Source organism: Lycium ferocissimum, chromosome 7, assembly GCF_029784015.1.
Source record: "Lycium ferocissimum isolate CSIRO_LF1 chromosome 7, AGI_CSIRO_Lferr_CH_V1, whole genome shotgun sequence".
NCBI classification, from domain to species: domain Eukaryota; kingdom Viridiplantae; phylum Streptophyta; class Magnoliopsida; order Solanales; family Solanaceae; genus Lycium; species Lycium ferocissimum.
Genome location: NC_081348.1, coordinates 10,794,479 through 10,847,346, shown reverse-complemented (window position 1 = coordinate 10,847,346; position 52,868 = coordinate 10,794,479). Strand labels below are relative to the sequence as shown.

At 34.8% G+C, this 52,868-nt stretch overlaps 6 protein-coding genes across 7 annotated transcripts; 4 read left to right on the top strand and 2 right to left on the bottom strand.

Moving 5' to 3' along the window:
• Positions 1–6,201: 6,201 nt before the first annotated feature.
• Positions 6,202–6,874, bottom strand: LOC132063334 (calvin cycle protein CP12-1, chloroplastic-like). Its single transcript, XM_059455832.1, has one exon. It carries the CDS (start codon positions 6,776–6,778, stop codon positions 6,404–6,406), a length of 375 nt encoding a protein of 124 aa, XP_059311815.1. The 5' UTR covers positions 6,779–6,874; the 3' UTR covers positions 6,202–6,403.
• Positions 6,875–8,167: 1,293 nt separating this feature from the next.
• LOC132062510 (uncharacterized) lies at positions 8,168–9,792 on the top strand. The gene is made up of 2 exons (XM_059455062.1): positions 8,168–8,323; positions 9,056–9,792. The coding sequence occupies exons 1-2, from the start codon at positions 8,272–8,274 to the stop codon at positions 9,652–9,654; spliced, it is 651 nt and encodes a 216-aa protein (XP_059311045.1). The 5' UTR covers positions 8,168–8,271; the 3' UTR covers positions 9,655–9,792.
• A 618-nt stretch (positions 9,793–10,410) lies between these two features.
• Positions 10,411–23,226, top strand: LOC132063333 (probable glutamyl endopeptidase, chloroplastic). Of its 2 annotated transcripts, none has more exons than XM_059455831.1 (15): positions 10,411–10,882; positions 12,251–12,470; positions 12,766–12,876; positions 14,324–14,369; positions 14,555–14,664; positions 14,765–15,268; positions 15,776–15,904; positions 18,416–18,715; positions 18,790–19,248; positions 19,367–19,432; positions 20,372–20,432; positions 20,519–20,668; positions 20,799–20,936; positions 21,164–21,456; positions 22,896–23,226. In XM_059455831.1, exons 1-15 carry the CDS (start codon positions 10,615–10,617, stop codon positions 22,906–22,908), a joined length of 2,868 nt encoding a protein of 955 aa, XP_059311814.1. In that variant the 5' UTR covers positions 10,411–10,614; the 3' UTR covers positions 22,909–23,226. The 2 variants fall into 2 exon arrangements, with proteins under 2 accessions (XP_059311814.1, XP_059311813.1); XM_059455830.1 differs by having other exon boundaries at positions 21,164–21,468.
• Positions 23,227–27,119: 3,893 nt separating this feature from the next.
• On the top strand, positions 27,120–29,737 carry LOC132063332 (uncharacterized). The gene is made up of 4 exons (XM_059455828.1): positions 27,120–27,416; positions 27,672–27,725; positions 29,093–29,205; positions 29,282–29,737. Exons 1-4 carry the CDS (start codon positions 27,300–27,302, stop codon positions 29,313–29,315), a joined length of 318 nt encoding a protein of 105 aa, XP_059311811.1. The 5' UTR covers positions 27,120–27,299; the 3' UTR covers positions 29,316–29,737.
• Positions 29,738–36,902: 7,165 nt separating this feature from the next.
• On the top strand, positions 36,903–39,617 carry LOC132063331 (vetispiradiene synthase 3). The gene is made up of 7 exons (XM_059455827.1): positions 36,903–37,131; positions 37,220–37,499; positions 37,637–38,009; positions 38,095–38,313; positions 38,480–38,618; positions 38,765–39,010; positions 39,105–39,617. Exons 1-7 carry the CDS (start codon positions 37,012–37,014, stop codon positions 39,399–39,401), a joined length of 1,674 nt encoding a protein of 557 aa, XP_059311810.1. The 5' UTR covers positions 36,903–37,011; the 3' UTR covers positions 39,402–39,617.
• A 3,832-nt stretch (positions 39,618–43,449) lies between these two features.
• LOC132063330 (cytochrome c oxidase subunit 5C-2-like) lies at positions 43,450–47,999 on the bottom strand. The gene is made up of 2 exons (XM_059455826.1): positions 47,838–47,999; positions 43,450–43,912 (listed from the first exon to the last, which is right to left on the bottom strand). The coding sequence occupies exon 2, from the start codon at positions 43,887–43,889 to the stop codon at positions 43,698–43,700; it is 192 nt and encodes a 63-aa protein (XP_059311809.1). The 5' UTR covers positions 43,890–43,912; positions 47,838–47,999; the 3' UTR covers positions 43,450–43,697.
• Between the last annotated feature and the right edge of the window lie 4,869 nt (positions 48,000–52,868).

Here is a 52,868-nt window from a genome sequence, read left to right as displayed (position 1 = left end):
CCATGCCAGGAACACCACAACAAAATGGTGTGGCAGAAAGAAGGAACCGGACATTAATGGACATGGTAAGAAGCATGATTAGCAGATCAAGTTTACCTTTATCCTTATGGAGTGAAGCCTTAAAAACCGCGTAGTATATTTTAAATAGGGTTCCATCCAAGCACATCCCCAAGACGCCTTTTGAATTATGGAAAGGATGGAAACCTAGTTTAAGCCATTTACACATTTGGGGATGTTCAACTGAGGTGAGGGTTTATAACCCACATTTGAAAAAGTTGGATGAAAGAACAATAAGTGGTTTCTTTATAGGCTATGCAGTTAACTCTAAAGGATTTAGGTTCTATTGTCCTTCTCATTCTCCTAAAATTGTTGAGGCTAGAAATGCTAAATTTCTTGAGGAACATGAAGTAAGTGGGAGTGGTTCAACTTAAGTGGTGGAATTGCAAGAGATAAGGGAACCACAGGTGGTACCTTTATATATTGGGAACTTGAATGTAGTTCAGACAAATTCTCATGAATTGTCTGAAGAGCAACAAGTTCAACTGTTCAAGAGCTACCACCACATGAGGAGCCACATGAAGATCAACCCGCTTTACGTGAACCAATTGAAGGAGTGTCTGAACCAGTGGGAATAAGAAAATCCTCAAGAGTTCGCAAGCCAGCAATTTCTATTGACTATGTTGTGTACCTTCAAGAGTCTGATCATGATATTAGACTAAAAGATGATCCATGCTCTTTTTCACAAGACATGAGTGGAGAGAACTCCACACTTTGGTATGATGCCATGAAAGAAGAGTTGGAATATATGGCCAAAAATAGACTTGTGATAAGGATAATAGTCACCTTGTTTGCAAGTTGAATAAATCCATTTATGGACTAAAGCAGGCTTCCCGCCAATGGTATATTAAATTTCATAATGTTGTTTCTTCATTTGGATTTACTGAGAACATCATTGATCAATGTATATACCTTAAGATAAGTGGGAGCAAAAATAATTTCCTAGTCCTATATGTAGATGATATTCTACTTGCTAGTAGTGATTTGGGATTGTTGCATGAGATGAAACAATTTCTTATTCAGAATATTGGAATGAAGGATATGGGTGAAGCCTTCTATGTCATCGGCATAGAGATTCACAAAGATAGATCTCAAAGATTACTTAGACTATCTCAAAGGGCCTACATTGAAAGAATTCTGGAAAGATTTGGAATGAAAAAAAGCGTTCACCTATTGCAGCACCCATCATTAAAGGTGACAAATTCTCATTGAATCAATGTCCACAAAATGCATTGGAACAAGAGCAAATGAAAGGAATTCCTTATGCTTCACTTGTTCGGAGCCTTATGTACGCACAGGTCTGCACTAGACCTGATATTGCCTTTGCAGTAGGAATGCTTGCCAGATATTAAAGTAATCCTAGTCTTGATAATTGGAAAGCTGGTAAAAGGGTTTTGAGATATTTGCAAGGAACCAAGGATGTTAAGCTCACATACAAATATTCTGACTCATTGGATGTCATTAGATATTCAGACTCTGATTTGGGTGGATGCAAAGACTGGTAAATCTACTTCTGGATACATTTTCCTTCTTGTTGGATGCGCTGTATCTTGGAGGAGTGTACCATTGTTGCAACATCCACAATGGAAGCTAAATTTATAGCATGCTATGAAGCTACATCACAGACGTTATGGTTGAAATTTTTTAGTTCGGGCCTTAGAGTTGTCGATTCTGTTACTAGGCCATTGAGAATTTTTTGTGATAATTCAGCTGCAATATTATTTTCAAAGAATAATAAAAGTGGCAGCCGAAGCAAGCACATTGACATAAAGTATTTGATGGTTAGAGACTATGTCAAGAAGCAAGACGTGAGTTTTGGGCATATTAGTACTACTTTGATGATTATTGATCCTATGACTAAGGGTTTACCAGCTAACGTTTTCAAGGATCATGCAACTCGTATGGGTCTTAGTAACTCATTTTAAGTCTTGCTTTGTTCTAACACTTGGTCTAGACACTATTGTTTCTTTGTTATACATGACAGTGCACATTTTGGTTTTCATGTATTGTGTTGTGATCATTGGATCAACAAAAGTTGGACTCTGAATGACTTATATTAAGTTTATTCATAAAGTTGTTGGACACTTTGTTAGAACATATTATACATTGTAATACATGGAAGGAAGTGTCTGTTTAAGAGCATGACCACCATGATTCGTGTAGTAACGTGTTCTAGTTGAAGTGGTTGTTGCATAACAATTTAGTTGTGAGTGAATAAAGTTTATGGTCATGATTATCACTCAAACAATTATCTGATTATAATATGCGGGCCAAGTGGGAGAATGTAAGAATAATGTCTCTTTAATGAGAATTTAATGTGACCCACATATTATGGTAACAAATTATTTACATTGTCTGCTAAATGATAATTATAGTAGATAATATTTTATTGGTTATGCATATCCGCAAGTTTCCTTGATGGGAGGAAACATTTATTAGGTGTCCCTACGATAACCATATTTTATGGAGAAGTCCCTAGGATTAAAGTTATTACCTAAGAGTCCCTAACCTGCCTATAAATACGCACAATCCAGCATTCCAGGATTCTGAAATTGTGATAGACATAGGTAGAAGGCTCTGGGGTTTTTACTTTTCTTTCAGGGTTACTATTTCGGTGCTAGAAGAAAGACGATTCACACTTGAACAACCATGGCTGAAGGTAAGTTCCTATTTAGTTTTCCGCTGCGTTTAGCTCTGTGTATGGATTAGAAATATTACATTCCAGCCATAGCAAACTGCGAACAACTCTGTAGTAGAGCCACAAGAAGAAAGTGAAACAAGAACAAACTGCAGACGAACTTTCTGGCCGCCATTTTGAAACCATAATATTTAAGTTTGATACTGCAATTAAGAGAAACACTTCTGTGGGTTCTCAAGAAGACGAGGATTTAATTAACCTTTTAATTAATTCGTTTCATAGATCTACGTTTTAATGAGTTGCATGTGAACCATTGCTTGATGTAGAAATAATTAAGCTGGCATCATCCTCGTACATGTTATCATGAATTTCCCTTCCCACAGGTGACGTTGGATTAATCAACAACCCAATACGTTTGGGGATGGACATTTGAAACATGAACAATATAAAATGAGGGTCTAACAATATCGGGTAAACAATAATTTGGAATGTGCTTGGTTATGGTTAGGATAGCAGCAGCAGTAACAACAACAACATACCCAGTGAAATCTCACAATGTGGGGTCTGGAGACGGTAAGTGTACGCAGACCTTACCCCTATCTTAAAAGGTAAGGAGGCTGTTTCCAAAAGACCTTCGAATCAAGAGAAAGCATGACAAAAAAGGTCACACAAGGACAAGCATATCAAAGTTGCTTGGTTATGATAGCATGATACGAAAATAATTATTTGGCATAACTCAATTTCAAAAGATAACTCATAAGGTGGTGATTCCCTAATATTACGAGCCTGTTTGGATGGGCTTAAAAAAAAAACAGCTTATAAGTTGGAAACAGCTTATAAGTCAAAAAAAAAATAAGTTGGGGTAGGCCAACTTATTTTTGGCTTATAACCGAATAAACTAATAAACCAAGCAAACGGCCAATTAATTTTATGTGCTTATTTTAAGCACAAAATGACTTTAAGCTGGCCAGCCAAATACTCAAAAAAATTGAAAACTGCTTATAAGCAACTAATAAGCCAATCCAAACGGGCTCCATATAAGGAATCAAATTTCCCTTTCCAAGCTGATGTGGAACTCGACAGTTATGTGGCGATTAATAAACTCAACAGTTATGTGGCGATTAATAAAAGATACTTTAGATTATTATACGATGATTAACAATAAAGAGATTGATATATATGAATTATACCTACGCCAAAAGGTATTTTTTCTCTTTTTTTGTTCCGTAACTGCATTGTTAATACACGTATTCTCATTGCATGTATATATAGGCAGAGGTAGGGGAGTGCAAGGCGCAAAGGGTTCATTGAAATTCCTTTCTTAAAAAATTAGACTGTGCATAAAAAGTTAAAATTAATTTTTTCTATATATATATATATATATATATGTTAAATGTTGAATCTATTTAACTTTTTATGTATTTCATTTTTTATATATATTTAGAATTTACTTAGTGAAATTCTAGCTGCCCCAATAATTACATATGCTATACAACATAAATTTATACATGATTGCATAATTGTTACTGCAGATATTGGTTAATTCCGCCAACTTAATCAACGCTGCATTGTGTAAGCTAACTGTCGAAGAAATTAGTTGCAAGGAACAGTGCAATATTCACGGATCTGGCCCCGTCTCCCGATAACATCTTAAACTTGTCAGGATATTTCATTTAGACACTCGAACTATGCCTTGTTTCAATTGAACTCCCCAACTCCTAATAAAGTGTTCCAATTAGACACTTTCAGTTCAGGTTTTGAATTTTTTTGCATTTGTTTGCATTCGTCTATTAGGTAGTTAAGTTAATCACATAAAATATGTCATCTCCTTTAATTGTACTCATTCACCTCAATAAGCCGTAAAACCCCATGGATTTTCTACTTGAGGTCTATGTGTATACTTAAAGAGATGACATATTTTATATGGTTAGCTTAATTATACCTAGTTGACGAATGAATATACACGCAATTTTTCTTTTTAAGATTTGAACCGAAAATATCTGATTGAAACACTTTATTAAGAGTTAAGGTGTTCAATTGAAACAGAGCTTAGTTCGAGTGTCTAAATGAAATATCTTGACAAATTTAAAGGGCTAGCTATGTATTAAGCCTAAGATGATAAGATGAAAACAAAAAATCAGTCATTTTAAAATTCCCTATATAATCCTAACAAGGGATATTATATATTTTAAATTTGGCAGGGGATATTACCTATTTTCATGTCTTTCTCTACATATTTCCTGTTGAAATTATTTGAGAATATATCTTCAACATATTAATTGTTAATTAAAATTGTTTTGTAGGTGATATGATGATCAATATAATTGTTGAATTAGTTTGTACTACATATCATGCCCTGAAACCAAACTATAGGCTTCTCATGTGATGATTATTTGTCAGTGGAAAGTGCCGGTTCCTAAATACTAATTAGTTAATTACTATCATACTGTTAGGACTTAGGAGTAGTTAGCAAAGACACCCTCATGTCAAAGGATCTCGGCAGATGACTAATGTTAGATTACCAAAATGATGGTAAAAAACCTACTCGCAGTCTATGTTTATATCATTACATGATATGTATTCGGATATACTATTGTCACTAGTTCATACTCCCTCCCTCTCAAATTCAAGAGTCAATTTGGCTAATTTTTAGAGTTAAATTGGAGTAGATTAATTCAATGTTTTAAAATTAGAACTTAGATATTTAAAAGCTATATGAAAAGTATTATAAGTAGCAAATCTTCTCATATCAATATGATAAAAGGAAAATATGTTAACATGTTGGTCAAAGTTCATGTAATTTGACTCTTGAGAAACAAAACGTAACACTAGTTTGGGATGGAGGGAGTTATTAAATAATAGAGCAGGATAAATCTGTACCGTAGAATGGCAATGCAAATCCATCTCACCATAAAGAGACGAGCGGGATGATGTATACGAATTTATTAATCAAAACAGCAAGCTAGTTTTGCTTTAATCAACTTAGCTAAAACTATCCAATAAACGGTAGAAAGTGGAAGTCAAATGGATTTTTCTTTTTCTTTCGCCGTGGTACTGTTAAGTGTTAAAGGAAGTTGGGAATGTGAGGTCTTGCACCAAGAGGGATTTTGAGCATGAAAACAGGGGATTGACTAATGATTTTTGATTGGTAAGTTAAATTTAAAATCGTACTCGCTGTAAAAGCATATTAAAATCGTAGCGGTTGTAAAAGCATAAAAGTTAGGTCATGAGCACCTGACCACCTAAGCTAACTTTTTTGATTTGTTTAAGGTATTCAAAACTTATACATGTGTAAAAACACATAATATCTACCTTATATATATTATAATTTTTTGTCGAGGGTGTTCGGGTGAAAACCCCGCCACACCCCTAAATCCACCCCTGCTTCTGAGAGCTAGGTTCAGCAGACAAAGATTCACACAAAAACAACTTAGATACTACTAGACACTAGTAGTTTAGTCACAAGACCGACGAAAACTGAATTCAGAGCGTGAAGACTTTCAAGAAACACATATAACTAATTCCCTGTTATTCCATAAATTGATCTTCATATAGCATATCACTTTCCTTAAAGACAACATCAAAAGATTTGTATAGTATTTGAGACTAATTTAAACAGGAAGAATCCTTTCATTATAGATACGAATATCCTATAATTTAGAGCATTCAAGATTCAAAGGGGATAAATAAAGCACATGGCTAAAATTATCAATTATCATATGTACGGCACTCATCAGTCTCAGGATTTTCCTTGCAGTAATTTTCCAAAGGATCTTCTTGCTTTTTCTTGTCCCTTGCATGACTAGCTGCTGCACTTGTCTCTTCCACCACATCCCAAGCTGCCGCGCATTCTCCGCTAGTCGGATTCTCATTGCATGCTTCCTCTGCCCCCTTCACACTGTCAGCCACAAGGTCAGAAAGCTTGTTATCTGGTGCTGCTGCACACACCAGCCCAAATTTAGCTGATGATTTTTTCCATGGTTTGTCAAGGCAGGGGAAGTTAAAAGGCTTGAAATTGGGAGAGTTGGATTTTTTGGCTAAGATTGCTGGAGTAGTGAGACTAACACCAGTAATTGTTGCCATTCTGAAGATTTTAATGTAATGCTTTCTCAATCTTTGTTAGGATATGTTGTTTTACGGGTAGGAAGTTACATATATAAGTAGAGAATGGAATGACTTGGGAGCACACATTTCTTATCATTTTATAACCAAAGAAAGACACGCACGTCTTGAGAGATATTGTGGTAAAATATCTTTACATGGTAGGTGTGTCTAGGCTCTATGGCACAAAATACAAAGTCTAAAGCATCAAGCTTGATATTTTTTCCATGAGTTGGTTGTGGTTTAGATGATTGTTTGGCTTGGCCACGAAATTTGTTATTTGTAGCGTTCACAGTAATCCACGATTATTCAAAGCTAACAATATCTTATATTTTTTAAATTCCACTAGTGTCTAGTCAATTTTGTTTGCATACTTTGACTAATTCATCTCTGGTACTTGTTATAACATGTAACTCTACTCATCAAGACTTAGACAGATATGGACTCATTTAGTTGTTTTTTGCCTCTGCAAAATTTTGAAGCCTGATTTTCCGTGGTTCACGCAATAAAGATAGTCCTTGTAATCAGTTGTTCAAATTAGAGTGTGAACAAAGGGTTTATGAAGTGACTAGGCGAATCTCAAGTCTCGAAATTCCGATATTTCAGCACACTTGAGGCTCTAAAAAATCCTAACATCTAAAAATCCAAGAGGCTTCTTGTTTTTTCTGATAGACCACCACACACTTGTTATTCCAAGTCATACATGATGTCGACATATTCATTTAAGAAATAAAAGCTAGAAGAAAAAGTTTAGCTGTGACTTGCCATACGCCATTTAAGATTTGATAGTTTTTTTTCCCCTTATGAACTATATCAGCGACAGCGAACAAGTCCATTTAAGCATCTTCAAGGAAAAAATTTAGCCAAGTTTTGGATGTTCTTCTCTTAAATATCCGTTAGCCGCCTATAATTTGTTTGGTTCAAAGAATGAAAAGAGGACTGAAATTAGAAAAAAAAATATGGACTTTCCTTGCTCTTGTATATTTTTCTATTTACAATAAAAATAGATAAGTACTACTCCATATCTTTTTTCTCAAAGCATCGACAACATGAACATGATAATGGGATCCTTAATCAACTCGTTTAAAACATTCTGCTACATTTTCAAACGAAACATATTCCCATTCTGTTGTTGCCTCAAAAGTTGGACACTGAATAGAAGTGTTCTGAAAGAAACAAGGATGGGGTATCTGTGGAAAGAGGAAACATTATGGGAGTATTGAAATTCAAATTAAACTGTGGAGTGAATATGCTTAACTTGAATCCAAGTTTCCTGTTTCCTTGGCATCTTTGCTTCCTTTACCTGGACGCTTTTATTTGCATTCCTTTTCCTTTAGGAAATGATTTCAGATTCCTTTCTCTCTAGGATCAATGTCCTTTAACATTTTAAAACTGATCAATCCCTACCATGTTCTACCCTGAAACACAAATTAGTCCGGTCCGAGACGAAAGAAGTAGGACAAATTTCTGCAAAGATGAAAGCACAGCTGCTAGCGTTGACAGCAGTTTTGGTTCTGAGTTTCATAGGTATATCTATGCTCGCCTCCTACAGCAACTTTCCTTTGCCTCAAAACTGATTCTGTTGAATAGAGGCAAATAAATGTGATTTTATTATATGTATATATTTTAATTTTCTTGCATATATTATATACATCGTCCGAGCCAAAAGTAACACACAAACCCCTTAGATCCGCCTTGAATGTGGAGCAAAGTGCAAGCTGGCGCCCCTGGGATTTCCGAGTTTCTGTTTTTTTTCCTTCCCTTTTGGGCTATTTACCTGGAACCCACATCCTTTTGCACCAGCAGTTTTAGTACTCTCAAGATGATATAATGCACAAGCTTGTATTTTTTACTAGAGTCACTAGTCACCCCCTGGTTAACTAATATGGCAATTATAGGCTATTAAAGTGCGTACAATGGAAGAATAAGATATATATAGGCGATACCAATTATTGGATTAAGTTTTATTAGTCATATTTGCTAGGAGTCTTCTAGAGATGTTAGGCTGTCAGATATTCATATGCGAGTAGAACATGTAGAGAAACTCTAGTGCTAGAAAAAACTGCCCGTAATTTTTATAATATTGAACTGAGATTGACTTAAATGGAGCGACGACATGGATAGCGAGAATTCATGTAGTCGACCACACTTGCTTGGGATTGAGGTGTAATTATTGACCTGGTATTATCTTTAATGTTCTTGTGAGTTGATAAGCAACAAAGATGTCAATGATCATATTTTGACGTTTCTCTTCTGCAGCTGAAAAATGTAGACAATTGGTCGGAGAAGAATCAGCTTCAAGAAGCAAGACAGAGAGATTCACATTCACAAACTGCTTCGACATGAGTTATGGAACCATAGGCTGCCTACTCAAGGAATTGGTAAAAATTTATTTATACTACATTAGAGCAACTCACGTGCACAAGGTAAGGAATGAAGCAACGAAAGAAGCAGTCCAAGAAAGCTTGTCCAAAGGACAAAGTCTTGAAGATGCAATGAAAACAGGGCAGAAAGTTGGAAATGCTGCAGCCCAAAGAGCATCTTTACAAGCGAAGCACATTATGGGACCAATGGTGTCATCTGGATGGGACTTTTTTGAGACTGTATATGTAGGTGGCACATTGGCTGAGGCAATAATTAGAAGTGTTGGGACATTGTTGGGGTCATATATTGGAGGAATTATTGGAGAAGGCAAAAATAGGTGGTTGGGTTTTCTTTTGGGAAGTCAATTGGGCAGCTGGATTGGTGGGAGGTTGGGTCTAATGTTGTATGATGTGGGAAATGGGCTGCAGTTTCTGCTTCACCTCACAAAGAGTAAGAGTGATGGAGAAAGCACCTCACTCTTGTTAGAATTCTAGCCAGTGAAACCTTCCCGATGTAAAGCTTAATATTTCTTGATTATATCAAGGTTTAACCTTATTGTAGATTCATTCCTTCTTGTTATTTCTTAAAGAAATTTCTACTATATTGAAAAATAAAAAAAGGTAAACAATGAATTGAACTCGTACTTATTGTGTAGGAGACTTACAGTGATATCAATAAACTATAAGAGTTGAAGATAACCTAATTCTTATTAAGTATATCAATTTAATTTAATGCTAAAAGCCTTAGACAAAAGTTTTATCGATTCACTATTGAGTTGTAGCCATGATCACATGACTGACATCGTTCTCATACTCATTTTTTCCTTTCCTTTTGTTTTTTTTTGGTTTAGCTAGTAAGATTATTCTCTTGTTTTGAGGTGAGTGAGGAATCACAATTGATCATCTAAGAATATAATGATGTGAAAAAAATTAATTTCCTGTTTTTAATTTCATTAATTACCATTTTATAACTAAGTAATGTCCTATCCCTCTTGTTATTCGAGGAAAATAGTTCATCTATTTCTCCCGAGAATTACATCATCAAACCTCTTAATATAGTATGACAAAATACTTAATTTTTTTGCAAAAAAATTAATCCACTTGTCAAGGAAAATCAATCCTGTAAAAGATAGTGGCAAACGATAGTGGATATAGGCTAACCTTCACAATATAAAGTAATATCGACTAACATTCACAACATAGTGTTGACAGACTTGGAATTCTCAATGATTCTTTTTCTTTGTAATTAATTTTCTGCATTTTCCACTCCCCACTAAAACATAATATCTTTGAAAAAGATTGAAAAAATAAGGCATCTCAATTCTCATGCCTTTGTTTAAAATGACCAAATAGAAAAAATCTAAAGAGTGAGGGGAAGTTGGCTTTATTAAAAAAGGAAAAAACTTTGGAATCTGTCAAATGGATGGAATAATTGAAATTTACTAGGAACCAGTCATGATGAGCCTTCCAAAAGTCTACCATCGGTTCTCTTTACTCTCTCTACACTCAACCAAAACCCTCTTCTTCTCCTCATCTTCTTCTTCTTCTTCTCTTCCTCGCCCCGTTAAACGCTTTCCGTTATTGCGTTCGCATTCTAGAAGATTCTCTAAAATCAGCATGGCTTCATCCAGATTTCATCATCTTGTCCCCGTCAACGCCGTTACGGCTGAGAACGGCGGTAACGGCACTGCCTCTAACGGCGCTGCTGTTGCTTATGATGACGGTACTCTTTATTTTCCTTAATGTCTGCCAGTTAAACCTTTATTACTAACTACTTAGGACTAAACTAGTTATCCAGTATGAGATTTAGAGAACTATCACCTTGTCTTGAAAGTTGTTTTTTTAAGTACTGGACCCAAGTAACACGTTGGTAAATGATGAATTCCGTTCTTCCGATGATAGAACAGGGGTAAATCCTAATGTTGATGGAGATTAGGAGGAACTTTGATGAATAATAGAAGAATTTTGGTAGAGTTCTCATAGTTGAAGCCAATGAATCCCGTTTTTGTCAAAAAAGGATAAAATAAGAGAACTGCTGTAAATTTTTTTTTTGATCAGGTGAAAGTATTTTCATTCATAAACATGGCCAAAAATCTGGTCGTATACTAGGGGCTGTAATACTTCTATTTAACAGTTTAGTTGATATATTGGGGTTAGACTAGTTGTCCATGAAGAGATAAGTGTGGGATTTAGAGTGCGTGCGTCTAGTTTGATTAAAAAAAGCAATTCTTTTTATTGGAATGGGGTGGACCTGATTTGAGCGGAATCAATGTAGGAGATTTGTTTAACTGATCCAAACTTGTGTGGATTGTGGCATTGTTGATTGATTGTTTGATTTATATTAACTGTTTAATTCTTGAAGAATTTTATTGGATTTGGGTCTGATTAATATTCATTCCTGCAAGTTGTTAGCATCTTAAGGTTCTTTGAATGTGCTACTGAAGATAAATGATTTCCTTACATCCTAAAATGAGAATCATTGTGAAAAGGATAATCTTTTCCAATTTACACATGCACTATATTCCAGATTTTAGGGCATAGGGCCAACTATGGCATTTAAACAGACTCCTTAATATGAAAGGAAGTCCTTTGTTCCTCATCTCTAAGGCAAGTTAACTTTCTATCGATGCAACATAGCTAATGCCTCCTTCAGCGGATTTATATGCTGGAAAGCTTTGGATCTCAAATGGAAAAAGTTTCCTTACTGTTTTACTGCTTATAGATACTAATAATAAAGTTGTTTGCTTTTCTCCATGTCCATCCGTAAAGGCTCTTCCTTTGCCTCATGTATTTACTTCCTCTGTCAGTGCACATGCTTTATGTCAATGTAGGGGTATTTACTTTCCACAGATAAAAACAGGATAGCTAATTAAGTTACGACATGTTTTTGTTTTTTTTTTTTTTTTTTGTTGGGGGGGGGGGGGGGTGGCTGATGTGTAAATTTCATACGTTCTTCATTTATTTCCTCATCTTTCATCGCCCTGATTTTCATGTTTACTTACTCTTTAACTTTCTTTTTTTCTCTTCAATAAAATATGCGTATATTGCGAATGGTGATTAAATCTTTTTCTTTTCTCATAAATTTTACCAGATGTAGAATCAGCATCAGCTACTGGATATTGTCTTCCTCCCCATGAGATTAGAGATATTGTTGACGCTCCACCACTTCCAGCACTATCATTTTCTCCATTAAGGGATAAAATACTGTTTCTTAAGCGGAGATCCTTGCCACCTTTGTCAGATTTAGCAAGACCTGAGGAAAAGCTTGCTGGAATTCGCATCGACGGGAAATGTAATACCAGGAGTCGCATGTGAGTAATGATGAAGCTTCTCTTGATATTTCCTTCAAGCACTCAAGTGCTTGAGACGCTATGTTAGGTTATTTTATTCCATCTGGCTCTATAATTGGTCTCTCTTATGTTCTTTTCATAGAATACTCTCCTTGCTGGTATAATTCTTCTTCTTCCTTTTTTTTAATTCTTAAGAAGAAATGTTTTCTTGTTTTAATGCTAGTAATTGTTGATGCCTTGATGAGTTGATGGTGGTACTATTTCAATCTTTATTAAGTAGCTCCCATACAGGGGATCTTATGATGTTCTTTCTCAGGTCTTTCTACACTGGTATAGCGATCCATCAGTTAATGGAAGATGGTAGCCTAGGACCGGAAAAAGAGATTCAGGATCTCCCAGAAGGTGCTAAAATTAACTTTGTAACATGGTAATTTCCTTCTCCATTTTCATATATGCGTGCTTTGAGTTACTGTGTAATGACTTTATCTTCACAATAGGCTTACCAGTTAATATGTACTGCATATAATAATCATTTGATCCCATTTTGTCTACTTTATTTTGAGTCCATACCGGAAAGATTGACCCCTTTTCTCGAATTGCAAAAACTACATTCAGATAAACAAGTTTTAACACATAATAACACTTGCTAGTAATATTATTTTAAATTTGATGTGTCATTTTTATACTTATGCTAAAGTATTATTTATTATCTCTAATGACTTAGGCGATAATAGCATCACATTTTTCTCTTAATCTATGCTGTAGTTGCACTAGGTTTTCCAATTTGGGATAGTGACAAACTATTGCAAATGTACTACTACATGTATCTCAGACTGACACAACTTTAAGATGTAAAATGTACTTTTTGATGTTAAGGTAGGATTAATCTAACTTTTTTTCACAAGAAAAAGTTAATGTTGGATAATATTATTAACTAATACTACTCTATATCACTTTTAGCTTTCATGTAACATGTTCACACAAGCTAACCTCCCTTCCCCATATTTGTCATGTCAATTATGTCAAAAATGCACTGGAAGTCAAAAAAAGGTATATTGGTAGAGAGAACAATTTGTTCCAAGATTCTAACCTTCATAGAGATGATAACCAGCTAGTTTTTTACTTCCAAAAATTCATCTCATCCCAAACGGGAGGAAGATTTTCCTAAGCGGGCAAGATGGTGATGAGTTCCAAGTGGTCTAAACCTTTGACTATTGACTAACGACTTATTGCAACTTCCCTAGAAGTGAGTATCATTTCTAAGAGAAGAGATGATCTGGTTGACTGAATGTCACCCTTTACTCTTGGTCAACCATTGATGGTTTTCATCTTTCGAAAGCATTTGAGTGACTAGCAATAAGTAAAACTATAAAAACTTTTCCTTTATAATTCAGTACTTCCTATCTAAGAGAGGGATATTCTAGAAGTAAGACCCCTTCACCTCCGACGATGAGGTTGGGTTTTCGAGTCTCTAAGGTAGCAAAGTTGGAAAGGACCATGTTCCTCTCCTAGGTAAAGGGAGTTTGGAGGGTGGAGTTTGCCATATCCAAAAGAAAAAGTTCAGTGCTTCCTATCAGTTATCATCCTGGTTAAACCTGTACATCACTTTAATTACTGGAAGAAAACAGAAAGTTTTCCTAATTCTGCATGCAATGTGAAACTAGAGAAGAAAATGAGAAGTCATGGTTTGCAGTTCCATGAAGGTTCATTGTGATGATATCTTATCGGCATGGTATAAAGGAGTGCTCTTTCCAAGGCAACTTTATAAGTTTCTTCATCATCTCTAGGAAAAATCTTCACCATCTTTTCTTTGAATATTTCCCTTTATATATAGTTGTCTCCTTCTTCATCTGATTGTTTTCTCTTTTATGAAGGTCAAATAATGGTCAGCATTTAGCCTTCAGTGTCCGTCTTGATGAGGTATTTTGATATATGCATGCGTGCGCCTATGTGTCTATATTACTTGTACATTGATGTTACAGAGAACTTAATATTAGATTTGCTTTCAGCTATTTCACTTTGTATAATTCTGACATTTTTATGCCTAATTTCATGTAAGGTCCCTTGTCACGAGGTAGATGTGATGTTTTTATTTTTTGTATCAGGATGATGGCAGCAGCAGCAAACTGAGAGTATGGGTTGCTAATGTGGATACTGGGAAAGCTAGACCTCTTTTTGAGTCACCAGATATATATGTAAATGCTGTTTTTGACAAGTATGTCCTTTTCCATTTGCAATCTGTCATTAAGAGGAAAGTTTGCTGATTCGAAGCTACTGTCTCCCTGTCCTGACAACTCTGTTTCTGTCATTATCAGCTTTGTTTGGGTGAATGACTCAACTCTTTTGGTGAGTACCATTCCATTATCTCGTGGAGATCCACCAAGGAAACCTTTGGTTCCCTCTGGCCCCAAGATTCAATCTAATGAGCAGAAGAATGTTATTCAAGCTAGAACCTATCAGGATTTGCTCAAAGATGAATATGATGAAGATCTGTTTGAGTATTATGCTACTACACAGCTGGTTTTGGCTTCTTTAGATGGGGAAATGAAGCCTTTTGGTCCACCAGCTATATACACTTCAATGGACCCTTCCCCAGACCAAACATACATTATGATCACCTCAACTCACAGGCCGTTTTCATTTGTTGTACCATGTGGAAGGTTTCCCAAAAAGGTTGAAGTGTGGAAAGCTAATGGAGAATTTGTGAGAGAACTTTGCGATTTGCCCCTTGCCGAAGATATTCCCATTGCATTCAATAGTGTGAGGAAAGGAATGCGATCAATCAATTGGAGAGCAGATAAACCATCGACCCTCTATTGGTAAGCATATAAAATCTATTCTAGTGCTTTAGTTCACTGGTTAACGAACCTCCACGGATGTGCTTCTAGACTGCCCAGATAAGAAAGATGGAGGGTTTTGGATTTGATGGGAAAAATTAAACTGCCTCGAGTCCTGTTTGGGGGGATTGATTGATAATCTTATCCAGATATTTATAACTGATTTTTGGTTCGTATTATGGCTTATGACTCATATCAATTCTTTTTTGATGAAAAAAGAATAAAAGAAATTTTGAATGATTACTGATCTATCAAGAAGGGAGAAGAAAGATAGGCATTGTTTGTTTTATATTTCTCATGTGAATAACTTGTTCCTGGTTATCCACTAATATCTGGATGCTTGTGCTATCTAGCACTTATTACCCCATTGAAGCGACAATTTGTAATAGTTGCACATCGAAATGTGGAATTGTTAGTAACGTCACTTAATTGATGCTTTATTGTCAGTATTGTCACTCATTTGATGCTTTTCACCTGAACTTGTTTCAGGGTTGAGACACAAGATGGTGGTGATGCTAAAGTTGAAGTTTCTCCACGTGACATAATTTATACACAATCTGCTGCACCATTTGAAAATGAACAGCCTAAAATTTTGCATAAATTGGATCTTCGCTATGGGTATGTACAAAATTATACCTGTCATGTTATGTACGATTGTTGCTCAACAAATGTGATTTATACATCTGGGATTCATATGTGTGTTAAAACTTGTTTTTCCATTTATCTTTGGAAACCTGCTTGAAGAATGATTAATATTTTTCTGTTGGAAGATAATACTTATGGTGTATCGGATTGCAAGTTATACTTTGAATAAGAGTGTGCAAATAGTCAATGGTTCTGTTTTTTTTGGTGTCACTATGCCAATTGTTTAGCAAGTATTTTTTTGATGAAGTAAGATGTTTCATTAGAAAAGCATCAAGTAAATGCATAATTACAGGGGCGTAATTACAGATAGGCAAAATACAAAAGAGAGTTACAGGCCCCCATACATTGATTCCTTCTAAAGTTAGGGTACTAATAAAATCTAAAAACTGTTCAGTATTAGATACCGGGGACAACATTGTCCAGCAAAAAAGATTAACTAAGCAATTGGCTTTAAGAGCTTGAATGGGAGTTGACGTATGTGCTAATTTCTCTCCTAGAACAGAAGTACCTGCGGGGAGCGTATTTTCCTCATACCATACTCATTGTAGCCGCCATAGCGGGTAGGCATTTAATTATCCGCCTCCTTTCTAAATCTTTCCTTTTATTTGTTTTAATCACGAATATCTCATAATGTCACTGCTCACTCTCCACTCATCCTTTAACTTGCTGTCCTTGTCATCTTGCTCTTAGTTATCGATTCATTATCCTATTCTTTCCTTACTCGTCATTCCCTCCATGTTATTTACAACGACCTCTTCTTCATACCACCATTCTCTTAACTTATCCTCAATCCCATGTAATTTTTTTTCCTTGTTCACTACCTTATGTCGTTATTATGAGCCCATAGGATTTGGTCTATCAACCATATAGACTTTAGTCGTCAACAATGAATCTATCTCTGATCTGCTAACCTGTACTCGTACTATACATATATGCACATACCAATTCTGCGTTGTATCTTAACAAACATAGGGGTCAATATATATAATATCTCAAAAGCCCAACCACTGCCTCAACTTTGACAGTGGCGTCAACACTGTTGACGACCGTCAACTTGCAGCAGCCTCTGATTCTCAGGGCTGATTGACGGTGCAAGGTTGATGGACCGTCGACCATGTTGACGGCTCGTCAATCTGCCCGTCAAGTTGCACAGTTCTCGACCTTCTTCCGACGTCGATTCGTTTAACCTCTAATCCTTTAATACTTAGTAGTCATGAGTTCACACCTTGGTGCAAATGAAATAACATACTCAACATCTCAAAACTCGGAGATAAATCTTAGTACTCGAGAACAATGCGACTCATATGTCTGTAGATCGGAAAACTGCCTTCAAAACAACTTGCCTCTCTTGGCCTTCCCTAAACATTTGAGTCCTCTTTTAATTTCTCCTCGTAGGGAACATGTTAATTCTTTCTCGTACTCTTGTTCCTCTCAGTCCAAATACACGAAAAAATTGCAGCAGGAATCATATTCCAGACCTTTGTGATGGTCTTATCAACTATCCATAAATCCAAGACGTGTGGGCTTCTCTCAAACTTTGTGGCATCACCCAGCTTAAATTAAAAAATACATAGGAGCATGTTCCATAGATCATAAGCTAATGGGCAGTGCAGAAAGAGGTGGTTAACTGTCTCCAGAATGCTCTTGCAGAAATAACATATGTTGTCCAACTGGAAGCATTTTCTATTCAGATTATCCAGAGTAAGACATTCATTCTTTAGTATAACCCAGCTGAAACATGTAATCTTCATAGGCAGTTTAGTCTTTTATACTAGCTTCCATGGCCATATATCAGGCAATTGATTATGAGAACATAGTTGCCTATAGCATTCTTTCACTGTGAATGTGCCTTTGTTTCCCCATCTCAACTTGTCTGGTGCACCTTCATTGATGTTGTGAGCTTCCACCTTTGCTAGCAATATATCAAACTCCCAAGTTCGCAATCCCGTACAAACCTTCTGAAATGCACATCCAAACTGTCGTTGATTCTTGATTTGTAAAGTTTTCCTCCTCTCTAATAAGCATGGATTGTAATGCTACTTAGAAGCAGTTGAATGTCAAGTTATTTTGGTGGATGGCTGCAAATAACATAAGATAATGTCCTTAAAACATACCATTTTTTTTTTTTTTTTTTTTTATAATCCAAAGTCCTCAAAAGAAAATTTTTACGCAATTAATACCATATTTGACTTGGGTTGCCAGGTTTTAGAAAAAAAGTGATAGCTTTTCCTTTTTCATTTTACAAAATAAATGGATATGGACTTCTTTTATAGATACTTGAAAGCACATATTACTTGTTATATAGGGTTATAGCAAAATGTTTCTGATAGTCTTGCTATCAATTACTGCCTTGAAACAGGCGTGATTTATCCTCTATGTTTGACAAGGGAGTTCACTTGTCAAATAAACAACAAAGAACTAAGAACCGAAATTATTGTCCAATTAATGATGCTATTCTTATATTGGATCTTCTTACATGTACAGAGGGATTTCTTGGTGTGATGATACACTTGCATTAGTTTATGAATCGTGGTACAAAACAAGGAAGGTGAGGACATGGGTTATATCCCCCGGATCAGAGGATGTAAATCCACGGATCCTATTTGATCGATCATCTGAAGATGTTTATTCTGATCCTGGTTCTCCCATGTCGCGGAGAACTCCTGCTGGAACTTATGTTATTGCGAAAGTGAAGAAGGAAGATGATGGGAACACTTATGTGTTATTAAATGGAAGTGGCGCTACCCCAGAAGGAAACATTCCGTTCCTCGATTTGTTTGACATGTAGGTCTGGTGGTGCAGTTTGTTTCCATATTTTTCATTTGCCAAAGAAAGTGATCTGACATGAATTCTTTCAGAAATACAGGCAGTAAGGAACGAATATGGCAGAGTGACAAGGAAAAATATTTTGAGACCGTCGTTGCTTTGATGTCTGATCAGAAGGAAGGGGAATTGTCAATAAATAAGTTGAAGATACTCACTTCTAAAGAATCCAAAACTGAAAACACTCAGTACTACCTTCTGAGCTGGCCAGAGAAAAAAGCATGTCAGATAACAAACTTCCCTCATCCATACCCACAGCTGGAATCATTGCAAAAAGAAATGATCAGGTATCAGAGGAAGGATGGAGTTCAACTTACTGCGACCCTATATCTTCCACCAGCTTATGATCCCTCAAGAGATGGACCTCTCCCATGCCTAGTATGGTCATACCCTGGAGAATTTAAGAGTAAAGAGGCAGCTAGCCAAGTTCGAGGTTCTCCTAATGAGTTTGCTGGCATTGGGCCAACATCCCCCCTCCTATGGTTAGCAAGGGGGTGCGTCTCTGTTCTCTGTATTATCCATCGCAATTTTGTTCATTATATTTGTTATCTTTCCAGTGTAGTCATATTAATCTTTTCGGGGATCTGTTTGATTTGGAACCATAAATTTCAGGTTTGCTGTCTTATCAGGGCCGACTATTCCTATCATTGGAGAGGGTGATGAAGAGGCCAATGACAGGTAAACTTATGCACAAATATTAAAGGATGTGACGTCTCTTTATCATTTTGAGCAGCAATAAGACTGCTTGACTAAATCTCGTTAAGAATCATTGGTCTACTTGTGGAAAAATTAGGCTTTCTTCTTGCTACAAATACAATAACAAATAAGACCAATCTCAAGCTAGTTGGGGCTAGCTACATCAATCCTCATGATTCGTTTTGCTCCAATTTGATTGTCTCATTTCACTTTTTAAATATTCAATGATTTTATCTACCCTTAGAAGTCTTTTACATTTTCTATTGACATACCAACCCCCTAAGAAGACTAAATGGACTCCTAGATTTTTTTGACTAATGAAGCATACCTACAAGACTAAGCTTTAAGAGGAGAAGTGTAGAAAATCTAGTCTTGTGAGTCAGAGCCTGTGCTTCTTTTCTAGATGGTTAAGCCCACAGTAAGCTAATTCACTAAAAATTCTCTGAAAGTTGCTTGTTGGAGCGCATATTGGACTTCTCCATCAAAACCACTAATTTAATTCTTCTTTAAAAATCCACTTTGTACTAGTATTGTGCTAGCCACTGATACTGCTGATGTATTAGTAATTTGTAGAGTTAATGATCGTGGGAGTAGTTTGAATGTAAAAACCTTCCCCCAGTATATGCTGAATAACGTGCTACATGTACGTGTTCTACTGAAGTTCTCCTCCATAAGATTTTGCGACCTTGTGATTGCTGACAAGTGAAGAAGCATTATTACACTCTTTTTTTCTCACTTTCTTGCTTTTATTTGGGGGGTGGAGAAGGGAGGGTGTCGTGGGATGTTGAGTGGACTTGCTTCCTCATCGTCTCCTTTTGGATTAATCCTTTATCTGTCTTGTGCTGAAATGGATTCTTTTACTTTTCTATCTGCTACTTGGAGGTTTGGGGTGTTTATATGAATAAATGCTGGCTTAACCAGGTATATAGAACAACTTGTCGCAAGTGCTGAGGCTGCAGTGGAAGAAGTTATACGTCGGGGAGTAAGTTTTTTTTTTTTCCCCCTCGCTGAACTTATGTCGCATTAAACTTTGAAGTTTCGGCTGAGCTTTCTGGTGTTGTCTTGCAGGTGGCTGATCCAAACAAAATTGCTGTTGGTGGTCACTCCTATGGGGCATTCATGACAGCAAACCTCCTTGCACATGCACCTCATCTTTTCTGTTGTGGAATTGCTCGTTCTGGAGCTTATAACAGAACACTAACACCTTTTGGATTCCAGGTAGTCCTCCCAAGTCCTGTTTAAGCCCGACAAGTCTGAAGTCCTAATGATTTGGTGTTTCTCTCTGCATTATAGGAGGCTTTAGTTCATTCACTTGCATTGCTAAGAACTTAGTTGTTTTCTTTTCCAGAATGAGGAGAGAACACTTTGGGAGGCGACCAATATTTATGTTGAGATGAGCCCCTTTATGTCAGCCAATAAGATTAAGAAGCCTATCTTGCTTGTCCATGGGGAGGAGGACAACAATCCAGGAACCTTGACAATGCAGGTAATATGACGGTCCTCTTATTTTTACTTCTTTCAGCCTCCTGTTTCAAGATTGCCATATTTTCATTGAATGTTGCCCCTGTCAACTAAAGTAGGTAAGATAGTTGCAACTGGTCTCGATTCACTCCATAAATTTGCTAGTTCTTGCAAGATTTATATAATGAGTTTGCTAGCGTTGACTTCAAGAGTCTTGATCTTAATCATTTTTTTTGTTTTTGCATAATACAGTCAGATCGTTTCTTCAATGCACTGAAAGGTCATGGTGCACTTTGTCGCCTTGTAATTCTACCATATGAGAGTCATGGTTATGGAGCACGAGAGAGCATAATGCATGTACTCTGGGAGACTGATCGGTGGCTCCAAAAGCATTGTGTCTACTCTTCAGATGTCAAGGCTGATCTTAGTGCGTGCAAAGACAATGCCGAAGGGACAGTAGATTCACAAAGCAAAGCTGTTGGTGCTGCTGGAGGTGTTCAAGAGCTTTCAAATTTGGATGATGACAAATTTCACTCCATCACAAGGTCATTATTGTGGTAACATCTTATTTCATGAAAATATCTTCCTATTTTCTATAATTTCTCATATCAAGAACTTGGTTCTTCTGCCATGGAAATCTAGTCAAGTTGATGGATCTTGCTTGAATAAAGTTTAACTTCTGGATTCCCCATGTACGGCACATGCATAGAATTTGTGTTCAAAGTTGGGCGCTTTGTGTTTTAGCATTGATAAATGCAGTTTCGTTTATTTATATTTACCCATTCCAATTAATTCGACCGACTACCTTGAAATTACTTTTCTGCATTTTATCCTTCAATAACCAAGATTTGGCAGCTAACTCAGTTTTGTCATTCCTTATTATGATGAGTCAACAGTCATTGAATTCATTTTTGAACACGTTGAGGGCTTTAGATCTACATTCCAATAGTTGCTATTAGGGGTGTCAAATGAGCGGGTTGGGCTGAAATTGGGCCCATCAAATGGGCTGAGGTAATAAATGGTTTGGGCTAACAATGGCCCAAAAGTTAAGTGGGCTGAAATGGGCTGGGTCATGACCTGCCCAACTTGACCTAGTTTTTTTTTTGAAGGGTCTATTTTCTAGGAAAACATTTTCCCGGGAAAATATTTTTTTGCGGAAAACATTTTTCGTGGAATGTTTTCCACAATTATCAAATACACTCCAAACTTATGAGATACATGATATAAGAAAAGTGAATACACAGGAAAAAAATGAAGTAAATCTCAAGTAATAAACTCAAATTAAAGTAAATCTTAAAAATGAGCTAGAAGTGGGCTAGTATTTGGCCAAGTTAGAGATCACTTTAAAATGAGTTATGTTGGGGTGGACTAAAATCAGCCCAATATGAATATATCTTGAGCCCAACCCATAGAATTTTGGGCAGGTTGGGCGGGCCATCAACTTTTGGGCCATCTTTGACACCCCTAGTTGCTATGATAGTGGTTTCGGCGCACACTTCGTCCATGTTCAGTATGGGGTTAGATTTACATAGAGATTGGGTGCCTTGCTTTCTATTTTTATAAATGCAACAGGTTGATTTGTTTGAAGGGTAGGAAGGAAAAGATTAATGTCATTTGTTAATTTTTGTAGATAGACATAGAGATGGGTGCTTCGTTTTATGTGGAAAAACACTATCTGATTTACTAATCCTACTTTTTTACTGTTCCTTCCATTTTTACCAACCTACCAGTAGACTCTGAAATACCTCTTTTTTTCCCTTTTCCTAAGTTCTCCTAATGGAAGTGCGTCGAATGACCAAAGCACGATTTCCAGTTGCTTTCTTGAATAACAAGGTTACAGCACGAGCAGCAGCTAAAGACTATCCGCTACATCTTTATATTCTAGCAATGTACTATGCACCGTTGGTGATCATTTTATTCACTAAAATTATACTCTTCTCTCTCTTTTATCTCAAATTGCCCATATTTGTTTCTTGAACTGTAGATTTCGAGGGTGACAAGCTACCTGGAGATGAAGCCAGGAGTACCCGCTTAGGTCCACTTGCTGACCACATATACAACAATTCTATTGCAACAATAAGAACCCTCAAAGGAGTGCAGGTCACACTATTTTCATAAGACGACTGTGCTGCTTTAATGCCATGGCCTCATGGGTGACAATACTGCGTTCTGCTTTGCGCGGTTACAATTTAGAAGTGTAAAGCTATTGTTCATTAATTAAAGAGGAACTAAATATTGGATATGATAAACATCTTTATACCGTGTACTACGATTAGAAATTGTTGATTCGGTACTCAATGATTTCGTCTAGCTTATTTTGTTGTGTTCTTATTTGGTTCGACTCTGGAAATATCCGTTATTTCTTATTGAGCTTATTGTAGACTTGTGAATGTAAACAATACAGATTTAATAAGTATCTTATTGACTTTAATAAATTTTCAGTGGTTTGTAACGCCCTAAACTTGGGGAGGCGTGGCCGGCACCCGGTGCACCCTGAGTGTACCAATCTATAACTCATATACTCTGGACATCATCAGATTACTTAGGCCATCAAGGCAACTCTTATTACTTTCTAAGGCCGATGAGGCCATAACTCGTACTGAATCTGTAGGTGGGCAATCATCCTAACTAAGTTGAAATGCAACCCAAACAACACACATAGATATGTGTGTGTATATATATATAGAGATGTGTGTGTGTACATATATATATATATTACTACTATATATAAGGGAAAACTTAGGGACTTTTGTAGTTCTCGCAAGAATTTTCAAATTTTTTTAAAACTTTTTAATTAATTACTTTTAGGTTCTAATTTTATTTATTTAAGTCAAATTTATTTTTTTTGTTTTTAAGATTTACTTTTCAAAAGCTATCGAACCTCCTACCTCATTTTTCATGTTCTTTGATTTTTTATTTGGTGCTCGATATTCGCATTTATTTTAATTAATCGATAATTAAAGCGTTGTATCAGTATAGCCATTTTTTGTAAGCCGCTCCTCCAAAGATTTTTTCCATATCCATGTTCGAACCCTTGATCCCTAATTAAGGAGAGAATTGACTCCGATTATTTGTCATGAAGTTAAATTATGTATTTGTCTTAAAAGTTCATTAACTATGTATAGATTATTTATTTAGAGCTAAATAACTTTAGAAAATTGGGATACATAACTTATAAATGTCAAATTCTGGCTCCGCATTTGATTTGAAGTAAATAATTTCATCAAAATGGAAGTTAAAATATTAAAAGGTGCAATTAAAGTTTTGCTTTCATATATTGAAAATATATTTATATGAAATTTAATTATTACTAACGTAATTACCCACTTGTGGGACTACAATAGGTATATGATTGTTGTTGTTGTACACTTGTACTAACACAAATTATACTTCTTTAATTAAAATATCTATTTTTATATCTTGAGTTTGGGCCTGAGCTTAGCACGGGCCTCACATAACTAGTATATATATAAGGGAGAATACCATTTTTTGCAGTCCTCACATGAATTGTTTTGTCTCTTTTTACCCTTAATTGAAGTTTTTATGGCTTTATGAATGCTCACCATTTTGGGAAATTTTGAGAACTTTAAGGACTTCTTTAATGCCACTTAAAATGATGATGTCATGACAAAGTTAAAGTGGATCCCACAAAGCATACTCATACATATTTGAGTCTTTTAAGAGGAAATATTATTAAATTTATTTTAATTTATATTTTTCCTTAAGATTTATTATAGACACGTAAAAAATTATCCCGTCATTTAAATTCTATCTTAATATAGGCATAATTATTGAACTAAAATATTACTCTTATAGTACTATTTATTATTTGTTGATGTTATTTACCGATTATTATTTGTTATTTTCAATTTTTATTCGTTCGGTTAAACATAAAGTTTTTTGTTTATTTTCTGCTGTAATTTTGAATCGCACATGCTACCAAAAATAAGTAATTAATAAAGAATAAAGATTTCACTTAAGGTAGGATTAAGTTTTAAATTAAAAAAATAAATACGAATAAACTTATAGCATTGTTAAATACTTTTAAAATGTATCACAAATGTTATTATAGTCCTTTCATCTCAATCGAAAATGAACTTCGAAGTAAGGTAGTTAATTAATCAAATTTTACGTGCGCACACTTTTAACATAAAATTTATCTAATAAATTACATATTAAAAGAGGAACTATAAAATATTATTTTTATATATATTCTGAAAATGTTTGGAAAAATATTGTAGTTAAAGAAAATGCAATTTTATCTCCAAACAATAACAATACCAGATAATTGCAAAAAGTATATTTTTTACTTTTTTTAACGTGCCATCTTTTGGAAGGAAAGTCAAAGCTTAAAGTAAGAACAATTTAATTTTTTATTACTTTTCAGTACTTTTTTGTGTGATTTAACTTGAAAGAGCATCTACAAAAATATCTTATAATATCAAGGCTTTTAATTCTTTATATGTATTTATAAGTTAACTTTATTGATTTCTCATACAACAATATTTTCACATTAAATATTTTTGGCGTTAATTGAATGACGTAATATCTTTTGGTTACAAATATGTTAGCCAATATGGGTTCGATTCAAAGAAACAAATGAGATTAATTTAACATATGAAAAGCTCATTGGATTATCGAGGACGTTAATCTCAAAGAATTTCAGTAAAATAACAATTAGAAAAGCTTTCAATTGTTTGTGTTTAGTTTTAAAAAAATCTAATATATAAACTCAGAAAAATGTTTTTCTTTAACTTTCATATACGTATTTGTATTTTAATATTTAGAATTGTTTGAAAAGTGTCAAATTAATGTTGCAAAAACAAAGAAGCAAGAGCTGAACAGGCCAAATGACACTAGTTAGTGTGTGTGTCTATATATAGTTGACTCTTTCCAAATTCAATAAATTAGCTTTATGACATTCGAAATTCTCTACACATTAAAAGTGTGAGTGCATAACAAAAGTTTTAATCTAGTTGGCATAGCCATATGGATGTTCTTTTTTTTTTTTTTTTTTTTTTTTTTTTTTTTTTGTAATTCTGCTTTTTCTTTTTTAATTAAATTTGCTTGGACTTCGAGAGATTGGAAGAATTTCACATAACTTCTTATCATGTGATTTTGAGTATATGCCGTCTTTTTGACATCAATTTTCTTGACAGGTGCACCTAATGGTTTATGTGGGATATACCAAACTTTCTCAAATTACATTCTCTCATTTTATTCTCTGCTTATTACTTGCACACATTCAATGAGATCATTTATATAAACATAATTTCCTAAAAGAATTGTCTGGAATGTATGGTCTGGAATCAACAAGAAGATTACCCTTCTCGCACTGGATTGATAAGAAAATTAAGTTTCCTTGATTATTTGATAATATATACGTTCAGCATGTGCTCCCTAATATCCTTTCTCAACATGCATGCGGTACTCCACAGTACAAGGTGCTGAGGTAGGGGCGCAACTGACCCCCTATGCTGGAAAATTAAATCATACAAAAGTATAATTTTTGTTTTGTATGTATATATAGTGGATGATTTCTTGATGTGTTTATTTCTTTATATCTTGAATTTCTCAGTGAAAATCCTGTGTCCGTCACTACACAACACACTGTAAGAAATTTAAGATTCTGATTTCATCAAAGTAGACCCAGCTACTCCTGTGCATAACGACACGAAGAACATAAATAGAACATAGTTTTATGATGTTTAAAAATCCGGAGGAAGACGCCACCCATGAAGGAAAAAACGAGGACACAAGGAATATAAAATTAGAAGAAAAGGCATACAGATATATTTAGTTTATTTATTTAATTTTATTTATTTATTTAATTTAATTTATTTAATTTATTTAAACTATTAATAAGTGAAGCTTTTTGAACGACGAAGGGTATTTCTGTCATTTTACATTTGGGCTTTGTGCTTAAATTGAGTCAATTAGCTTTCCAGGTGTAACATGTACAACACACCTGCGTGACTTCTTTCCAGCTGTGTAGTTATTTTCATTTCTCTCTCTCTCACAGCTTCTTCCAATTTTCTCCGCAAGCTTTTCCTACGCACTCTGGTGGATTCTCTCACCCTCTTCTTCCGTGTTTATTAGTGTCATTCTCAGGTCCCGATAGGATTTACCAGGTGAGCTTTGATTTCATTTTTATTTTTTTTTTACTGTTTTTGGAGTCTCTCTGTTTTTTTTTTTTTTTTTAATCCTTTTGCAAGGCGAGAACTTTGGATAGCACAAATATTGGTCATTTAAAAGATTTTTTGGCAACTAAAAGTATGACAGTGAAATATGCAGCTTATCCCTTATTAGGAATGTATTTGCAAATTGATTCTTTTCTAAAAGAATGAATCTTTTTCATGAAAGAAAATGAATATTGGATAATTCTTTTATGATGCTCTACATTTTGAGCGTGCTACAATTAGTAATTATATTTTGCCAAGAATTCATCATTAACAGAAAGCCCTGGTCCTATCTCTCTGTGTGGAGTATCTATCTAAACACTAAGGTATATATACATGATTAGTTTTCATTTAACTTTCCTTCTTTTTATTTGATATCTAGGTCAGTAGAAATATGTATAGAAATGTGTATCTGGACAGTTCTTCTAATGTGTTTGTAAACCTAATAGTGTTTAAATATAGTCCTTGTGATATCCGAACTCCTTACTTGCCTCTCTACTTTCATTTATAAATGATAATATGATGTTTGTGCTTTGATTTTTTCTTGATGTGACCTCTAAAAGTAACTTCTTTCAGTATAGGTCAATGCAGGAGATGGACTCATTGACTCGCTCTGTAGTTTATGCAGCACTGAGGTAATATTATATTCCGGTGTCGTTCAGATACATGGTCTGTTTGATAGTGAACTCCAGACATCTCATATTAATAGGTTACATAATCTTTTTGCTTCCCAAGTAAACTGTAAGAGTTTTTCCAATTACTTTAATTTTGCTATTAAGTTGTTCCATTTACTGGGATTTCGATATTGATAGTACGGAAAAGGCTCAAATATGCCATCCAACTATCGGAAATGGTTCATTTATGCCACTAATAGTTTGTTTGAAAATGGTTTTATGCCATCGAACTATAGGAAATGGCCATTTACCACTCATCAATATTTTGACTCATTTATGCCATCGCTCTTACAAAATGACTCATCCATGCCATTTTTTATTAATGCCATTTTATAATACCGGTATGACACGTGGCCTCCAATTATAATATCGTTCAATTAAACTTGTTTTTTAAATACCAAATTAATAAAAAATCCGACTGCCTTACCCACTCACAACCATAATCTGTTGGAGGCCACGTGTCATATATGATATTGTAAAATCAGCTTTAATGAAATATGGCATGGATGAGTCATTTTTATTAACGGGCGATATAAATTCAAACTATTGATGAGGGTAGTTTTCCTATAGTTCGATGGCATAAATGAGCCATTTCCTATAGTTCGATGGCATAAATGAGCCAAACTATTGACGAGTGGCATAAATGAGCCATTTCCGATAGTTGGATGGCATATTTGAGCCTTTTCCGTTGATAGTATATAAAAAGAGTAGATGTTTCCTGTTGGTTTTGGGCACATAGGTATATTATTTGTGAGGATGTGGCTACAAGAAACAACAACGTAACTTGAGAGAACTTTGTTAGAAAAATAATTGTTTTGTTGTTCAGGCAATAATATGCTCTTCTCTTTCACATTTTCAATGTAATAGATTGAGTATTTTGAGTTTTCCTGTTAAAGAGTATGTAAATAAAGAATTTCCTTTGATTGTCGACAAGTTTGATTGTCTGATAGCTTCCCAAAAGCGAATGGTGATTATGCGAGGCAAGATGATTGTATCAGTTTATATGATTAGATATTGACCGTTTATAAGTTTCTCAAAGAGGGCCTGTGCACCCCCGGGATTAGTCGGGGCTCAAAGAGACTCGGACACCCGGTGCTTAATCAAAAAAAACTACCCTAAAATCCTTTAGGAGTCTAGGTAAATACTTTATTCAGTAAAGGCACGTGAAGAAACCGAAGCCTCAACTTGATTTATCACGTAGTTTGAAATAGTACACTAATATTTTCTGAGGAAAGGAACCATTAAATATGTATTTGAACTTTTGTGATGCTATCAAGCTTTTCATAATCATGACTATTCCAATATTAGAAACATCGTTTTGCCTACAGATGCCAATTGGCATTTTCAAGAAAATGAATCTTGGAAGTCTCTCATTAGTCTTTGGTCCTTGCCATCAGTTGGAGCGATCTTCTATATATCGGGTTATATTTCCACCTTGCAAGTAATAACATCTTTGCAATAGCCTGTACGGACAGTAGATACTTTACTTGATCTAATTTGCTCTTTACCTAATGTAGGTTTAGTGTTTATTTGCTAGCTTTTATCTCCTAACGGCTCACTGGAGGGACCTTAAAAGCCTTATGAGGGAAGTATTTAAAAAAAAAAACAGACAGCAATGGATAAAAGCTTTGGGAAAAGAACTCCAACTAATGTGGTAATTGAATCTTACTCTTATCTTCCCCATAATATTTGTCCTGTACAATAAGTTGTCTGCCCTGTCTAATATGATTCACATAAAATGCTCACCTACAAATATTCCTTTTGATAGCCATATGAAACATCTACATGGATACTTAAAACTTTATACAAAAGGCGACTATGGTGTTTTCAGAATAGTGATGTTTAATAGCTTTCCTGAGCATACTTTGCCTTTGATTATGAAGGATTCTTAAGGCATGTTATAACTGCTTTGTGACTTGAAAATGACAAATTTCTTAACAACAAAAAAACAAACATTAGTTGAATGCAGTAGAGTTGAAGTAAAGAAAGATGACAGAGGTTAGAGATTAGTTTCACCAACATGTCCAGTTTAAGAGAAAACTGCAATAGAATTAAAAAGGCCAATTAGAAATGTCTAAATGATTCAAAATTATCAATGTCTATTACTTTTGACGGTAGAGGAATGGCTGAAATAGGAATGGCTGAATCTATTTCACAATATATATTACTTATAGGACAATGATTTTAGTTTAATCAATGTATTTGTTTTCTAGTCAACATGTTATACTATTTAGCTAAGTTGCTTGGACTCAGTTGTGGCCTGTGGGTGTCTGATATGGATGCGCATCTAGAGGTCGGATCCTTCATGATCTACATTTAAGATTTGGAGGCACGGATCCAGGTATGGATACGGGTGCGAGGGTTCGGCTAAAAATAATTCAAACAACTAAAAGTAGAGTTACATGTCTAAAATAGGAGATATTATGTTAAAAACTTACAAGGTGTTCCAAAGAGATAATATTGATCAAGAAGAGAATCCCAGAAGGAGATATAAAGAGAAGGACTGTCTTAGAAATTTCTATACATAAGGTATATTCCGTTTTGTACAATTTCAATGTAGCTTTTGTTTTGATTACAAAGATAGTCGTATTTGTCCGAACTTCTCCGTCGATTTTGATCAAAGCCCTCAAAATTGGTTGAAAATATCCGGTACGGATCCCAAACTCACACCCACACCCACGTCGTGTCGACACGTGTGCGGCACCGGAAGTGAAGAATCCGAGCAACTTAGCTATTTAGTAAACCTGTAATTCGTTATATATGTTACTTGCTGATGACATGTTTTGATTGCTAAGGACATCTCCGGTCCTTGCATACTAGTCTTTATTTTTTCACCATTGGTACCTCTTTCTGTGAGGTTCTAACATAGTATTTATATACTGATATCAGTTGGTATCTTTGTACGACATATATAAATGGTACGGAGTAGTTATTTTGAAGTAATTGAATTCATTCCTTGAAAGAAGTGTTCTCTTGGCAGGAAAATCTGCACTTAAAGCTAGAAGCACTGTTAATTGAACTTGAATTTATGTGGTTTATTTTATGATTTTGTTGTTGATGGTTAAAATTTGTTTCTGTAATTATGAAGTCCTTTATGGGTTATTTAGTAATTCTGTATCATTCCTTAAGGACACGTGTAGTGCAACCCTTTATAACACGTGTTCGCCTCAAACATCAAGGCGAAGCCCTGTTCTGCTCCTTCGACTTCTCTATTTCTTTCAAGGGAAAAGGGTCAAATATGCCCCTCTACTTTAGTTTAATAGTTAAATATACCCTCCGTTAGTCAAAGTAGATAAATATACCCCTTCTATTAAGAAAGTACACAAATATACCCCTCAGTTGACAGAATCCCTAATTCCACCATTAATTACCCGATTTAACTGAAAAAATCCATGCTCGACCCGCCCCGACCATCAAATTAAATTCTTTCCACCCAAATATACCCACCACCACTTGCATGTTTTCTTCCGTTAGTCAAAGTAGATAGTAAATAGTTTGGGAGGGTAACAGTACCACCCCATAGTTTAACCATTAAACTTGCAAAACATGGATTAGTTTAGGGAGGGTTTTAGGTATTTAATCTTTTTCTTTTCTGAGAAATAAACCAAAGTTGAAATTCTTTATAGTTAAAAGTGGCACTGAAAAGAAATGTTCTGATAACCGGTGGGACAGTCATCCAATTAGTCACTAATCCAGCATACTTAAAATTTAGTAGAGCAAAAGAACTTCAAGATATAAGATCAATCCTTCACCCCTTTATAACAATCTGATGAAAGCTAAAAGGACAAAGCTTCCTATAATGCAGAAACTAGCAGGATTTATACAGCTTATTGTGGAATTATTCTCTTTATAAAGTTCCTTTTCAGATAATCACACTATTAGCTTGAAACTGATTATCTTAGTCATGACACAGCACGAATTTCTCATAAATGTAAGTGCTAGTAATAGCTGCCACTAGAACTTGCAACTCAAAGAACTAACAAAAAGCATTTAACTGCACATTGGACTATTATAAATGAGGATATAACTTACATAGCTCCGGAGTTCCTCCTGCAAATGTTTCACCAAAATGTTGTTGTCACTAGAACAACCTTCTTGAAATGTGAAATTTGACAGTTTCTTCTCTGCTTCAATTTTGTGCTACATGCACTGGAAAAAAACAAGAGAAAATTGTAATTTCATTATAATTAAATAATGCCAATAATGGTAAACTAACAAACAAAAGATGATCCAAATGACAAAAAGAAGAATAGACGGAAGAATACATGCAAGGATGGTTATGAAGAATTTACTGGTTGTGGTGGTTGTGTTGGGTCGGTTGTAGTGGTGGTGGATATATTTGGGTGGAAAGAATTTAATTTGCAGGTCGGGGCAGGTCGGGCATGTTTTTTTTTTTTTTAAGTTAAATCGGATAAATAATGGTGGAATTGGGGATTCTGTCAACTGAGGGGTATATTTATGTACTTTCTTAACGGAAGGGGTATATTTATCTACTTTGACTAACGGAGGGTATATTTAACTATTAAACTAAAATAGAGGGTTATATTTGACCTTTTTCACTTCTTTCAATTTTACTCAAATTCTTCCGATGTCCTCTTTCTCTAAATTTGTGTTCATTGACTTGGTGAGTGATCTGCAATCTTTCTTTCTTTATTGTTTGCACTACCTATTGGTAAAATTAGGATTTGGTGTTTACTCTTTCAATGTTTATCCATCTTTGCTTTATTTGAATCTGGTGTGAACTCTCTGATTTGATGAGCTATTTGTGCAGGTTTTCTTTGTTTATTGCACTTGTGCCGTATTTTGATGAGTTCTTTTTCCTACTACTCTTTTTCTGCTCAATTTTGTTTTCAATAATTTTGTTTATCTACATAAGTTCCTCTTTTTTGCTGGTTTTCTTTTTGAACCTCTCTTGTGACTTCAAAGTTTCCTCACTACTAAGCAATGAAAATTAGACATCGAGGGTTGCCATGCATGTTCTTTGCGAGAAGCTCGTGAGGAAGTTGAGAGGAAGGAAAAAATGTAGGCAAAAGAGAATGTGAGTATCCATCTTGGACAACCATGTTCTCTAAGCAATCTTCGACAACATACATTAGAAAGCCCAAAAAACTGAATACGTCAATCCAATAATTTTAATTATTTACCTTGATTCTGATTTGCATCCATAAATTTCAAGTGTTATGTGCCTCTAATTTGTCAAACTGTTGTCTCTAACAGTTTTTTTTATCTTTTATTTTGTAGCGTTGGTAAAAGGAAGACTAACTAAAACATGAAAACTCTGATATGATAAGGTAACTGGGAAACTGGCTATTTTGTTAGTGAATGTGAAAATAGATGCTAATTTTGAGTCTGTCCTTCTAAACTTTCAGGCTTCTAATGATAGTGCTTTCAGGGAGTTGTTTATGTACTTATGAGAGGATGCACTATGGCTTTTCTTGAAGATAGAACTATGTAAGTCTTCGGCATGACTATATAACTAATTTTAATTATATAAGAAAGTATTAGATTGTTGATTTTGTTATTTAGGGGTGGGATTGTCGAATATGGAGTCAATGTTGTCTATGCTAATCAAAATTATATTTTTTGCCATTTCCTCCAATTATGTCGGGTATGCTTAAGAATTGCTTATTTTGTATGCCTTATTATGTGGATGCATTGGTCGAGAAGGTTTTGCTTTCCTGTTAGATTTCTTAGATTATGCTACTGGTCTTCTTATGATGGTTTATCTTATCATACTATCATTGTTTGCATGGATAATGTTGTCTTCAATGACAATACTGCTCTTTTTAATTTTTCCCTGGTGTCGAGATCGGAAAAGAGAAATATGCAGTAGGAGTTGGCAAGTTTGTTTTAAATAGAATATTGGTTCAATGAATATTCATTACATTTTCCTGTTTCTCTTTAAGTGATATGCCAATGTGAAATAATTGGGTTTATTATCTAGGCCCTACTTTCCTTATATTTTATTTTGGACATATTTGATGTAAGTCTTGCAATTTTGCAGCTATTGGTGGTTCCAGTGGACAGCTTCGTGAGCAAAATGCTTAGGCCTTCGTTTTGAACGGGACTAAGGTAATAATATATACATAATTAGGTGTCCATTATTTTCATTAGTTATAGGCCCTTTTAGTATTGATTTGCTTGATCTATTGGGTGGCCACTGTTCAGTTTTAAGTTACACACATTTGGTGGAAAGGGATATTTTGTTAATATGTCAAAAGTTATTAATACTTTAGTAGTCCATGACTTCATGTTTGTAAAAGTCTTAGGTTACTGAACAACTACATGCAGTTAAGAAGCCACAATTTAGAGACGTGATGATAGTTGAAATGAAACTCTATGGGGTTTATCTGCAAATTAAATGGACCAGTACCTACAATCTTCTGGAAGTGGTATCATTTTGTTATATTAAGTTGTTCTGAAAGAAGGTTGGATCTTGGATCACTTTTCTGAATTTACTATTGATGCTTTTAGTTACAAAAGAGATTCATTTGATATTAAGATTACTCTAGAAATTAAGGAATTGTTGGTCTATGCAGGTCGATAATAATGATGAAGAGCTGTCGTTTACTAGATTATTTGATTTGGTTAATCCACTTGGAAATCGACTAGCAGCTAAGAAGGTCAGCTGGAGATTATCTTAAATATACATGTTGTTCTTATCAACTCTTTCATATCACATGTTTTTGGATTTAGATTTCTCATGCAGATTCGTTGCTTATTCATAATTAAGAGAGAAAGTTTTCATTCTATCTCTTTGTCTGGAGTATCTATTTAAATACTAAGGTGTAAATAATTAATTTCATTGGTTCTGTTTTCGTTTCAGTTGATATCTTGGCGAGGATAAATGTATATCCATACAATACTTTTAATGTGTTTGTCAACCTAAAGATGACTAAATGCAGTAATTTTGATAGCTCAACTCCTTGCTTTCTCTCTATTTTCATGATGTAAAAGAAATGTGATTCTTCTATTGTGCTCTTTCTTGATGATATGTGATTTTTAAAAGCAAGTTGTTTTATTATAGTATTAATGCAGGGAATGGACACACGGACTCGCCCTGTGGTTTATGCAGCACCAAGTAATATTATGTCATATTAATTCAGATGTGTGGTCTACTTTGATAAGTGAACTGCGGAGAACTCATATTAAGAGGTAAGGAAATGAACTATTTACTTCCTTAGTAAGTAGAAGAATTTTTTTTCCGTCACTTTAGTTTTGATATTGACGTTATGATATTTCATTTATTGGGATACTTCATGTATATGATATATCAAAGGACTGGAGGTACCTATTAGTTTAGGGTACATGGGCATTTTTCATGAGGCAATGGCTGCATGAAGACATCAATGTAACTTGAGAGTACATCGTTTGGCATATAATTTTTAGATGCTTGGGAAATACTTCTATTTTTCAATGTAGTGATTCCTTCTATAGCAACATAGTTTTGTCTGTACAGGCCTATTGGCTTTTTCAAGAAATAAGTATTGAAAAACTTGAAAGTGCAAAATTAATTGGGTACTTTCTTCTATTACTAACACAATTGTATTTAATTTTGGGATTTTGTTCAATAAGTATCTTTTGTGCCTCATCAGTCTTTGGTCATCTCTATCCATCGCGCAATCTTTTCTGTAACTAATTCTGTTAGCACCTTACATGTATTAACATGTTTGCAATATAGCCTGCCGGGATAGCAGGTTATACCTAATCTAACTTACTCTTTAGTAATGTAGGTATAGCATTTATGTGCTAGCTTCTATCTCCTTCAAGTGATGCGGTACTTGAATCTTTCATTTTGTTTTAACTCTTCATCTTATCCCGTAATATTTGTCTTGTATAGTAAAGTTGCTATGTCTACTATGATTCAAATAAGATGCTGACATACGAATATTCCTTACCATAAAATTTATCTATGTAGATGCTTATAACTTTATACAGAAGGGAATTCATCTGTTGTTTTCAAAATAGTGAGTTTAAAAGCTTTCTTTTCTTCTGAGAGCATACTTGACTTATGATTTTTAGTCATTGAAGGATGTCCGAGAAGGTAGGTATCATTGGGTTGTCTTGGATGTGAAGTGGAAGCGAGGTTATATTTGACTGTTCTATGCGTTAATTTTTTTCCAGTCTAATCTATGTTACAAATTCGAATCTTGAACTTTGTCTTTCATATTTCCCCAGACAAGAATATTTATTACCAGTGATCTCCGTATCGTTTTGAACCTTGTAATTTATATTTTGCAGGTTACCTCCTTGTAGGAAAAAAGTTTAGATTTTTTCATCCTCTATGGTTTTCTTCTGGCACATGTATTTGAAGCAGAAAACTGATTTAGATGGATGAAAATGGGCTTGCATGGACATTGGAAGATATTATAGTTTGATAGCCTCATGTTTGTGTAATCGTAACTAAAGTGATAGATTGTAAGTACCTTTTATCTATATTGTTGCATCTATATTGTTGTAGTTCAGTAAGAGAGTTCCTTCAGCTAACTTATTCATCAGTGTCAAATCTTTGTTAGTGATCATGTAATTACACAAATAATGAACACAGCTATATCGGGCATACGCCCGTGCTATGCACGGGCACAGGCCATCTAGTATATATATATATATATATATATATATATATATATATATATATATATATATATATATATATATATATATAGATGCTGTTGCTATATAATATATATAGTAGTAGTAGTAGTATCTTACAGAGCAATGACAATATATTTAGTACCAGTATATATAGTCAAGTTATGATGATGGGGAAAAATTAGTCAAGGATGAGTGGATGACAGCATTCAGTAACAGGAATTTGGAAAACGTGAAAGACGCCCCCTGTTCACAAGTAGATCTAATTTAGAAGAAAAAGCATGCTGTTCACAAGAATTTAGATACACTGGTAGGTAGTTATAAATTAAAGTTGTACGCTGCAAGTATATATAAGCTAAATTCAAAAAGAAAAAAGCATGTTGTCATATTATAAGGGAGTATTATATCTATAAACCAGTGACTATATAGTATATAGTCAAGTGTGGCAACCGCCAACCGGACTACTGCTTCAACAAGAATTTCAATCGTGAAAGATGGCTGTGCCAAAGGCTCTCACCAAACATTATAAATACTCATTTCCTTCACTTCCATTTCCATCATCACTTGTTCGGTTTATCTAGCACCTAATAAGAAACAAAAGAAGGGAAAGGAATTTAAATTCTTTGTGATTTTCCACAAGCTAAGAGTACTAGAAATGGCCCCAACTGCTGCAGAAATCAGTAACTACGAAGAGGAGGAGATTGTCCGCCCCATCGCGGACTTCTCTCCAAGTCTTTGGGGTGATCATTTCCATTCATTCTCCCTCAATAATCAGGTCTTTAATTTGTCAATTCGTCTTCTTATCTTGTTGGATCATAAGGAAGTTCATTTCTGACTTTGAACATGCATTAATATATTTGCAGGTTGCAGAAAAGTATGCTCAAGAGATTGAAACTTTGAAGGAACAAACAAGGAGTATGTTAATGTCGGCTTCCGCAGGAAAAACATTGGTTGAAAAGTTGAATCTGATTGACATTGTTGAACGCCTTGGAATTGCCTATCACTTTGAGAAACAAATAGAAGACATGTTGGATCAGATTTACAATGTTGATCCTAACTTTAAGGGTCATGAATACAATGACTTACGCATTTTATCCCTTCACTTTCGACTACTGAGACAACATGGTTACAATATCTCCCCACGTAGGTCCATTACGTATGATACATATGCTTTTTGTTTGTTGTTATATCTATAGTTCTTGGTAGCTTACACCAGGGACTTTTTGTTTTATACTTTTTTCTGCATGAAAACTGATCTTTTGTTTTTCTTCATAAAACAGAAATTTTTAGCAGATTCCAAGATGCAAACGGCAAATTCAAGGAATCTCTTAGCGACAACATCAAGGGTCTATTGAAATTATACGAAGCTTCACATGTAAGGACTCATGGAGAGGATATTTTGGAAGAGGCACTTGCTTTTTCCACTGCTCATCTTGAATCTGCAGCTCCACATTTGAAGTCACCTCTGAGTAAGCAAGTGACACATGCCCTCGAGCAATCTCTCCATAAGAGCATTCCAAGAGTTGAGACACGCTACTTCATCTCCATCTATGATGAGGAGGAATTGAAGAATGATGTGTTGCTTCGATTTGCCAAATTGGATTTCAATTTACTGCAAATGTTGCACAAGCAAGAACTCAGCGAAGTATCAGGGTATGTTGATAATTTACATTATAAATATAAATTATTTGTTGATAGTAAATTCTCAGAATCTGATATGTTGTTACTTACTTTGTAGGTGGTGGAAAGATTTGAATTTTGTGACAACACTTCCATATGCTAGGGACAGAGCAGTCGAGTGCTACTTTTGGACGGTGGGAGTGTATGCTGAACCTCAATATTCTGAAGCTCGTGTCATGCTTGCTAAGACTATAGCAATGATTTCGATAGTAGATGACACATTTGATGCTTATGGCATTGTCAAAGAACTTGAGGTCTACACCGATGCCATACAGAGGTATGAACTACTTCTCGAATTTTGTCTACAATTTTGAATTTTTGCCTACAATTTATAATCCAATACAAGCCTAGTCGTCAAACACTAGACGTTTCTCCTTCTTCCTATGATATATGTTATGTTAAACTGATAAACTTACCAAATTCATTTCTTTTTCATTTATTAGGTGGGATATTAACCAAATTGACCGGCTCCCAGATTACATGAAAATCAGTTACAAAGCCCTTTTAGATCTCTACAATGATTATGAATCGGAGTTGTCAAAGGATGGCAGATCCGAAGTTGTTCACTATGCAAAAGAAAGAGTATGAGTCATGAGTTATACTAGTTAACTCAATATTAATCAGTTTATCAATCAACTGTGTAGCTTTTTCTCCTCATTTTTGTTTATAATGAAATTTATATATTGAATATGTATTGATGATCGAACGTCTTCGATTGTTTTTGACAGATGAAAGAAATTGTGAGAAACTATTTTGTGGAAGCAAAATGGTTCATTGAAGGATATATGCCGCCTGTTTCTGAATATCTTAACAACGCATTAGCGACTAGCACTTATTACCTGCTTACGACAACATCCTACTTAGGCATGAAGTGTGCTAACAAGGAAGATTTTGAATGGTTGGCCAAGAACCCTAAAATTCTTGAAGCCAATGTGACCTTATGTCGAGTCATTGATGACATAGCCACCTATGAGGTATAATTACGTCAAATAAACTCACATTTTTAATTTTACTTGTGCTACAACCATACCATTCATACTTACACCAACACGTTATGATTCCTTTCAGGTTGAAAAGGGTAGAGGTCAGATTGCAACTGGAATTGAGTGTTACATGAGAGATTATGACGTATCAACAGAAAAGGCAATGGAAAAATTTCAAGAAATGGCTGAGATAGCATGGAAGGATGTAAATGAAGGAATCCTTCGACCAACTCCTGTCTCTACAAAGATTCTCACTCGTATTCTCAATCTTGCTCGCATTATTGATGTCACTTATAAGCACAATCAAGATGGATACACTCATCCTGAAAAAGTACTAAAACCTCACATTATCGCCTTGTTGGTGGACTCTATTGAAATATAACTCTCCAATTGTTGAGTACATATTGGAGCACTTGGTTCCCGGTCCCTCAAATAAGTATTCGATCAACATTTGATGGATGCCTTGTTGGTATCTTTGTTGCTAGCTAGAGTAGGTAGGAGTTGTTGGTGATACATGTTGTTATCGTGCAGTGAAGTTACCTGCTTAAATTTTTTTTGTATCATTATTGACATTTGAAATATAAACACTTCTTTTAAACGCTCTAAAACAATTCTGGGGATGATGTGCAAGGCTACGCTTCAGCGGTTGCAACAAATCCAGATTAACCATATGAAAATGAGTAGCCGAATAATAATTAGTGTCAAAATAAACACATTATATGACATCAAAACATAAAAAGAAAACTCCAGAAAATTGATGAAGAGATGGCATTTTCTTTTCCTGTCTAGCCTGATATCCATGACAGAAGTGAAACTTGCAAGAAACTCAAAAAGACTTCTCTTTTTGTGTCTAAAACCTTAAAAATAAATCAACCAACGGGTTAAACTTGACTTCTCTGCTAAAGCCTGTTACATTTCTTTTCATCTGCATATCTAATTCTCTAAATATTGTGAAAAATATTACAAGCTACGGAGCTTAACGGTAACATAAAAAATACTGCAATTTTGCACTATTACGGCAACACAATCAAATTAAATGAAATACACAAAAAAACTAAAATAGAACATAATTTATCCGACCCATTATATATATATATCCACAAACTCTTTGTGGTGAGAAATTCTTAAGTAGTGTATGTTGCCAGAACGGATACGTGGAAACAAGAAATTAAGAAGAAAAGAAAAAGAATAGATAGATTGACACAAATACAGGCACAATTAGGCAACCAGAGTTCTTAATTAACTAAGACCTCATAATTACACACTATTAAGCACCTAATTTCTTAGGATGATCTCAAGGGAAACTAATGTCCCAAGCAACCAATCCTCTCAACAATGTGGCAAGCACAATCAATGGCTTCAACAAGCCCTCAAACTCTCAATAGAATATCAAAATATCAGTCATCAAAACAGTCTTAAATCTAATGAAATGTTTAGCCTACTACTTATACTAGGAAAATAAGGAAGACATCTAGCTATTACAATTATACCCTTAATGAAGTAAGGGCCTTGTTTGGTTAGTCTTTCTTTGTGAAATGCATTTATGTAATAGCCCCTCTTTGCATGTGTAGCTCTCCTCTTCACTCATTTGACCATCTTGATGCTCCTCTTTCTCCACTTCATCCTCTGACGCAATCATTCACACTTAGAATTCCCGGGAAAGCTCTCGAAATGTCCTTGAGGCAACTCGGATTGCATCATTCTTTCCTTCTTGAAAAGGATTAGTCCTCGAATCTAAACCTTGCAACACCATAAGGGAGACAAACAACAACAAAGTCCTCAAAGGATGAGGGTTAGTGTTAGAGTGGACCAATCTACCACCATGCCAAGTAAGCACAAATTTGTGATATAACCAAGTATCAACCATTTTCATGAAGAATAAGCTCTCAAGTAGAGCACCAAGAACTTGGCTATCCCAAAGATCATGAAATGAGGATATTCTAAAGGAACCAATGGTTTCAAAATACCAAGTTGGCACGACACACAAATGATCCTCAATTGCAAAATGATACTAATCACACAAATTTAAGACATCACCGGGATCAAAAGGAAAGGATATCCACATATCATGATCAAGGCAACTACTATGCACTCCTAACAAGAGCATGAATGTCATCATATGCAAATAGATGGTAAAGAAAGGTGTCAAGCAAAACAACTTCATCTATGGTGTTCTCACATGTAGCCTCACTATTAGGTTCAAGAACAAGATCTAGCATGCTACTACGATTTTGAACACACAAGAAAGAAGTAACAATTTGTAAACAAGTATCACCTTCCTTTTCAAAACACTCCTTCCCCACAAATGTATTATCATCCCCCGAGGGAAGTTCTCCATCACAGGGAAGAGTGTCATCACTCCAAAGTGATTTTCAAACACCATGTAGTCACCAAAAGTGGCTACACTTTCAACATTACAATACATTCCACTAGACACTTCACTTCCAATAGTCACGTTAGCATCAAGTAAGACATTATCTTTAAAGAAAGAGTAATCCATGAACAATGAGGAGTCAAAGCATGCAATTTCATTCTCACAAAGATATGAATTGTCATCTTTCAAGGTACTTTCATTCACATGACTATCTACATGACACACGTCACCATTACAATCTTGAGTCTTATCACATCACACTAAAGCAAGATCAAGAGACTCATTTTGACATGAAACAAACAAAGATGAGGTGTCAGATTCTTTCAAAATACCAACGACTTCAACATCATCACTAACTGGGGGCTTATTAAGCACATCACAAGATTCCTCAAGTAGTGAATTAACATTACAAGCAAGTCGATCAACACAAATATCAACACGAGTTGGTAGTATGTCAAGCTCACAAGATTGACTAAAATGATTACCACATGACATGTACTACCATTGAATTCACAAGTGTCAACACTAGGTGGACACAAATCGATCTTGCAAGAAGAATTAATTCGGCCATCAAAAGAATCAACTAGTGTATGAGCACTTTTACCACATGACAATACACTATCACTTTTAGCACAAGTGTCAATACTAGGTGGACACAAATTGACCTCACAAGAAGAATCAATTCAGTCATCAAAAAGATCAACTAGTGTAGGGACACTTTCAATAATGACATTATCATTGCATGGCAAAGAATCATTAAACTTCACGAATTCTTTCTATCCCACGAGTAAAACTCCAGAGATGCACAACACGTGGGCTTGAAGTACCAAATCCTATTAAAGCAGTTAACACAACTTGTTACACTCTCGCCTTCTCTTAAAAAATGTTACAATCCGGTGATTCCACCTTAAATATTAAATAGTCAAGCTAGATAATTAGGTAAACCCTTCTTTTGTAGTACAGTACTGTTATTCAATAAAAACCACGAAGTCATTTATTTTGTCAAATTTTAGATATTGCTTAAACCATAAGAGTTTAAATTAAAGTATCTTAGTCGGCGATTACTTCCTTTCTATTTTTTTTTTTTAATCATTTAAATAGTCGACGATTACTTATTGTTCAATAAATAGTTCAAAATTGGAAGGATAAACGACCAAGGAACTACTAATGCCCTTAAGACACATGGGCTTGTGTGTATGAAATAAACGAATACACAGATGGCCACGTTTGGAAAAAAATAACGCGCATGCCTTCTCCTTTCAACATTCGCCACTAGGTGCACATGGAATTTTCTCAACTCTTGACGCCAAAAGTAAGTCTGGCAGTAGCATAATAGATTCCAACAAACATGAGATTTTGAGTAGATTTTAGGTAAATTCAATTGATCAGTTTTTAGTTAAGCAACTAAAATGGAAACGTGAATGTTAGTATTCAATCCGTTTAGGGTAACCATGGATAAAAGCATGTTATCTCATCAGCTTTAGTCGATGTGTGAAACACACATGAATATGATAATTCCAAACCTGATTGTGATTAATGCTAAATGCTTCGCGGTTTGAACTCAAAATATGATTCGAACACAGCAAATGATTCAAATGCTTTCCGAGAAATGATAAGGCATAAATTAACAGAATAATGCCATCCCTTTACCGACTTGCAGGCAGTGGCATTTTTTAGTGTAAATTTTGAAGCACGTGAACCCATAATCTTTCTACAAAACTAGATATTTTATGTACATATTTTCTAAAAATTAATCTAATATTACCTGATGAACTCATACTGCAAAAAAGCTTAATTGTGCACTTGGTTAAAACCTTAGTTATTTAACAGGGGGAACGATTCCCACTTGATACATTTTTTTCTCCTTTCTTTAGTAGTGCACCCATGTTATAGAAATTCTAAAATAAGTCTGCTGCTTGCAGGGGTCACTAATAATGAACAGAGACCTAGCTTTAGAAACAGCCCATATGTTAGAGAGGATTATCAAAAGACAGACTAAGCAAATAGAGTCCCATATTGGTCAGGGATAAATTTGCTGATGGTAAAAAGAAGCCTATTAAACGAGAAATAATATACTTTTAATAGAGACATGAGTTTGCCTGTTGAATGGCACACTTAACTGACGAAAGAAAACTTATTCTAGTCTGTCCAAACAGGTCAATAAAAATCAAAAACTTCATAGTCAAACATGGAGCAATGAATAGACAGAGAAATACTTGGTTTTCGAACTTATTCTTTTAGATAGAAGAGTATGCTCATGTTTAATTGAAGAGCCAAATCATACGAGTATGCATCCTTGAGAAATTATTCTTCCGCAACTATACTTATTTCACCCTTCTCCAGCAAGTCATAGAACGACCTAACTTTTCTTTGTTCATTCCAGTGGTGCATCTTCCACAGGCTTCCAGCAGCCAAACCAAGTACACTTGCGATCACTATTTCCTTGACCACACTGGGCCCTTTTAATGTGGCATGTGCAATCCTATGGCCAGTCATTTGATTCCGAATGTAGCAAACTTCTGCAAAATCACCATAGGAGAAAGAAAAAAAAAAAAAAAGTACCCATCACCCACATTAATTTACACATAAACCAACAGAACCACTAAATGGTCTTAAAAGGACCATGAAATGTAGTTAGAACGACAAGATAAAGAAGCGACTACATTGAAACAAATAATTAACAAACTGGAAGAATGACTGACTCGAAGAGTTACCCAAAACATTAAGTTGATGGCAATTAAACTTGAGGTAAAAATTTTCAGGTAATTGAACTGTGAGGTAATAATAATGTAACATGAGACAATAGGAACTCAGCTTAGGAATGGAGGTCAACTAAGCCCCACCAAAACTTTGGTGGTACACTGCTATGCTAGCCATTGTTCCACCAGTACAAAGCGGTATAAGTAGTAACAGCTAACCACACTGGTTATAATGTAAACAATACTATCATAGTTCGAGAAATAGCTGATGAGATTATGTTAGTTCTGAGCAGTCCAAGATTGCCATCCACAACAGACTTTTTTTTTTCTTCCCTTTGCACTAGCATGACACTTGAATTGACCATAGCTTGCAGTACCGCTCACTACCGCATTATATCATTCTTCCTCTCCTATCTCGGGATCTCCCTTCATCATCCCAGAATTCAATTACTTTGCCTCTACAATTTTAAATTGCTCTATGACCCAAAATATCCTCTTCTCAATCCATGGACAAAATATCCTCTTTTGGATCCATCTGAAGCAACAAATCTGTTCCCCCTTGGCTACATCTTGTCTGTCAACAATTGCATATGTATTGTAAGCTAAGTTGCGCGGACTCTCCACTTTTAATGCCACACCCGTGTCGGATTCTCCATAATACACTACTTTGGAGAATCCGACACGCACCCTTTGACATTTTTGAAGAGTCCGAGCAACATGGATTGTAACACACGATGTGTTGAATACTTCAATTGATGGACTGCAAAATTCCATCAAATGGGCAGGACATCCCCCATGACCGCATGTCATGTTGCCCTGAGAGTCAATGCCTATTTCACTTCTATCCCTATTTCTAATAGTCACTAGGGTGCTTTCTATAAAAGTGACTCCTGAGTCTTGAGTCTTTTATTCAAGGAAAAGTAATACAAATTTGATGTTTTTGCTACAAGTGACTCTTTCATGATTAGTGCTAATAACGCATTTTAAAAACCTTGAAGTTTTCTTATTTGCACAACGCTGCCTCCTTCTCCCTCTTTGAAACCCCACAACTACCAAAGTTGTCGGATTCCTGTAGAATCTTAACCACTCGTTCAAAAATCTTCTCCACAAATACAACAGTCTTACCCTTTTATACCCTTTTCCTTTTTGTATGTGAGTTTGTGGAGAAAAATGAGGGAAAAGACCATACGTATTGAATTAAAGAGGGAGGCTGACCGAGTCCAAGATACTTAAGTAGTTTGAGATTGAAATATAATTACAAAAACTTGTAGATAAGTATTAGAACCCATGAAAATGTAAAAACGCCCACTACCCATTCTCAAATTAGAACATGGCCGGAGGAGCTGCAACTGATCCAGCGAACATGGCACGATACTCCACCTTTTTTTCTTACGGTTATTTTTTCAGAACATACCATGTGCAGAAGCAGCTAGTTGTTTAAGCAACTATGAGAGTTGCTTAAACAACCTGAAAGCACAAATTTGTTTAAATAACTCTCTAACAACCTACAAGTTGCTTGAGAATATTTAACCAAAGGACCCTGTAGGTCTTCAATTTTTTTTTTTTTTTTTAAAAAAAACAAAAAAAAGGAGACCTTGATCAGATCAAAGATAATTAAGTGACTTTACAGCATGACTAGAATTCAAATTGGGGGCAAATATTAAATAGGGAAAAGGGTTAAAAATGACCCTCTACTATGGGAAAAGGGCTAAAAATATCCTCCGAACTAATTTTGGGTCGAAAATACCCCTCCCATCATATAGCCCTGTCTTAACGAAAATTCGCAACAGAACCCGATTTCATTTTTAAACCTGCTCCATTTAAAACTGAACCAACTAAATAAAAAATGCATATGTGTTGCCCGCTCCTATGCCTAGTGGCTCCAGATGTAGGACTCGGGAACAAGTTGGTTGCATATGGGTTTTTAATGTAGTTGGGTCAGTTTTAAATGGAGCGGGTTTAAAAATGAAATCGGGTTATGCTGCGGATTTCCGTTAAGCCAGGGGTATATTTAAAAACTTTAATGACGGGATGGGTTATTTTGACCCAAAATTAGTTCGGAGGATATTTTTAGCCCTTTTTCCAAAGTAAAGGGGCATTTTTGACCCTTTCCCCTATTAAATATCCAAGATTTTAGAAATAACCCACACATGCCTACTTTTCAAATTTTGATTCCCAGTCTTCTGTCCTTCTCCATCTTCTTCTTCTTTCTCTTCTTCTATATTTTACTATCATCATTTTTTTCTTCTTTGTTTTCTTTTTATAAATATACAAACTGTTTTTGTTTTTGTCGTGAATATTTGGGTAAAAGAATTTCTAACTAGTGGAGGATATTCTGCAACAAATCCAACAACTACAGAAGTTATTACAACAACTTCAAAAACTGCTGCAAGGACTACTCAAGTTGTTGCAACTTCTTCGATAACTGTTGCAACAAATTCAGTAGTTGTTGCAACAACCTCAGAAGTGTTGCAACAACTACCGAATTTGTTGCAACAACTATTAAACATGTTGCAACAACTACTATAGTTGTTATAGTAGGATCTTGAAGTGGAATTTCTGTAGTTGTTATTGTTATGGGGTTTCAAAAAGAAAGGAGGCAGAGGTGGATGAGGGAGAGGGGGAGGAGGAAGGGCAGATGGAGAGGTAGGAGTATCGTGTAAAATAAGAAAACTTTGAAGGCTTTTAAAATGTGTCATTAAAATCAATTCCAGAAGAGTCACTTATAACAAAGATTTAAAACTTGAGTCACTTTTTCTAAAATAAAAGACTCAAATATCCATTTTAATTCAAGGACCCAAGTTGCTTAAACAACTTTCTGGTTGTTTGGTTCGGTCCAAACAAACAGTAGTTGTTTAAACAACCGCGTCATGTTTTATTTTGGATTTACGTAAAGCTTGGATATTTCCTTTTTGGGTAGTATTTTGAATTTTATATCGATGAGACTTTGTATAAGTCTTTAGTTTTACATAAAGATTAGATGTTATTCACCATTAATCCAAAAAGAGTTCCTTTAACCTAAGGTTTAAAACATGAATCCCTTCTTTAGAAGACTCAAAGGTCTTTTTTAACTGAAGGACCCGTGGTTGTGTGGCTTAGATAATTCTTACCAAGTAGAAAGCATGCATATCCTCCCACCTCGCAAGGTAGGGGTTAGGCATGCATACACTCTACCCTCCCCAGACCCCACTTTGTGGGATTACACTAGGTATGTTGTTGTTGTTTGTATAAAGCACGCATATAAAGCGATATGCTAGCAAAGTATAGAGAAGTCAAAAACCTCACAAAATGCAACTTTCCCAACGTCCCCAGTAACTCCCTTCTAAATCTTAGGCTAAGTTTTAGTATTCTTTCACCCAAAATCAAGTATACAGTTTATATCCTAGAATAGCTCCTTATTCATCCAATGTATTCAACACAAAATATAGCAAAACTATTTAACAATCCAGATCGGAAAACAAGTCTTCTCAAGTCAAACAAAAGAAACAACATAATTCTAGCTGGATCTGAGTTGGTTCACACAAACGAAACCAAGTAAGGCACAATCTATCAGATCCGTAAACAACGAAACCAAAATAAGAAAAATCTATCAACGGAAAACGGATAAGTTGATCTAAAAAAAAAAAAAAAAAACTTTGCCAAATAAAATTGCAGATGAGGAAACAAGTATAGAACAAATCTTCAGAAATAATTTGAGAAACGTTGAAAATTGAATTGAGTAATGAAGTAAAAGTTAGGGTTTTACCTGAGAGGAGAAAGAGCTCGGTTGAAGTAAGAGAGGAGCAATGGAGCCCTTCCCAATATCTATTTAGCTTTATTATTTAGTAGTACAAGTTGGAGTAATTTACTTTTTTTAGGCCTAGACGATGTTCACAGGGACCACTTTCGCGTTACGAGTATCTAGGATTATTCGTTCCCAATGGGCCTATCCGCGAAATAATCGTGGCCCAATTATTAGTGTACGAGCAATGAATAAAAATTTAAAATTAAACTAAAAATAAAGTTAATAATCATCAGGGTTTTCGACAGAATAGAGAGGGATGGACTGAGAGAAAAATGTGTAGACTTACAATATACTCCATCTATTCCATAATAAGTGTTACCTTAGTTAAAAACACACATATTAGGAAATCACGTAGCTTTTTCAATCATAATTTGGATATTCTTTATTTTACGATAGAATTGAAAAAGCTAGTCGAATTTATGTCGATTTCCCAGATGACAATTATAAAAAAAAAATTTAGCTAAGATGACACTTATTATGAGACTGAGGGAGTACTTATTTGTTGTAAAAGGATTGAAGGAGAAATGGAGATCAGGAATCAAAGCCGCGAGTTTGCGTAGAGAGTAGAGTAGGGCAAACAACAGAATAATTTGGCTCTTGGAAACAACAGAATAATTTGGCTCTTGGATGGGTCAGTTTGGGCCAAAGTGATGGGCTGATTTAGGTTGTTCAGGATAAATGAGTTAAGATGGATTGTGCCCAAACTTAGACTATGGGCTTATTTTAAGCAACTTATAAGCTGCCTTTAAGTTGGGAGCCTCCTTTGGTTCTGCGTTTTCTTTTTATTTTTGTTAAGTCAACGAGCCCAATTATTTTTTTCGAGTTTTTATTTTAAGACAAACGATGGAAAAAAATTTAAAACTTATACCCAATCCAAACTTTGCTTCAATAATTTATTTGCAGAAAGTGTTGGAAAAAAATTTCAATACCTTCTTCAATAATTTTTTGCATTAAATACCATTAGAGAAATCTTCTCTAGTAAAATAATGGGTTAAGGGTCAAAAAAAATACCGTTACACCTCGTAAATTTTCGCATTTTTTGTGTCATAAGTAAACTAACGGAAGCCCGAAGAGTCCATGGAACCCCTATAAGGTTAAGAAAGACTTTTAACAAATATTAAGCATGTACCATAAGGTTTCGGGGTTAAAGGAATCAAAGATATTATAACCCGTACTTTCGGGATTAAACTAGGAGCGCTTAATATGTCGTGTTTTAAGGTACTTGAATCATATAATATTCGTATGTTAAGTTTTGAAGTCAAGCAAGTTGTAAAATAAAAATCGGCAAAAAGTATTGCAAGTTACGTTCATAAATTTTGCTGAAATTTGGGTCTAATGTCACTGAGCTTTTCTCATATACTTGGAGTTATAGGGTGTTCCACCCACCAAATTGAAGGTCTACGAATCTAGTTTCCAACGCATTAAACCTTTCGTCAATACGATGTCGGAGTAGAGATATTTACGTTTGCGAAGTTTATCGCGAGCATCCTTGTCGGGATCCTTCGAGGCGCTCACCGAAACTTTGAAAATCTTAAAAGACGTTCTGGGACTATTTTTTATTCATTTTTCTAAAAAATGCAACATCAATTAATTAAATTTTACTTCAATAAAATCGAAAATTTAACATGAATAGTAATGTAAATACTATTTAATATAATCTTCTCACATAAATTAAGATTGGTAGACATAAATAAACGTTAGTGGAAGTTAATGAGATTGGCAAATGATTGATGGGGTAATTGTTAAAAATATTTACCAACTTATGATTTTTTTCTTTACAAAATATTAACTTATGGGTAAATTTTATATTTAAAAAGTCAAAACTACGGTTTCAAACCCAAGACTTTTTTGGATGATTTGAGTTCAAACCACGGTTTGATGGCCAAACAACGGTTTGAAAATATGGTTTGACTTGATGGCCAAACGCCTACTTATTAAAATAACCGCTTTGTGAAAATAACATCTTTTTCAAAATGCAGGGTTGGGATAGTAGAGGAAAGGTTGGAATGGCGTGGGGTAGGAGGTGAGGTAGTGAGTTGGGAGGTCGAGTGCATCGTTAGGGGTTGGATTGGTATTTTCGTCAAACCAAACACTTGAAAATGTTTCCCGAAAATATTATCCACATCCGACCAAACATAAGAAAATAAGTACGAAATCACTTGGTTTTCCATAAATCATTTCCATGGAAAATATTTTCCATCATACTAAACACATAACCTGATTGAGTGTGTTCTGAAACCGATAGTTTAGACAAAAACTCGACACGCGATAATTGACAAAACCAAAAAGGTGGCTTTCAGTGTGTTTTCTAACTATTATCTCTGAAACAATTTAACGATTTTTATTTTTATCCATCTGTTTTTGAAACAGATGCTACGGAATTTGGTGATTCAATTCAAATCACAAGAAGTCAGAACCGGCCCTGATGTTGAATCTTAACCTTTCTCTCGTCCCATTTCTCATCAGTATCTCTTTATTTTCTTTCCAATTTTCACCTAACTTTGTACTCTCTCTAAGTCTCTCACACTCCTATAAAACACTCAAAATACCATATTTTCTCTCCAACAATTAAAACACTAAAACAACATGACTTCTTTCTTCTGTTCAACCAAGTTCTTTCTACTCATCTTTTTTGTATCAGCAATTCCTATCGCCTTTGTCATCCATCTAGAAACTTCCCCCTCACAACCCACGTCTATCATTACCATAGCACCGGTTGGTTACGTGAGTGCTCCAAATGGGACGGTCCGAACAGCCGGTTCATCGTTAGTTTCTTTGAAGGCGGTTTAAAAGATTCGGTTCACGCTGATTATTCTTCTGGGAACGTGTTACAAAATTCCGGTCATGAAAGATGTTGATTTAACCGGCAATGCATCTCGCTCGGTTTTACGATAGACCGGGAAAGGAACCGGGTTTTTGGTTGCTATTGCTGATGTGTTTGGCAATCGATATAGTGCTTTGGCTGCTTATGATTTGACATCGTGGAACCGGCTTTTTCTCTCCAAACTAAGCGGTCCAGGTAGTCCCTTTTTTCCTTTACATTAATTATTTAGAGCCTGTTTGGAAAGCCACCTGGTAATTGAAATTGGTGTAATTACTACCCTAGTAATTACATAGCCTAGTAATTACACAGTATTATAATTATAACGACCTATTTGTTTATCTTAATATAATACGCCAGAATTAAAGTGAATTTAGTTGCATTAGGTATAACATAATTATACGCTAACTTTTAATTTAAAAATAAAATGTAATTATAAAAATTTAAAATTAATATGTTAAAAATATGTTCTTTTATAAATGATATTAAATTAGTTATTTAATAATACATTGTTTCTTGAAAATATGTTAATTAATAATCATATATTTGTAACTAATATTGTAAAAAATAATTGATATATAATATCAAAATTAATAATATTTTAATTTTAATTGATTATAAAACTTAAAAGCATACCTTTTTTGGAGATCATCACGGACCTGACGCTGTTGTAAAAAAAAATATTTATAAATATAATGTCATAACACTGGTTAAACGTTACAATAATTGTATCAAGCAGAAGTGTAAAATAAACAAATGTGTCTAGATGCTAAAATATGATGTTAATACTAAAAGCAAATATTTTGAAAATGAAAATATAACCTAAATTCAAAATCCAAAAGAATTTTTTTAACATAATACTCTTATGTCAAATTCCAACGTTATGAGCAAGTAAGTTTTAACGAATATGTTAGTAAATACTCCATAATTCAAAAAGAAAGGAAAATATATAGTATGTCTATAACCTCATTCACAACGAAATTCTACTTTAATAACGTCACTTATTATATACCAAATTTGTTAATGACTCATTCTTTCCAATATTAAGAGATATAGTTTCAAAAATTAAAATATTAATATGGTTATGCTAAATGAATAAAATAAAAAACTAAAAAAAAAAATTACATAGAATTACGAGCGAAGTAAAGGTTGGAATTGAGAAGAAAATGAAATATAAACTCTATAAAAAGAAAAATATATTTTAAAAAAAATACAAATAATTAAAAAGTAAAAATAAAAAAAGAAATTAAATAATAAAAGTAAAAAAGATATTAAAATAAAATAAAAGTAAAAATAAAAAAGATATTAAAATAAAATAAAAAGAAATTAAAATAAATAAAAAAGAAAAGAAATTAAAATAAAATTACAAAGAAATAAATTAAAAGGTAATCCCGTAATTACGGGGGGTGTAATTATACGATTACCCCCCCCCCCCCCCCCCAACAAGTTACGGAGAGCGAATTATACTATTCAATTACACTCAATTCCCACCTAACTATATAATTATCAGTCAAACAATAGGTGGCAACCGTATAATTACATCTAATTATACCCGATTCTAATTACCTGGGTGCTTCTTTCCAAACAGGCCTATAAACTTTGATGTCCTTTCATAATTAATTTTTCAGTACGCTAAAAAGTCTTAGTCAAGTTGAGATTATAAAATCACGTTGCATGTTTGTGAAAACAATTTATTTCAGCATAGTATGTGCTCTGTTCATATTAAATAATCTTATTATTTTGATTAAAGTTGTATATTATTGGAACACAGAAAAGACATTTGAAATAAATGAATTAGAAGTTTAGAAGTTAAGCTTTGTCTTGACTTGTATGTTTCTATACAATTGTTCGACCCTCTGTTGGCGACCATTTTGCCTCGAGATTTCGAGGTTGTCTTCTCCTATGCTTTTGTCGCTAATAAAAAGGGAAAAGAAATAAGGCCTGTGCCGATGATCCATCAGTCGAGGATGCGTATCCGTATAACAAAAAAATAGTATTACGTACTACGGTACTAGTATTCCCTTTGTATAGCGAAGTGTAGATTGGACTATTGATCTTTAAAATGTTCTTTTTTCTTCTAAAAAGAACTTATAGGTGAAACTCATAAGTGGGTGGAAAAACTTAGGGGGTTTATGGAGGATAAGTCAATATAAAACGATTTGGGGGAGATG

Coding starts and splice junctions, on each gene's coding strand:
- LOC132063330 (XM_059455826.1), bottom strand. CDS start 43,889: ATGACTGGCCATAGGATTGCACATGCCACATTAAAAGGGCCCAGTGTG.
- LOC132063334 (XM_059455832.1), bottom strand. CDS start 6,778: ATGGCAACAATTACTGGTGTTAGTCTCACTACTCCAGCAATCTTAGCC.
- LOC132063333 (XM_059455831.1), top strand. CDS start 10,615: ATGATGAGCCTTCCAAAAGTCTACCATCGGTTCTCTTTACTCTCTCTA. Junction 15,269..15,775: donor AAACCATCGACCCTCTATTG/GTAAGCATATAA, acceptor AACTTGTTTCAG/GGTTGAGACACAAGATGGTG. Junction 20,937..21,163: donor CAGGAACCTTGACAATGCAG/GTAATATGACGG, acceptor TGCATAATACAG/TCAGATCGTTTCTTCAATGC.
- LOC132063331 (XM_059455827.1), top strand. CDS start 37,012: ATGGCCCCAACTGCTGCAGAAATCAGTAACTACGAAGAGGAGGAGATT. Junction 37,132..37,219: donor CATTCTCCCTCAATAATCAG/GTCTTTAATTTG, acceptor ATATATTTGCAG/GTTGCAGAAAAGTATGCTCA. Junction 38,010..38,094: donor GAACTCAGCGAAGTATCAGG/GTATGTTGATAA, acceptor CTTACTTTGTAG/GTGGTGGAAAGATTTGAATT.
- LOC132062510 (XM_059455062.1), top strand. CDS start 8,272: ATGAAAGCACAGCTGCTAGCGTTGACAGCAGTTTTGGTTCTGAGTTTC. Junction 8,324..9,055: donor TTTGGTTCTGAGTTTCATAG/GTATATCTATGC, acceptor TCTCTTCTGCAG/CTGAAAAATGTAGACAATTG.
- LOC132063332 (XM_059455828.1), top strand. CDS start 27,300: ATGATGCTCTACATTTTGAGCGTGCTACAATTAGTAATTATATTTTGC. Junction 27,417..27,671: donor GTATCTATCTAAACACTAAG/GTATATATACAT, acceptor CTTTCAGTATAG/GTCAATGCAGGAGATGGACT. Junction 27,726..29,092: donor GTAGTTTATGCAGCACTGAG/GTAATATTATAT, acceptor TTTTGCCTACAG/ATGCCAATTGGCATTTTCAA.